At 38.9% G+C, this 72,089-nt stretch overlaps 1 long non-coding RNA gene across 1 annotated transcript; it reads right to left on the reverse strand.

Moving 5' to 3' along the window:
* Window positions 1–9,626: 9,626 nt before the first annotated feature.
* Window positions 9,627–40,339, reverse strand: LOC311579355. The gene is made up of 3 exons (XR_014773129.1): window positions 40,235–40,339; window positions 38,775–38,862; window positions 9,627–9,713 (listed from the first exon to the last, which is right to left on the reverse strand). It is a non-coding gene; the product is annotated as an uncharacterized lncRNA (long non-coding RNA).
* Between the last annotated feature and the right edge of the window lie 31,750 nt (window positions 40,340–72,089).

Raw genomic sequence — 72,089 nt, forward strand, 5'->3', positions numbered from 1 at the left:
CTGCAGTGGGTGTGAAAGTGAAAAGTCAGCCAAGTGAAGGAGATAAACAGGATTGCATGATGTAACCACTCTCTAAACAGGCAGATCATGAGACGCATCAGGAAATCCATGGATGTTGTAAATTGTCTATTTTATCTGCAGACTTGGAAGAATCAAAGTGAAAGGACTGTCAATTTTCTCAATATTCAGCTCATTATAAGCTTTCATGAGGGACAGGAAGCATGCTTTTATTTGCTGTTTCTGTAATCATGTTATTTGGTAGATGACAGGGCCATGGGTTTCTATAATCATGCATGGGGCAACATGCCAAATGTCATTGTGACAGCTTTTGTAGTTGTCTTTCTTCCCTTTGCATCTCCATTCATTCATTTCTTTGCTCATTCAGTAAACTTATTTTGTGCTTGCAATGTTCCATACTGGACACTCTGTAAAGATACCCCAAGTACTCGATAAAAACACATTCAACTTGGTAGTGGGAAAATGAGGTAGTTAGCTTTTCATTGGAGCAAACACATAGATCCAAAGGCAGATGCTGAATCATAGCCCTCTCAAAATGGATATCTGGAACATTGCAATGGAAATGTATTGGACAGAGTCAGACCCTCAGAATGTGGATATGTTGGTACTAGGTCAGAATCTCAGAACATAGATGTGTTTGGACACACAGTCTCTATGGATGCAATTAATTAAGAGAGGTTATCATGAAAACATGACAACAAATGCTGGAAAAGATGCAAGAAAATAGGAATCCTTTTTAACTGTTGGTGGAAGTAAAAACTGGTGTAGCACCTATGGAAGTGTGTGGAGGTTTCTCAGCAACCTGAAAATAGATTTTAAAAATTCAAGTGACACCACATGCTGGCAAGGATGTGGGGAAAGAGGAACACTCTTTCATTGCTGGTGGGAATGCAAACTAGTACAACCCCTTTGGAAATCTATCTGGCGCTTTCTCAGAAAAATGGGAATAGGGCTTCCTCAAGACCCAGCTATTCCACTCCTTGGAATATACCCAGAAAATGCTCTACCATACAACAGGGACATATGCTCAACCATGTTCATAGCTGCCTTATTCATAATAGCCAGAACATAAAAACAACCTAAGTGCCCCTCAGTAGAAGAATGAATAAAGAAACTGTGGCACATATACTCTATGGAATACTACTCAGCTATTAAAAACAAGGAATTTCCAAAATTTGTGGACAAATGGATTGAACTAGGAATTCTCATGAGTGAGTTCACCCAGAAGCAAAAAGAGTCAAATGGTATATACTCACTTATATCAAGATACTTGCCCAAAGGGCATGCTCCATGAATGTCTTCACTTACCAGGAAACTGGGTCAGAGGGGAGGGCATCTTATTGTGACTTTAGGTGAAAGAAGCATGGGAGAATGGGGAAATGGAAGGATCCAGAGGGTCCTAGAAACCTACCAGAAGAACATTATGATGTGCGGATCTGGTTCCAGGGGTCCTGCTCAAACTATGGCACCAGCCAAGGACAATATAGGCAGTAAACTTTGAACCCCTACCCAGATCTAGCCGATGGACAAGACATTCTCCACCATTGAGTGGAGAGTGGGGTCTGACTTTGACCACATCCCCTTGATGGGGAGGTCTGGCGGCACTCAGAGGAAGGATAGCAGCCTACCAAGAAGAGACTTGATACCCTATGAGCATATACAGAGGGAGGAGGTCCCCCTCAGTCACAGTCATAGGAGAGAGGAGTAGGGGGAAAGTGGGAGGGAGGGAGGAATGGGAGGACACAAGGGATGTACAAGGATAACAATTGAGATGTAATGTGAATAAATTAATAAAAAAGAACTACCATATTACTTACCTACAATGCTCAATCATCACCCGATAGAACTCTATAATTTACCACAAAGATGTTGAACAGCCTTGTCTATTGCCACTCAGGTTACATAGGTAGAAAAAGGAGTCAGCCTAAATGCCTACCAATAGATAAATGGATAATTAATACCAAAGTGAAATTCTGAAATTTGCAGGAAAATGGGTGGGGTTGTAAAATGTTAAATTAACTGAGATAACCCAGGCTCAAAATGGAAATGAAATGCTCTCTCATATGTGGGTCCTTGTTTCTGATCTCTCTCTCTCTCTCTCTCTCTCTCTCTCTCTCTCTCTCTCTCTCTCTCTCTCTCTCTCTCTCTCTCTCTCTTCCTCTCAGGAGCAATGGTCATGAATATGAAAATAAGCTTTGAAAGCTGAAAAGGGATTGTCACGAAAAGCATTGAGGAAAGGTACTAGAAAGTATTTGACATGGAAGTGCAAAGAGAAATAGAGAGGTGTGAGTGGTACAAGTGAGGAAAAGGACGTCGATGGGGGAGAGGAGAGAAAGGGATGGACCAACCTAAATGACATATAACGTGCCAAGAAAAAAATCTGTTACCCTGTAGATTAACTGAAAAGAGGAGGTCATATTGGACAAAAATATGATCTGGAACCTTCTTATAAGGAGCCATTTTAACAAGAGAGCACACAAAGACATGCAGAGAATAGAAGCCCATGTAAAGATGGAAGCAATATGGAGAGATACAGCTAGCAACCAAGGGACTCCAACCATTGCCAGGCATTACCACTGCCTAGGAAAAGGCAAGGAAATATATTATTCATTGAGAGTTTTGGAAGAAACAGTATCTTTATCTCAGATGTCAAATGCTCAGAACTATGAAAAATAAACCTTGGTTTTGTTAAACCACACAACTTATGATATTTTTCTATGGAAGCATTGAGAAATTAGTATCCAGGAGAAAAGCATTAAAACTATAGGGGTAAGAACTAAGACACTCTAAAATGGTTTTTAATGTCATGTGGTTTTAAATATGACTTCTGCTTGGGAAAAATCATCCCTTTTGTTGTTATTCAAGGCACCTTTACCAGTTTTGAAGGAGTGGCCCACATCCAAACTGAGCTATTCAGAATCTCCCTCCCACAGTTTGGATCTTTCTGCTAGTGGCACCTTCCCAGACAAAATTCCTGGATTGATTTCCTTTTTGTAATTAATTAATTTATTCTCTTTATATCCTGGTCATAGCCCCTGTCCCTCCTCTCCTCCCAGTCCCACCTTCCCTATTCCTTGGAAAAGGGGAGCCATCCAACGCACCCATCCGAGCTCATTAAGTCACATCAGGACTGGGCTCATCTTCCCCTGTGGCCTGACAAGACAGTCCCACCAGGGGTAAGTGATAAGAAAGAAACAGAGTGCATGTCAGAGGTAGCACCTGCTCCGCTTACTGAGGACCCACATGAAGCCTGAGATCTCCGTTGACTACGTCTATGTCCAGTCCATTCATGGTCCTTGCTTAGTGCTTTAGACTCCACAAGGCCCTCTGGGCCCTGGATAGTTGGCTCTATTTGTCTTCTTGTGGAGCTCTTGTCACCTCTAGGTCCTTTTATCCTTCTCCCCCCAACCCCAGTTTTCCACTAGACTCCCTATGCTTCGCCCAATGTTTGGCTGTGAGTCTCAGCATTTGTTGGGTGGAGCCTCACAGAGGACAACTCTCCTAGGCTCCTGTCTGCATACATAACAGAGTATTGTTAATTATTGTTAATAGTGTCAGGGGTTGGCTCTCTTTCATGGGATGAGTCTTGGGTTGGACTAGGCATTGGTTAGAGATTCTCTCAGTCTCTGCTTTAACTTTATTCCTGCACATCTGTAGACATGGTGAGTTTTGGGTTGAAGTTTTTGTGGGTTTTAATTACTCTGGAATCAGGAAGGTGCTATACATCAAACACTGCCATGCATGTTGAGATGTGAGAACTATATCTATATAGCTCTATTTCTATCTTTATACTCATCTATTATATTTCTTCTGTCTTCTCATCTGAGCCATTTAGGTGTTATGTGAATCACCTTCCCAGAACCTGTCATTCATCCTTCTTTTTCTGAGGGTTGAAAGTAATGAATAAGTAACAACAGATACATTCTCAATCCCTTCTTCTTTAGTTTTATGGGATACTGGGCTGATGGAAACCTGCTCCCAACCACAAAAACACAGGAGATTCTCTTTTTCACCCCATGTATTGTGATGGCTCATTTAATTGACTTTGAAATACATTTTTCTTTTTGAAATTCACGTGTTTGTTTTACTTCCTTAAGAATATTTAAATTTGCTTTATGAGGAAAAACACATTTACTCATTGTATGGGCATTCCTTTGTTTCTACACATGCACAAACATATTTGCTTGGCTAACTCAGGCTTCTGGAAGAAATTCTGAGTCAGATTTTCACTTACATGCCTTTAGAAATCACTTCAGCCCACACATTCTTCCAGAAGTCTGGCCAGTATCTAGACCTGTTTCATCTTGAAAATCAGTTGTCATTACTTCCTCTCCAAAGGCACCTACTATTGATTGTGTATCTTCTTTAATTACACAGGAAGAAAACTGATTCCTCCTGGACACAACTAGATTTCCCATTTGGCATCTTTATTTCCACCCCAGTGCAACTTACTTATCAATGTTTGCTTGCATCAAGCTATTGAAACACTCACGGAGGGGACAGGAAATATGGCTCAGTGGGTAAACATGTCTGCCTCCCATCCTGAAGACATTAACCTAATCTCCAAGCCCACATTGGAGGTTTGAGTGGAAAGAAATGGCAAACTCCCACAGGTTGCCCTCTGACCTCCAGGCAGCACTTTGGAATCCTCTACCACCCTGTCATATATTCACAAAATAAACAAAATGTAATATACATATATATAATTATACTTAAATCTGGAATAACATTGACCTCATTTTCAATAGGAAAAATCTAGAAAGAACTCAGCTGTGGTGTCAGTATACTGGTTTATCAGCTGGGTTGGAAGCTTGTTCTTGGTGTTCCCCTAAGCTCACATTATACCCTATATAGCCTTCATTTATTTAACAACTGCCACATCATACCATAACAAGGATTAGCATTTGATTTTTATGCTTTAAACTGGCCTCTTTGGAGAGTGACATTCATAATTAATGATTAAAATAGACCAATAGAAATGAAGTGAGACTACACGGAGACAAAAATAGATCATATTAATATTGATTATCAGCTCAACTGTTTGACTCCTGCTTGAGACAGGAAGTCCCTGCCATATTTATCTGATACTATGTTGTAGCTATAGCACCTAACACAGTACTTGGTATAGGAAAAGACTGAAACATCAATTATTGCCCTTTAGCATGGCAAAAGCATAGACAAATGATCTTATCCAACTATAAAGTCCTTTTATTGTAAATGCTAACGTGCGGTGGTAGTACAACCATACCTTCTCATCTTATTGTCTATTTATCCTCCAAGATATCATAACCCAAATGCACTTGGACAATTTTTGTATTCTCTTAGTATCCTATCCATTTATTTTTGTGTCAATTTCTGTCTATTATAATTTCTGGTATTTTAAAAGTGTTGCCTATGAGTTCTTCTGGGTTTCCTTTCATTACTATAAAAGTGTTTTACTTAGAACTGTTACAGATATAAAACCAGTAAATTCTAGATAGGTGGATGGATAACATGACTTATTAATGGAAAATATGTTCATATTTAAAATAAGAAAATTCCACCTAATAATGTACTGTTTGGTTTGGTTGATAGTAACTATTTATATGTTTGGTAATATTTATGCTGTCCTTATTGACTTACAGATAAAAATAAAGTTGGAGACAATTCATATATTAAGAAATTAGAAAATTGCCTAGTCTTACCAAAGACTAAATGATGCAAGAGTCACCAATGGCATGATGTATAGAAAGGTGAACATAGGAAAGATGTTCCTGTAAAGGTCATCCAACGATAGATGTTGCATTTTTATTCAATCTCACACAAGAAAAGAAAGGGTGATTAAGAGCCCAGAAAATAGAATTTACAAGAAAAGGTTAGAGCAATTGGAATTTTTTAGCTCGGTGACAAAATTATATGTAGCTATTCAGTGAGACCTCATTATCCAATATCAATTCATTTGAACAGGGGCATAATTTAAACTGACAGTCCTGTTTCCAGTGAACAAATGGCTCACTGTTCTTTAACAAAGAAAAATAATAATAATCTGAAGCCATTAAACTCAAATTGTTTCTTATCATTCTCACTTCTTGCACTTTAGGTCATCAAGGATTTGTTTTATATGGAATTTTCTCTGCCACTTTCTTCAAGGCAGTGGAGGAAGCCGTCATCAGATATGATCAAAGTGGGGCATACCATAGTTGTTCCTGTCTCCTATTTCCTAAACTGAGGTCGTCTGTTCACTCATTCCATTGGTATTTTTCCCTCAAGAAGTGCTGCATGCGAGGCTCTGTGATAAACACCAGAAATATAGAAGTTATGAGAGAAAAGATATTTACTATGTTGTGAAGTTGTACTTCCTACCAACCTTAAAGGTGTCTTGAAACCCAGGAAAAGTGATAACCTTGTGTCAAGGCATCCCCACAGTGTATACATCAGGTGTTTTTGGAGGAGAGGGCACAAACTAAACAATTGTCTATTTTTTTCCTCTCAATTATTTCTCAGATGAGATCCTCGTTCAAAGAAATTTAATGCACAGATCAAATAAATATTTAAATGTAAAATAGCTGCAAGTGTTATTTCATACTTGTAATCCAAGCACTCTGGAAGTTGAAGGATGAAGATTGTGAGTTCAAGACCAGCCTGAACTACATAGTAAGACTTTGTCTCAAAAATACATGCAAATACACATATCCATATAAATGAAAGAAAAATTTATGAACTAAAGACCCCTAAGCTTTTAAAGCTTGGAAATTAGCAGAGAAATAGTATGTGGACATGCACAAAGTAGTGGAGTAAGTTAGTGGCAAACTCAATATTATAATTCCAGTCTTTGAAGTCTCTTTTTATCTTACCAGAAACTACATTCTACTGTTAATAGTAAGTGTTTATGGTATAGTTTCTACTAACAAGACCAAATACAATGGCATAAACACATATGCCCAGTCATATATTTGCATATAACCAGATACATGAAATCCAGAATTAAGCAGTTCATAGCTACTATAGTACTGACACACTGTCATTGGAGAGCCAGGATCCTGTCAAGCTCGTTCATCTTTTTGCTGCTCAGCTCTGCTTTCAAGAAGCTTTCTACGAATTATAGTTATTGTGTAAACTTTAAGTCAGTACATTTGCAGGATGACATTGCAGTTTTGTTATTAGAAGAAAATTAATATTGGCCAGGCAAACTGTAATCTATGCTATCAGAAGACAGCGTTATGAGGACTCTTCATTTTTCTATGCCTTGTAAACTGGAGGATGTGTCCCACTTTGTCCTGTACTGGCTTTCCAATATTTGCACAGCAAACATCTTTTCAAGCCAGAGATAGTTTTTCTCTTCTGAGCAGAGTAAATCTTATTCTCCATCGCTAATGTGGTTAACATTTTTCTGCCTGTTGCCAGCAATTGGTTTTTACTAAATCCAAGGTGTGTTTACTATAATACTTCTCCTCTAATACCTGGCCTTATTTGTATCACACTCTAGGAAGTGAGGCTATGGGAATCCACTTGAGAAAATGATGCTTGTCTGGTCACCATATATATTCTGTGAACAATCAATGGGTTTATTTCTCCACTTGAAAGTGCTTTCTTTATCTTCTGCCATTGCTTGTGAAACAGTAACAGGATAACTTGCTAGCTCACCTGCAGACTGAAACCTCAGACCCTTCACAGTTCTTTACAACCACTTATAAATTGTCTTGAACTATTGAGATTAAATGAACGTCGTACCTCTTGAGTGGCTAGGACTACAGGTATGTACCACTTTTCCTGGCTTTACTTAAATGCATACATACAATGTGAAGGCAGTAAAATAAAGCCCAAGCCCAGAGATGAATTTTCTTGAGCCTGGTTCCTTGATGTATAACCATAGTTAAGCCATTGTGTAGCCTTGCAGCCTTCAAGAACATCAGGTACTTTCCTTATAACCAGCTCCTTAAACTAGTAGTGGCCTCTTCTCTCTCCGCTTGCTCAACTCTCCTTTCCCCTCCAACCTTCTGCTATTTGGCTTTAGGCCTCATCCTTCCTCAGAGACTGTTCTTTCAGAGTCTCCAGTGAACCACTAACTGGCACAGCCAGCTGGCCCCTCTCACTCCTTATCTGACCCCCCACTGCTCTGATGATTTTTAACTCTCTAAAATGATGATTTCCCCTTGCCTTACTGAAACTTCCTCTCCTAGTTTTGCTTACACCCCCTAAGAAACTGTATCTGGGTCACTTCTTTTCTTTACCCTTAAATGTCCCCATCTTCTGCCTAGCTATTTCCTCACTCTGTAGAATAAAATCCATACCTGAACTTTAAAAGTGTCTTACTACCCATGGATTTGCTGATGATTTCTGAATCTCTGCATCCATCCCAATTCCCTGATTCCTTCTCCCTCTTGGAGCCTGGAATCCTTCTTATCTCATTATAAGTGGCTATCACCACATCCTGTTTTACTTTGTTTTATTAACTTACTCCTCTATAATAACTGGCATCTGGATATATTTCTTTGCAGTTTTTCATCGACACTTTCCACACACTGTTATCTATCTCATTGAATCTAAGCCCCTAGGTCCTAATGTAACTGCTTGACTTTCTACCTGTATGTCTGGAATCATTCCCATTACATCATAAATCTCCAAACTCAGCAGAATGATCATCAGGAACAAAACTATGTCACAATTCCATCTGATTAGTGTGAATTAATTGGGAATTGATTGTATAGCTGCCCTGATGAAAATCCTTTGTTGGCACTCATGTCAGAAGACAAGAGATACTCTTAACTCTTCACCAGGTTGCAAAGAACTCTCTTTGGCTCATCTGCTACTTATTTGTTCAGCTTACTTCCTGCTCTATCTGTCTCCCAGCTTCTGGTCCAACTATAAGAAACCTCTCAATATTCAGAACATGCCCTGCTAATGTAGATCACATCACTTCCAGATAGACCTCATTTTGGTGTCTCTTATTCAATTTGACTTAAAACGCAGTCTAGGGTTTTTGTTGTTTATTTGTTTTTATTAAATTTTTGAGAATTTCCAGTTTCATATAGTGTATTTGGAGTGGCACCATTAAGAGGCCAATGGCATAGGCCCTAGGGAAAAAATTACTACTCTTATGCCCCCAAATGGATATGATATTAAACTGACTCTTAATAATTTATCATTATATTATAAGTCATTTTATCTCTTGCAGCACTACTAGGAAGCTTCTATTTATAGTAAGTGATGATGAATATGTAGCCTGTAACTGGTCAAGATGCAAATAATACAAAACTTTATATATATATATATATATATATATATATATATATATATATATATATATATATATATATAATCAAGGTTAGAGATCATTACAGAAGAAGGGGTGGAATGTATATAAGAGCCAGATATGTAATATATGTAAGATATGTAAGATGATTACAATAAAATATGTTCTACACACCGCAAAACAGATGTAATTTGAACATACAGAGGTTGTGACAGCATTCATAAAAACATATAAAGCCCAAAGTAGACAAAATTCCAGCATATAGAAGGGAGTTAAATGCATAGTGCTTTCTTTTATTTTTTTAAAAGCTAGCTTTCTGGTATCTGGTTTTACAAAATAATTCTCTAAACCTTGTTATTAGAATTTGTTGATTCCTCTTCTTACTGGTTCCATGTCCTCTCCACCTTGCTCAATCATTGGCTTGCATGTAGCATGTTATATTTACATGTTTTTATGGCTGAATCTACAAGAAAGAAACATCTTATTTTTCTTCATATGTCCAGTGTAGAGTACAAAGCCCAGCACACATTAGAGTTTCAGTAAAAGGACTTTTAATAAGAAAGTTGAAAACAATAAGAGATATCAATTAACAAGCAGTTGTTGAACTTGAGAGAAGGGAAGAATTAAAAACAAGATACCATCTTCATAGGTTGCCTGAAATAACCCCTGGGATGTTCTTAAGCAATGCTTGTCATCCTTGGCCCCAAGAGGAGAAATCATAGTCACCAAGGAGTAATGAATTGGCAACTACATGTACAAGAACAGTGTCCTTCACCTCCCAGGAACTCCATAGATAAGCCCACGGGGAAAAGGGCAGCTGCAAGGCAATGGTTCGCCTTCAGCAATATGCATAAAGAACATGCTGTGACCATTGGGAAACTTTCTAGTTAGAGCCATGTGGTCTGGCTTGGACTGAGACTGCTATTGAAGAGTGGGAGAAAGTACACTGGGCAAGGGAAGGACCAAAAGAAGTGGATCAAGCACAGGGTTGCTGCGACCTGGGGAAGCTTTTTGGGGGGTTGGGGATGAAACAGGGTTTCTCTGTGTAAAAGAGTCCTGGCTATCCTGGGCTTGCTTTTTGACCATGCTGGTCTCAAACTCACAGAGATTTTCTTGCCTCTGCTTCCCAAGTGCTGAAATTAAAGGCATACACTACCACACCTGACCATGTTCAACCTTCTTTTAACTTCATGACCTTGGATCCATAAAGGCAATTTCAAGTTCCCAAGACAGAGAGAGTGCTTAGCAATGGAAAGTAGTTTATTTTACATAAAAGTGTCAAGTAGCCTGCTTTCTGTAAACATCATGAGCTTTCATTTAACAGAGGGCATTGGCTTTTCTCCTTGAGTTACCTGAAGTCAGTAAAGAACAAACTAAAATTAGTTCCTGATTTTAAAGTGTTTTCTCATTGAAAAACTGCTTTATTACTGTCACTGGGAGAAGGTAAGGGTCAGATTTGAGTTTGTACAATGCATTTGTAGAATCATTTTGATAAAACGGCACTTTTATACAGGTGGAGGGCTGCATAAACTGCATTGCATATGGGGGGGATACTATGAATACTTACTGAGAATACTCTATGAATATTATATGCTTTTTATTAATTTATTAGATTACTTACAAATGTCTCAGTAAAATGCATCTTTATGGAGCTGGGGAGATGGCTCGGTCATTAAGAACATGTGTTTTCTTCCTGAGGAACCCAGTTTGATTCCTAGTACCTATACCATGTAGCCCATAACCACCTGTAACGCAGGTCCAGTGGATCCCATGTCTGGCTTTCCAGGCATCAACACACATAGCACACATATACACACACACACACACACACACACACACACACACACACACACACACACACACCTATGCACACGCACAGCTAAAAATAACACTAAATCTTTTTAAAAAATCATCTTTATTATTGACCTAGTCTTTCACTATAGATACAGAAAGTACTAAAGAACTTAAGTGCTCAAATAGGGATCAATTCTACTCTAGTTAAGCTATGAGTAGTTCTGACATTGAAAAACTTGACTGAAATAGCATTTATTTGGTTCATACACCTTTTCTAACCTTACTTTAAGTAATGACATTACTTCAATCTAGATATTTCACAAAAATAATTTATTGTTATATGTTAATTATACAAAATAGATTTCATTTTGACAAAAATCATTTAAAATGATCAAGGATACCCAGAGAAATGACGATCATAAAGTCACTATAGCATAGTTGACAACAAACTTATATAGAGAACAAAGCCAATGGAAGGCTTTCTCCATAGCTCTGCTGTTGATTTCAGAGCCTTCTCTCAACAGGAAATAAGTGCACAATGAGCTGGGTATCATAGAGAAAATGACACTTTCTTTTATGACAAGCAATAATATTTAATTGTATGTATTTGGATAGTCATCCTTCACCTTTAATTCCATATATACCAGTTTTACACTGATGTCAATGTACTGAGTCTTTCTGTGGTTTTTATTGTGGAAGTTTTGCCTTTTCTTCATTAATTTCATTACAAATCTCTACCAGCCTTCTTTGTATGCCTGTTGTGGTACTCCACCAATGGCTTGAGTTTCATAGGCCTAATTTCGAACTAATTTTCTTTCTTCCAACACACATTGTCTTACTGTACTTTATAATATCAGATTAAAAAAAACTCATGTCCAGTATAGCATAGAATCTAATGTGGAAGAGTTTTACTTTAACTCCTGCCGCAAAAGGACACTTGAGGTGTGACATAGAGTAAATTATTAACTCTGAGGTGCCTTCTTTTCCTCCTCTGAGAGTGATTCCTTAAGTTTCAAATTTTTATTTTTAAAATAAATTATCTCATGAGGAACCCTTGACATAGTCCCAGAAACATGGAGTTTTACATATGTGTGACATATGTGTGTGAATGTGTATGTTGTATATATGTCTGTGTATCCACACACATACACACACAAGATATATGTATATGTATATAACATGGAAGATTTAGATGATATAGAGATAGATATATATAGATATAGACACACAAACACACACAGAGCAACCCACAAAACTGGAAGCCACCACTACACTCATGCATGCAATCAATCATTGGCTTACGTAAATTTTCAAACCTAACCTCATCAACGCAGCTCTAATTTCATGCATTTACTTTAGCCCATTTCTAATCTGCATAGTGCAACATGTTCCTAAGTGGTTTTATCATTTATTCACCCATCATTCAACAGATACATATTCTACCTTTACTTTGAACCTGACAGAAATATTATTTCAAAGTTATTATGGATCAGAGAGGAATGGCATTTTCCTTCCGGTCTTGCCCTGACTGTCTAGAGCACCATGACATTATTAACGCTTGGTCCTGGTTGCCTTCATGTCAAAGTCAACACTTCTGAGAAACTCTGACTCAGCCCTGACGTACCCAGTCACACTATCTCTCTTGCATGTTTCAGTGAGACCTTAGCTTCAGGCATTTGTTTCTTTGGTTTTCATAAGCGGTACCATGTGCTTTGTTTCCTATTGCCTTTGTCCCTACTAGCCCATCAGACATACTCTAAATTTACCTTGTCCAGACCCTTTTCAACATCTAATTCTTGCCTATTTACTTCTCGTTACTGATTCTTTCTGGATATTCAAATTTATGTCCCTAGAGCAGGTAAACTCAGTCCTATCATGACACAAAATTGAGTAGTACTACATTTTCTTATTTATTTGTTTGCCCTTCACAGTGTACATTTTTTAAAAAATGAAAGCTAAATTAATAATAAATGCATAGTAGAATCTCAGTAGCTTAAGTTAGCTTTGTATACATACATATAAATATAGAAAGCATATCCACCTTGGGGAGAGGAATAGGGTAGAAAAGGGTGGATGATGAGTACTGGAAAATATAAGCAAGGGAATAACAGTTGGGATGTAACCTGAATAATTATAATAAATTAAAAGTAAAAAAGAGCTTTCTGAGCCAATAATGCTCCTGCCAACATGGTGAATGTTCCTAAGACCTGCCAGATATTTTGCAAGAAATGTGGCAAGCACCTACCCCACTAAGTGACACAGTATAAGAAGGGCAAGGATTCTTTATATGCTCAGAGAAAGTGGCATTATGACAGGAAACAAGTTGCTATGGTGGTCAGACTAAGCCTATTTTCTGCAAAAAGGCTAAAACTAAAAAGAAGATTGTGCTGAGACTGGAGTGTGTTGGGTCCATCTGAAAATCTAAGAGAAGGCTGCTTATTAAGAGATGCAAGCATTTTGAACTGGGAGGCAATAAGAAGAGAAAAGGCCAAGTGATTCAGTTCTAAGGTGATGTTGTTATGAAGACAATAAGTCATGAGCTTTGAATCACTTCATTTCATTGCAGTTGGTCTTCTGGGAAGGAATAAAGAAAGCATTCAAGAAAAAAATTTTAAAAAGAAAGCATATCCATTACACATGTTCTATGTGAATACTGAAATTGTTTTATATGCTATATAAATATGGGTGATGCATATATATGCAAATTGAATATGGTGAGCATAATTATTTATGATAATAACATAATCTATGCATGTTAGCAATTATATGCAAATACTAGTAATCAACTGATATGTGTTCACATGTGACTAAAGCCATCACAATTAAAGCTCTAGGGGATGGTGTACATCATGTCAATGAGGAAAAATAAACATGGACAAACCATATTCCTTAGACAGTTAGCTTTAGAAATGATTTCCAAACAACCTGCTTTTGCATTTTCAATAATGTAATTTATAGTTCTATATGAATACCTTGGAGATTAAGAAAATTCACCATTACTGGCCAGTCATTGTGAGGAATGAGATGTCTTCAATAGGGTAACACAAGTGTCTAATGGGCACTAAGCCACCAAAACATACTGGTACACCCCATAAAGAAATGGATGGAGTTGTGTTTGTATTATATGCTGTTACCATAATGCATAGCAAAGGAGCTTCTCAGTATATGTGTGTAAAATAAAGTGTACTGTCCCTTTAGCTGCCAGCTTACCTTATTCTTAATTTCATAGATACGAGTAGACTAGGGAGGCTACAAAAACATTTTTGTAATGTATTGTGACCTTTTAAAATAAAGCGACAGAATCTCTCAAGTCTTATGGAATGTCCATTTTCCTACAGTTTCCATTTTCTGAACATTTTAGAGGTCAACTTCGCCTATCTCAAAAAATGTGGGATATTACACGTTCATGGGTAGAATGGTGTCTCTCCATTATGCACAATGATTGATTTATCCTCTCTTGGGTAACAGAAAAGATCCTTTTCACATTCTGTACCTTCCTGGAATGGAATGAAGACGTTATTAACTCTTTCATGTCTACTTCAGTGAAATCAGTAGATCACGAAGGGATATCATTGATCTCCTGGTCTAGAGTGGCATGGTTTTGTCAGAGGATGTGAAGTCCTTTATGCTCAAGACAAGCATCACAGATCTTTCAGTCTGGTACTCCAAGTTCTGTTTTCAAAATGGAGATTCATATTTTGATTATAGTTGGTGTGAGTATGACTCTACTTCTCATATCTGGTCTACAAACTTTTTTTATGGACAAAAAGAGGTTGATGGGAAGATTAAGTAAATTTGTAAAGATCATACAGGATGTTGAGAGGAGAGCTAAACCCTACATCCAAGGCTCCTGGAGTTTAGAATCTTGCTTTTGTTCTTACCACTGGGAAATAGAACATGTAATAACAGAGGAGTGTTCCAGAAGTCACCATATGTGTAAGGAGTATGTGTGTCTGTATATGAGTGCCTGTTCTAAAGACATATTTCTAGCCTCACAGTTGGACTTAGACAAATGAATTTGTAGGAAGATGTTTTCTCTTGAATTTATAGTATGCTTACTTATTTTTCTGCAGAACCAGTGTCTTCTTGTGGCAAGAAGGAAAGTACATTCTAATTCTAACCCAGCTCCTGAGTCCTCAGTTGCTCTGATCTTGAACAAATCACTCTGTTCTCTCGACTTCAGTTTTCTCATTTGTTGGTTTAATAACTGTCCTGTTGCTATACAGAGACACCATGACCACAGCTATCTTCCCAGGTAGGGTTGTAAAGGTCGTCTGCAAATGGTTTGCTTTTCTCCCCCTACATTGTCTTACCTAAAATGTAGCTATTTGACACCACCTTTCTTGCATGAAAATTAGGGTTTATTTCTTAGAATAAGAAACACTGTAGGGATAGAAAACATTTCTCCTAACGTCCTCTCCCCCAGTTTTAGCATTTGTCCTGTCTGTGGCTACAATGCCCCAACCATTTTCTCTTTTCAGCAAAGGAGTTTTGCTTACTATGTTACTAAGGCAGTTCTAGTAACTGATCGAACAAGCAAACTCATGGTGGTTTTGGGTAGTAGACTCCCATGTCCCCAATCTCCACTGCTTTGTGTCACTAAAACAAAAGAGGCATCAAAGGCCTTTGATTTCAAGTCCCTAAGTAGCTCAGTTGGACTCCTTCCTAGAGACTCTAAGCTATATGCTATCGTTGTTGGGACTAGAAAATTCCCCACAGCTGGGCTTTTGGCTTATCTAGTCCTGGTCAGCTACTGTTTATGACACTATCTTTCTACCATACAGAGGGTTGGCAGGGACTTCCCACCCACGATGTTTCACAGGGATTCCTAACAAGAAAGTAATAGCTGCTTCGAAAGGTCTGTGTGACTTGCTTTCCAGTTTAACAAAGAGGAAAGAAGGCCCCAATATTTTGTGTTCTTAGGCTGTAAAGGACACATTGATTGTGACACTAAATGTGGGGAATGTTTTCAATTTATTTTTTTATACTGTGTAGTCAGTAACATTAGCTCTGAAAGAAAATTTCATGTGAGAAATAATATATAAAGGCAAGCTTGCTTATTGCAAAGAACCTGGTGATAAAATTGGCTTGTTGGGCATAATTAGATCTTCAGAGGCACTGATGAATTTATGACACTCCATCATAAAGTATGATCAGTGAGCAGAAGAGTCAGATTTGGAAACACTGATCACAGGTCACCTCAACCTCAGAACGTTGTATATGGTGATAGTCTTGTGTCAACACAATCACTAAGGCAAGCCTGCTTTAGAGCACTGAAATACACACACACACACACACACACACACACACACACACACACACACACACAGAGAGAGAGAGAGAGAGAGAGAGAGAGAGAGAGAGAGAGAGAGAGACAGAGAGAGACAGAGAGAGAGAGAGAGAGACAGAGAGACAGAGAGAGACAGAGAGAGACAGAGAGAGACAGAGAGACAGAGACAGAGAGAGAACAGAGACATACCTCTCTGGTTGAAAAAGACATAAAGTAAAAAGAATTTACTTACCTATCCACGAGAGAAAGAAAAGCCTTTGGGGAGTGATCTTGTAGAAGTCTAAAGAGGCAGGATGAAGATGAAGACATGTGACATTCACATGCTTTGCAAGATGTTCTGTCTATAATTCTCTCTAGTAACAGGGAGCTTCGACAGTGCCTCTCATGGAATAGAGTGTGATTTATGATTGCATACTCAAATCAGTTATCAAAGTGGGTGTCCATCTTATGTAAGAGAAAACAGGACTCAGGGAGTGTGAATAATTGCCCCACTATACCGGCTGTCCTGAAACAAAGCTAAGACCACACTCAAGACAACCTGAGTTCAGAGCCCTTGCTGTTATCATTGAGAGGCCAGAAGGAGCTGAGCTGAAAGCTATGGGCACAGAAAAGAGATGACAGAATATTGCCATGGTTCAAATTTAAGATTTGGGGAAGGGTCTTAAGTTGCCACAGAGTTTAAATGCTATTAAGGTTTTCTTCACATTCTGGAAGAAACCATAGGAACTCTTAGGTTTTATGTATGACATACTATAATAATCTTTTTTCTCTCCTCTCTGATCATGGCTCCATTTTAATTTTGGAATCCAGTGCCATTTGATTTGGAACATATTTCAATGATCTGGCTTGTGATTTGCCCAACTTTCATAGGGTATTTATAGGGCTTAAATGGTCAGTGTGATAGAGAAAAGGTGAGCATTGGTTTTCTTTAATAAGGAAGAGTTTGTTTATCAAATGTTAAACAGAAAAGTGATGGCAGGTTGTTCATTTTTCTACAACATGAGACAAGTATAGTGTTTCATTACATGCTAATTTATTCTGTGGGTGAAGGGATGCATTCTGAATTCAACTCAACTACACACAGCATTAATTGTGACTCCACTCTGCAACAGATATTATGTTTTGGCACAGAATACAAAAAGGATCCAGACATAGTTTCTGCTCTCTAGTCATTTTTCTTGGATCAATTGGGCAAAGTCCATACTGAATAACATTCTGTGTGATTAAAACCATTTTTGATTTAAAAAAAAAAGGCCATTTCCTGTGCTTTAGAGGTTACTGTGGAGTATCAGTAAGCCTCCTTTTGGGTAGTTGCTAAGAATGTGATCTTTTTGTACATGATCATTTCTCATCTGCTTTGTATGCTTCTGCTTTGTGGCTATAAAGAAACGCTTCACATGAGCTTGGATACTAAATAAGGCTTTTCCTGAGAACAGAAATACAATATCATCAATAATGCCAGGACTTATTTGATATTTAGAATCTGCCAAGTATTAGAACCATGGCTAGAAAAGGATTAGTGCTCAGGAAGTGGCACTTGGTACTAAAGAGACAAGCAAGCAATATTGGACAGTAGAAATAGTTATTGAAACTAGTGAGCCTCCAGAGGTATATTAACATGCTCAGAGTCACATGAGGAGGCTTGTGGAGCCATAGTTCCTTTTCTAAGCTTATTTTAAAGCTTGATTACAATTAGCACAGGGAGAATTTCCTTAACTTCAAGGTGTGATCAATCTCTCTGCCATTCACAACATAACCCTTGAATGTTCAAGATGGTCCTGATGCTCTGCCTGTCAAGGACTCAGCCACTCCTCTAGCTGTATGTGAGCTTTAGTTACTCTGCAGCTCAAGGCTCCCACATCATTCTTCGTTCCATAAAGAAGTATCCTGTCTAGCCTCACGGAAACCTTATTCTCTTTGTAGATAGAATATGATTTGTAGTGTCTTAAGGAGACACCGTGCTAGCTCCTAGGATTCAACTTTCTGGTGGTTTCCTCTCCAGATTTGACCATCTGCACTTCTTCTCCAAACATGATCCTCCTTCTACAACCAGGAACATGGAAACACAGCATGCTAACCAGAGTCCTACCTTGACTCAACACTTCAGATTGTCTCTAGGCACAAAGCCAGAATGATGGTTTGGGTATTTGTTCATTCATTTATCTTCTCTGAGGGAAGCAAAGTCCTTCCTTCCCATTCTCCTCTGCTAGAAAGTGACCAAAAAATGACTGAGAAAGGAACTTTCCTTCTACTGACAGCAAATATTTTCATAGCACAGAACAGTATTCATGTTGTTTTAAGTGAACCAAAGTATATTTCAATACAATGGTTACAACTTAATTCAATTTTGGAAAATATAAACAAAATATGAAAAAGAATGTAAAAGTACACATATAAAATGTTAGCTATTTATCGATTGTTACTATAGCTGTTTTAGTTTTTCATCTTTTTATGATGAGAAATGTGCAGCGCATGGTACCCAGAAAAGAATGTCTTTGTAAAAAATTATGTGTTGAAATACACATTAAAAAGGAAATTAAACCTCATGCATACTTCATGCCTTTTATATTCCTCATTGGTGAATAGTGCCAATCAGAATTCAGGACCGTGCATGAGGGACTTCATAGAACGTATTCACAAATCAGTGGTCGGTTACAACTATTTTATTTAGTTTTTTTCTTTTTCTAAAATAATTGTTTAACTTAAAGCATTTCTCAATGGCTTCTCCAAATTCAAACAATGCATCTACCTCACAAAAGCTCTGGCTGCATTTGTTCTAGAATCATTTCTCAATCTAAGATAAAGCATTAATCATTTGCTTCAGTTATTTTAATGCCCCGCCCTCCCCAGGTCAGGATAATTCTGAAAGGAAGAACGGAGGCCCAACATTTTCAGTATAAACCAAGAGATTCAGTCTTCCTGTATTATTGTCTTATTTAACCGTTAAAATTGCCTTTCAGAGTATTTTGATTTTACATAGCAAGTGTGAATAGTAATACTAACACTAACACTAACACTAACACTAATACTAATACAAATAGATATCAAGACTAACACTAATACTAACATTAACATTAATACGAACGCTAATACTAACACTAATACTAATACTAATGCTAGTACTAATACTAATACATGAATTAAAGGAGGTTACACCAAACTGTGAAGTTATCAAATATTACATTTGGGACTAAGCTCTTTATTTCAGAGAATTTTCCAATTTATTGAGAAGCTGCTATTATACATAGATAGATAAACTTCCATATTTCTACCTTTCCTCCCCAGTCTTACCTAACTTTTATACTATACTTTTAATTTCATAATAAAAAATATAATCTTTAAATCACATGGGTTTTTTTTTCTTGGTATATGTCAGCTTGGAGTTATGATCTTGGTTGCTGAGAATGTATACATACTTTTATTTTTAATAACTTGAGGATTCCATATAGGAGCATACTGCACTTACACCATTTCTACAAATACCCATCCAGCTTCTCTCTCCAGCTTCTTTCCTGTTCCTCCAACTACTCTCTCTCAAGTCATGACCTCTCTCTCTCTCTCTCTCTCTCTCTCTCTCTCTCTCTCTCTCTCTCTCTCTCTCTCTCTCTGTGTGTGTGTGTGTGTGTGTGTGTGTGTGTGTGTGTGTGTTTATAAAACCTCTTGTGTCCAGTTGTGATCAATGGTGGGTCTCGCTAATAGTATGCTGTGAAGAGAAACTTCTTTGATGAGATATGAGGGATGCACTTATTTGTGGATATAAAGAGTATCACTTAGAAGGCAGTTGGGAGCTGTATTATTTAGTTCTATGGTAATAATTGGCCTCCTAGAGGGACAATCACTCTCAAGCCACGTGTTCTTAGACGGGTTTACAGTACAAGGTATGAGTTCTCTCCAATTGAGCAAGCTGTAGGTCCAATTAAACAGCTGTTGCTTATCTTCATGATAGAAGTGCAACTCTGGCACCAATTGGATATACCTTGCTGGACTCAGCATTGCATGGTCCTCAGGCTTTACAGTTAGCACTACTGACAACTTCATCCTTTGTCACCTTACAAATTACCCTCCGACAATATGGGACTTAAGGCTGTGGCAGAATGCTTCCGGATCAATACCAGCTTGATTTCTTCACATCCTGTGACCATAGAATATAGTGAGCACTACCTCTAGCAATAAGATCTTACTTACCTCCATGCTCTGACACTCAACCAAGAATATTGGTGATATCCTATGTTGTTCTGTTGGGCTCCTCTGCTCAACAACCTGGAGGGAAGTATTAACTGTTTGGCACTGGAAGTTTTGTTAGTTAGTACATGGTGCTTCTTGTGTGTGTGTGTGTGTGGGGGGGTGTATCCCTCTACGTGGGCAAAGGAATAGATTTTCTTATAGCTTTCCCCAACATCTTTACTGATATGTATTCTTCCCCTCTTTCTCTCCCTCTGCATGAACCTTCCTAATTATGTCTTCCATCCATTTTCAGCTTCCTCCTTTATCACACCTGTGTTCTGCTATCTCCCGCTCTGGAGTCCCTCCCTCTACAGTAGTGCCTTCTGATTTTGCTGGCTTGTACAATTATTCCAGGTTATGCACTGAAAGAACCAGAGCTGGGGTCCATAAATAAAAAAGGACCATATGACACTTGTCCTTTTTTGGGTCTGCGTTGCTCGCTCAGAATATTTCTGGTTCCATTCATTTGCATATACATTTCATGATTTCAGTTTTATTTACACTTGAATAGAATTCTATAGTGCATATGTGCCACATTTTCATTATCCATTCATCAGTTGATTGACCATGTAGGCTGCTTTCATTCCCTATGTAAATAGAGTTGGAATAAGTGTGGCCAAGCAAGTATCTCTGTTGGGGAATATTGGGTCCTTTGGGTATATACCAAGGAGTGGCATATCTGCATCATATAATATATACTTTTGGCTTTGAGGGGACTCTCTACACTAATTGCTCCAGTTTGCAATCCTACCAACATAGGATAAAAGTTCCCTGTCCATGCATTCATTTTAATATTTGTCATCAGTTATGTTTTTAACCTTATTTATTCTGACTTGGATTAGATGACACTGTAAAGTTATTTTCACTTTTCTTACTATCTGTGCTTATACCTTCCTTAGGTTACTCATTTGCATGCATTAGTTCATTTAAAAACACATCTGTTGTAAGTTGAGAGTCTTGAGTCCCTAGCTGGGTAGTGTTCAGTCACCCTTAATTCCTACTCCAGAAGTGCTCACTGTCAAAGGTGCAAATACTGGAGACTGAGGATGCTTTTAAGAGCTGCCGTTGAGTAAAGAAAGAACACTTTATTTTCTTTTTCTTTCTTTATTTTATTTTTAAAGATTTAGGAGTATTTTTTTCCAAGGAAAGGCTACCATCCTTTTTATAATTTCAAACCATATCATTACACACCTACGTTACAGATGAATGCTGCTCTCATTTAGTAGTATCAGTTTCCCCTGGTAGAATTTATTTATTTTTAAATTTTAATTTATTATAATTTATTCAGATCACATCCTGATTGTTATCCCCTCACTTGTATCTTCCAGTTCCCACCTCCCTCCCTCTTCCACCCTATTCCCTTCCCCTAGACCTCAGACAGTAGGGGACCCCCTCTCCCACCACAGCCTGTCAGGTCACATCTGGATAGCCTGTTTCCTCCTCTTCTTTGTGCCCACCTGGCCTTCCCACCAAAGGGACATGATCAAATTGGGCTCACCAGAGTTCATGTCAGAGGCAGTCCCCACAGAGGCTCTTCCCACAAGAGTGGAGAATGAGGAGCCTTTCTTAAATTTAAAAGGGGATCAGCGATGGCTCCCAGAAGAATACTAGAAGTCAGTCTTTGCCTGAAGAGTAAGGAAGGGGCAAGCAAATGAAATTAAAGAAAAAGGATTAATGCTTAGATATACTATCCAATACTGTTTGTAAATGTGAAAATTCCCAAATGAGAAAGATTGTGTAAAGGAGAGCAGAACAGCACATCCAGGTATACTAGGAAGTATGGCACACAGTAGTAGAAAGTTTGTCCCCCAAACTAAAGATGGAATCTTTCTTAGGCTTTCGGGAAACAAATGGCAAGAAGTTCCAGAATTGCACATTGATGAATGAGAACTGCATATCTATTTCAGAGTGCAAATTCACCCATAACTTCATGGGTGGATTGAGAAGAAACAACTCATTAAAATGGAGAGAGAAAAGTTACTGTGGAATGTTCAGCTCAAAATGAAACATCTAGGGTACATTTCTCCTTCCAAGGTTCAGGGACCATTGGATAGAAGGATGTGGAAAGATTCTCAGTGCCCAAGGTGGTGGATGACTGTGGGAAAACAATGTTTTTTGGATGAGGCAAGGTAGAAGAACCACGTAAACACACAGTAATTATGACAGCATGTGCAAAGCATGTGGAAGCTCATGCTGGACCAAATCACAACATAGGGAGTGGAGGCAAACATGAAGTCTAAAGAGTTTTTGGCAATTAAAAGCTTCTGGGAGAGGTTGAGAGTGTTTAAGTGTATAGCTTCACATACCCAAGAGTATATGGGCAGCACAGTATATGGGCTTGAATTTTATAAAAAAGAGTTACAAAGCCAGGTGGGTAGGGAAGAGTGAGTATATCTGGGAAGAGTTCACAGTGTGGACAGGAATATGATGGAAATACACTGCACAAAATCCTCAAAAGACTAACAAAAATGAAAAGAAATCAGATTAACTCTGAGAGAGTAAAATGTGGGGAATGCCTTTTGTATTCAGAAACAAAGACATCATTAGGATTTAAGACCACAGATTTCAATGCAGCGTGTTACACCAGGGCACCAAGAACTTGACGACTTGATCAGTAACATTTTAATGATAAAAATCAAGGATAAGCAGATGAAGGTGTCACATCATGCCTTGAAGGGTGACAGGAGACTTTCAAATAGAGATGACAATTAGACTAAGGTTTAGAACAGCAATGAACTATTCAAAGGGAAGAGAACCTAACTAGCTCAGAGGGCCAGAGGGTGGTGCAAAGAGTCAAAAGGACAGGGATGGCAAAGTGTGTGAAAGCGTTTGGAAGAGGCAGCATGGTTTAAGAGCAGAGGCAGCAATGTGCCGAAGGAGGCAGGTAAGTGTTGGGAATGCAAAAGCAGCCACAATTTGTCTTCTTTGTTCTGCACTATCCCTTGCTCTTTCTCAGCTTCTTTTCATTCTACTTTGATGCAGAAAGCCAAGTGTTTCAGGAAACTCTGCGTTGATCTCCAGCACTGAATAAACTGGGGCATGGAATCCCAGGGCTGGGGAAGTGGAGGCAAGAAGATCAGAATTTCAAGGGTATTCTCGGCTATAGGGAAAATTTGAGGCCAGCCTGACCTGCATGAGACTCTGACTATAAAAGTTAAAACCAAACTAAAACTAAAGGGAGAAAAAACACTAAGAGAAGAGAGAGCCATGCGGTTTAGCTTTCAGCCACTGTGATCATTTGGGCTGGCACACACCACAGTGCAGATCAAGCAATGGACGTGCAAGGTCAGACTATGACCTTCTGTCAACACGCATCCCTACTCGCGGTCCCCAGCCCCCATAACATTAACAAGAAAATAAGAACGCCTGCCCAGCTGTCTTGCTGGCTGTCACTGGGTAAATTATCTTTTATTAAGGATCTGTAATTGTTCTCCACTGAGCTGTGACCTAAATTTAGTAGTTCTGAGGAGTGAGACCCAGCCAACAGGATTTCCCTGAGAACACGATGAAGTTCCTGTATCAATTCAATTCATTAGCTAGAAAAAGAACAAGCAGCCAGTTCTTTTCCCCCCCTTTCCCATTCTTCAGTGAGCCATTTGTTTGTTTAGTTTGACTACAATTTTTTTTTTCTTGGATCCAGCCTGGCCTTCTGTAAGGACAGCACAGCTCATTCAAACACTTCCTGCAGCATTAGCTCCCAAGGCAGAACCCAAATCACATTAAGTAGATCTTGCTGTTACAAGCCTGTATTTACTTATTGGGGGTTTTCAGCATAAGGAGAAGAAATGTCTTCTTGTGGTCTGGGCAACTTGGGGGTGAAGGGAAGAGGAGTGGACCCCACTTAAATGAATCAGTGAGGGAGGAGAAGAGGGAACAAGAAGGAGAGGGAAATGCAACGTTGGTCCAAAGCTATCACGAAAACTCCAGAGTAGGTAAGGTCATGAGAGGAAAGGCATCCACTAGAGACGTAACTTCCAAACATGGTTTTCTTCCTGACAGCACAACTGAAGACTAAAAAGACGTAAAGTCACGTATTTAAGACACAGTTACTAAAGACCTGTACAAAATTTAAGGCCACATCTTCAGACAACAACCCCAATGTTCCTACACCTCATCATTAATTCTTAGCCTTGACAGTACACACACATACACACACACACACACACACACACACACACACACACACACACACACAAAGAATGTTCAATTTTAACAACACTCAATTTGTTTTTCCTAGCAGCCTTCCAACACAACCAGTTCCCTTGTTTTGTCACCCTAGCTGAAACTTCCTGGTGACCAAGATTTTACTATAAAGATAGCTTATATATCTCTGTGTGAATAGATACAAATGTCCCAACACACCCTTAGACAATTAAATCTTTCTAGAGACATAATGTAGTCTGTAGAGTTTGTGCACATTGTGTGCAAAGCCCTGGGCCCCACACCTAATAGGACATAAAAACAGACACACTCCTGTGCACCAGCAATCTCAACACTCAGAAAGTGGACAGAGGAGCATCAGAAATGAAGGCCATTCTCACTTATGTAACGAGTTCAAGGCCAGCCTAAAATGTATGTGCGAGACCCTTTCATTAAAAAGGAAAGAGAATTTGAATCAGTGTTTAATTGAAAGGTTAAGAAGACACTCATACCCTGACAGTAACTTAGTCACATTAGGCTGTCTCTGATTTCTCAGTAGGGTCCGTAGCAATTTAGTGAAGTAGGCTCAGCTGGTAACATCATCCTTATTGTCTAAGTAAAGAACCTGAGGATTTAAGCCTGGGTCAATGGCAAGGATAGTATTAAGGCCAGAGTCTGTGGCTCCTTTTTGAGTCTACTGAAAGGATGTTCAAGTTTCCTCTTGAGATTCTTAAAGCCCCATGCCCAATGATGACTCAAGAGAGAACTTTGGCATCTGTAGCTGAAACTACTTAAAGAGAAACATCACAATGTCTTGGAAGAAAAGTCTGCCCAAGGTGATTCAAATTTAAAGTCTCCTGGTAAGTTGGTAGTAGTTACATGGATGGGCAGCAGTAGACAACTTATTAATTAATTTTGATGCTTTCAATTCTATAGAAAGCAAGGGTCTTTGGCAGACTATAAAGCCTATTTGTCCACGACCCCTGACAGTTTTCCCAAGCAGTTCGTAAGGCATTGCACATAAAAGCAATTTAATATCTAAAGTGCTTCACAAATTCTACCATCATTTGAATGTTGAGATGTCCAGGGCTCCCTTCCTGACGCCACATGAAATCAGGCATGCTGGTGTGCACCAAGAATCTCAACACTCTGAAAGTGGAGAGAGGAGGGTCAGAAGTGGAGGTCACCCTAATATGGTGATCTTCTGTGTCCAAAGTTACTAACCCAACTGACCTTAGCATATGACTAACAGCAGCTATCCACTGAATTGGTATTGCTTCTACCCAACCCACCTACAAAACAGTTATAGTACTAGTCCCTTTGTGTGTGTGTGTGTGTGTGTGTGTGTGTGTGTGTGTGTGTGTGTGTGTGTGTGTGTGTTTGTGTGTGTTCCTATGGACATAGGCAGAGACTAGAGGTCAGTGAGTGTCCCATTATAGTATCACTCTCTACCTTATCTCCTTGAGAGAGATTTACTCATTGAGCTCAGATGAGACACATTTTCAGCTAGAAGGATTGTCTCTGTGTCCTACCCTCGGCTCTGAGATTCCAGGAAGGTGTAGCCATGTCTGGCTACAGGTGGGGCCTAACAGCTGAACTCAGGTCTTACTTAAGTCTTGTGTTTTCACCCAAGAGACATCTCCCTACAACACCTACTCTTGATTTTTTTTTTTAAAAAGTAAATCTGTATTTGTTTTTAGTTTTCAGTGCTGGCGTTATGAAAAGAAAAGTCATACACAAGTTGGAAAATCTTATCACTGCTCTTGACCACCCATATGAAAGATGTCCAAAATGCAGCTCTTCTAAAGCCGATACACCCTTACCTTGTAGCATAAACAAAGTAACCAGATCGCAACTTTTCGGTTGTTTTGCTGATAGATATAAAATTAGTGCTGTCTAGAACCTATCTTTGACCCTTGCTCATATATAGTACCTACCCACCCTGACTTAGGCCCTGCCTTTTGAGGAACCTCCTGGCCCAGCATGGGTCCCCCCCCCCCCCAGTGTGTCCACATCAACATGAGGCTGCTCTTCCTCTGCCACCTCCCTGGAAGATGCTGTCCTATCACCTGTGGACTTTATTTTATTTTTTTAAAGGAAGGTATATTTAGCTTTGATAGATTCTTGCTCAAAGACAGTATAGTACAGCTTCACTTTGGGTGAAGAGCCAGGCCTTCAGAACTACAAAACAGGAGACACAAACTCACAAACCTTTCTATATGTTGTCATGTGAGTTAGCTGTAAGGGAAATAGATGAGGAAGAACACAAAGCCAGTTCACTCAGTACTGAGGAGGAAGCTGAGAGGGGTGAAACCAGAAGTTCACAGAAGACAGCATGGTTCATTCATAAGAACGTAGCTTCATCAACCCGCTGCCTTTCAGTATCAAGTATAGAATTCTCCAAATTTCCTTAAAAATAATTGAAGATAGGATGTATTTTCATGCAAATTTCCCCAATTATAAAACGTTAATAATTTAATGTTCTTTTGTTTTCTTTGGATTACTACTATCTTTTTACTCCTGTTTTTGGCACAGTTTACTTCCTGCTTGTCAGTTCAAATTGAGTTATAATTATCTGCATGTGCAAGTGCTGGGGGATGAGTGAGAATCAGCAGTAAAGTGAGTGAAGGGTACATGCCACAACCAAATGGACCAAGTTCAGATTTTAGTTTTGACAGTGGCTGACTTTTTAATCCCTTAGCTTCCCTATCTTTCAAATGGGAGCTCTTTGGGGGCAGTGGATATAAGACCTAGTGGAGATAAGTAGGATATAAGCTCCCATCCTTACTGTTACGTTTATCCTTTCACCTAGTTAACAATGCAGTCATTCTGACTCTCCAGTTAATGTTCCTGTTTATCTCCTTGCTTCTGGTTGGAGAACACTGTGCTTATTTGGTTCATCCTGGCCTTGGGAAAGACAAAGCAGCTGGAAATGCATCTCTTGGGACCTACGGTCTTAACCAGGAATGATCTTCACTCAACTTCCTCCAGACTGGAGCCAGCACCTCGATTCACAGATGTGCTGAAGAACTTCCTTCCTGGCTTGTGTCTCCTAAAAGGGGAAACTTCTGCAAGGTCTCCAAAAGGAAGGAAAGGGGACCTTTTTAATTAGCTTTCTCTTTTGAATGACGCCATCACATATCTGATTCATTTCCATGAATTGAAAAAATAAAAGAAAAAGAAGAAGAAGAAGAGAAAGAAGCAGCAGCAGCAGCAGGGTAAGTGGTGCACACCCGATGAGAAATGAGTAAGAACTGTCAGGAGAGGGCATAAGTTAGAAGAAGGCTAAATCTGGAAAAAGGCAGGCATACGATGCTGGCCAGCCATTACAACCATGTACCAGTTGGAAAATAACATACATATCGGAGGAGGGAAGGGGTCTAGTTGTAAGTTTAAAAGCCAGGGACTAGACAAAAGAAAGATGAAATGTGATTCCTATCTTCAGTAATTTTGAATGTTCTGAATGATATTCCTGGACATTTTTATGAGTGGGTCTCCCATGATTTTTCTTGGGTTGGATTGGGTTGGTGCTATTTGCTTTAATTTGAGTTTGTTGTTTTTGTTTTTTGTTTTTAATATAGAACTGAAGTTTGGAAATTAAAAAAAAAGCATTATTATTACCTTGATGTAATAAGACTTCTGGATTTTGATCTGGGAAATTGGTTTTGATTCCAGGCTTAGTTACTGGATGACACCTCATAAAAGTCACTGCTGTAACATGAGCCTCGGTTTCCCTAAACTGAGCAGAATTCATTGTTAGTTTCAAAGTGTTGATTAACTATTCTACAGCTTTGCACACCTTGATTCTGTTGACATTGATTTCATGCTAAGTAAAGTTAATTCAAGTCTGGCAGCAGGGAGAGCAGTTCTGTGGGATAGATGGCTTTCCCATACATTGCCAGCATTGTTAGCTTGTTTCTTGCTGTTTATGTTTTTAATCCTAACACTTTCTTTCCTTCACTTGGGAGATGAATGTGCCCTCTGGGTCAATAGGTGTCACTGTTGAGCAATACAAGTATGTCACCATCACCCCATATTTTTGGTGCTAAAATCCTAGTTGGTCACAGGCACAACCACTGGTCAGTCTTGATATCATCAAGCAACTTAGCTCTTTAATTGCTATACTACTTGCCTTAAAGATGCTCCAAGATAATGCTCTGTCTCTGTCTCTCTGCCTGTCACTCTGTCTCTCTGTCTCTGTCTCTGTCTCTGTCTCTGCCTCTCTGTCTCTGCCTCTGCCTCTCTCTCTCTCTCTCTCTCTCTCTCTCTCTCTCTCTCTCTCTCTCTCTCTCACACACACACACACACACACACACCCCACATCTTTTCCTTAAACTTTTAAACATGAGACATAACCAGAATCCAGATGGTGTACTAAAAGGAAGTAAATAGGAGGAAGAAATGATCACCTTTTCCATTTACAGGAAATGTCTAGAAAAGTTCAGGAAAACATTATTCAGAGAGAGGAAGTTCATTGCTATAATGAAAAGATGTAAGCCATGTGCCTGCATACCCACCAACCAGCTGCTGCTATTATAATTGTTTCAAGATAGGGAAGTCACCATAACAAATTGGAATAAACATGGGGGATATAGTGCACAACTATAAAGATCTCATTTCTAGCTTAGAACATAGACATCTGAGAAATCCCCAGCTATTCCAGAACAATTGAAGGACACATACTCCTGTTAAACAGTTGTGGGCAAAGCATAAGTCTATGGTTTATGCTTTTTTATTTCTAAGTCAACATACTCTGAGAGACATGGAATTACATGGAGTATAACAGCATAGATAGAATGTAATTAGACAGAATAGAACTGGCTGGGATAAAGGGGATAGAGTGGGATTAACGGGATGGGATGGAATGGTATTGGATGCATAGATATGGAATAGGATGAATTGGCTGAGCTGTGCTGGGCTTGTCTGGGATGGATGGGGATTGGATGGGATGAATGACATGGGATGGAATAGAATAGGGTGGAGTGAATGGGATGAGATGGAGTGAATGGGATGAGATGGGATGAATGGGATGAGATGGGATGAGATGGGATGAATGGGATGAGAGGGAATGAATGGGATGAGATGGGATGGGATGAGATGGGATGAATGGGATGAGATGGGATGAATGGGATGAGATGGAATGAATGGGATGAGATGGGATGAATGGGATGAGATGGGATGAATGGGATGAGATGGAGCGAATGGGATGAGATGGAGTGAGTGGGACGGGATGGGATGAATGGGATGAGATGGAGTGAATGGGATGAGATGGAGTGAATGGGATGAGATGGGATGAATGGGATGAGATGGGATGAATGGGATGAGATGGAATGAATGGGATGAGATAGGATGAATGGGATGAGATGGGATGAATGGGATGAGATGGAATGAATGGGATGAGATGGGATGAATGGGATGAATGGGATGAGATGGGATGGGATGGGTATGGATTGGGTGAATAGTACAGTATGGTGTGGTATGGGATGGGATGGATATAGATGGGATGGGATTGATGGGATGGGCTTGGATTGGCTTGGATTAATTAAGACATGGTGTGCAATATACTATAGAGTGTAAAGAGAGTGAATTAAATGGTTAAAATCAATTTAAAGACACAACAGATTTTTTTAAATTATGAAATGGAGTACAAAATTCAATAGAATTAAATGGATTCATTAGATGTTTTGAGATGTATGGAATTGGTGTGTTCAATGGGATGAAATTAACTAGTGGACTCAGGAAACTGTCAGCATATTTGCAGTTTAGATGACTGGGCATCTAGGGATTAAAAAAAAAAGCCTGCTACCTTTCTTGAGTAGTTCTTTAAATTCCCCATAGGTAGGGGCTTGTCTTAAGGCTGTAAATTTTTAATTTTTATATATACATTTATGTTACCACACATATATAAATCAAACCATACACAGCAAAAGAACAATGAAACAATCAGAAACTAAACGTTACATTCATAGTACTTTGGCTATTTGTATTTGGCAACCTTGAAAAAATAAGTTTCTTATCTTGGTGAGTCTAAAAAAAAAAAGAGAGAGATTTTGCTCCACACAAGTCAAGCTCTTTTAGCAATTGTCACCATTTATTTTCTCTGAGAAGCATCTTGAAAGTATCATTTCATATTTACATTGAATATCATGGTATCGTGATACAGATTTTATAGACATGAAAATAAAAGCAGCAAGGTTAAGCTGCCTGTCCAAGGTCACACAGTGGGAGCTGAAGATTAATGGTAAGAATTAAAAATCAGGACGTTCAGCTTGAGTCCCTCGTCATGAAACTACCACACATACTGTTCTCGCCATTACTTCAAGAAGAAATATTCTAGTTTGTATGGGTAAAGTGTTAATCAAAACCCTGTAAACGGAAGCAGATACAGCAGAATATAACAAGGTTCCCAAGGTTGTCAGCTCTTCTGTTACCCTGAACAAAAACAAAGTCATTCACCCTCCCCCACCCAAAATAGGTCCCACTGGTGGGCTGCTGGAACTCACTCATCCCTCCTCATCCCTAAGATTCATTTGTGCAACAGGTATTGCATAGGGTACTTCAGAAAGTGTAGAGAGCACCATCATTCAAATTTTCTTTTAAGCATGAATTTTACTCCACTAAGGTTTCTAAGAGAGTAGATTCAGCTATTCCCAACAAATTATCAATCACTGTGGAAAGAAGGCAATTCAAGAAGGGATATCGAATATGGGATGGGCATCTAGCTACCAGCAGGCCCTGCTATATCTTTTGCTGAAAATTGCCCCATGAGGATACAAATGGTTACCTTGGTGAGGGTCTACTAACTTATGATACTTGGCCAGGCTCTGTGTCACGTGTTCATTCAATGCTGTCTTTTGTTTTTCACATAGCATACCATCTACTCTCCTCCACCCCACCCATTTATTTATTTACTTATTTAATATATTCACTTTATTCTAATCATAGCCCCCTTCCTCCTCTCCTACCAGTCTCCCCTCTCACCTTTTCCCCTTCTCCTCCTCCCCTTCTCCTCAGAAAAGGGGAGCCCCCTCACCACCAACCCACCCCAGCAACATCAAGTCTCATCAGGACTGAGCTCATCTTCTAACCACCGAGGCCAGACAAGGAAGTCCTGCCAGGTGGATGTGATCAAAAGCAGGCAACAGAATTCATGCCATAAACAGCACCCAATTAACTCACTAGCAGATGAAAGATCAAACTGCAAGTTGCCTACACATGTGCAAGGGCCGCAGTTCCAGTCCATGCATACTCCTTGGTTGGTGCTTCTGTCTCCCCAAGCCCTCAAGAATCTACGTTAGTTGACTCTGTTGGTCCTCTTGTGGCATCTGTGTTGCCTCAGGGTCCTTCCATCAGCCCCCCTTCATCCCTACTCTTCCACAGGACTCCCAGAGTTCTGTCTAACACTTGGCTGTGAGTCTCAGCATCTGATTCTATTAGCTGCTTGGTGGGGCCTCTCAGAGGATGGTTATGCTAGGCTCCTGTCTGTAAACATAGCAGATTATTTTTAATGGTGTCAGGAATTGGTTCTCTCCCATGGGATGGGTCTCAAGCTGGGCTATGCAGTGGTTGGACATTCCCTCAGTCTCTATTCTATCTTTATCTCTGCACATCTTGTAGGCAAGGTAAATTTGGGGTGGAAGGTTTTGTAGGTCTATTGGTGTTCCCCTCCCACCACTATAAGTCCACCTCATTAGAAGGTGTCTTCTTCAGTCTCCACAACACCTGCTTCTAGGAGGCTCAACGGTGTTCTCTTTTAAAAAATGGACTGTCATCTTTAGAGCATTTTAAAGTTAGAGGAAATAATTAGCAGATGATATAGGAAGTTTACATATAGCCCTTACAGAGCAGGGGCCTAGAAATGCCCATTACCAACATCCCTTACCAAAACAGTACAGCCGTTAGAAGTGATAAAGTTATATGACATGTTACTATCATACATAATTTTCATTACAGTTCATTGCTAGTGTTGTATGTTCTGTGGGTTTGAACAAATCTATAATGACACATGTCCACATAAATGGTATTAAACAGACCGTTTTCACTAAAAATCCTCTGCCCTCAATATATTGATGCCAACCCTATTTCCTGATCCCCTGACCTTGGAAAGCATTCATCTTTTCATTGTCTTCATAGTTTGATCATTTCAGGAAATCCCTATAGCTGGAATCATGTGGAATATAGCCATTTAGGAATATGGCAATAGGGATGTGTCTTCTTCTCACTAATGATTTTATGCCTTACTCTTTTTCAACACTGAGTAGAGTCTGATATATGATAGTTACAGAATTATTTACCTGGAAAAGGATATCTTGTTTGTTTCCAAGTTTTGGCATTTATGACCTAGCCTGCTATGAACACCTGTGAACAGATGTTTATCATAGCAACTTCTTTGAGTAAACACACACAAAAAAACTACATACACTGAGAATGTGTATAAAAGGATACCAAGAGCCTTCCAGAGTAGCTGCACCATTTGCAACCCCACTAGCAGAGAATGAAATTTCCAGTTGTTCTGCATCTTTGCCCCCATTTGATGTCAGGCCATTCATCCTAATAGGTGTGTGATCATATCTAAACTTATCATGTGTATTTTCCTGATGGGATGTGATATATACAGCTTCTCATATGCTGTCATTTTATATTTTCTTTGATGAGTTTCTGTTATGGCTTTCAGTGGATTTAAAATCCAGTTGTCAGTTTTCTTTTATTATTATTATTATTATTATTAATTTATTCTTGTTACATCTCAATGGTTATCCCATCCCTTGTATCCTCCCATTCCTCCCTCCCTCCCATTTTCCCCTTACTCCCCTCCCCTATGACTGTTCCTGAGGGGGATTTCCTCCCCCTGTATATGCTCATAGGGTATCAAGTCTCTTCTTGGTAACCTGCTGTCCTTCCTCTGAGTGCCACCAGGTCTCCCCCTCCAGGGGACATGGTCAAATGTGTGGCACCAGAGTACGTGAGAAAGTCATATCCCACTCTCCACTAGCAGAAAGACTCAAATGGTATATACTCACTTATATCTGCATACTAGCCCAAGGGGCATGTCCCACGAAAGCCTTCACTTACCAGGAAACTGAGACAGAGGGGAGGACATTTTATTGGGACTCTAGATGAGAGAAGCATGGGAGAATAGCAAAGTAGAAGGATTCAGAGGGTCCTAGCAACCTACAAGTAGAACATTATGATAGGCAGATTTGGGCCAGGGGTCCCGCTCAAACTAAGGCACCAGCCAAAGGACAATGCAGGCAGTAAACTTTCAACCCCTACCCAGATCTAGACAATGGTCAGTTTTCTTATTGTTGAGTCACTTGCATTTTTGAGTAATTGTCTTTTTGTAGCTGTGTCTTTTGTAAACATTTTCTTCTAGTCTTTGATTTGTTTTTCCTCATTCTCACAGCACTGCCTTTCTCATAGGAATGTTTAGTGTTGAGGTATTCCAGCTTTTTCCTTGCTTCTTTCACAGTTGTGCCTTTAGAATTAGGTTTTTAAAAGCCATTATCATACCCAAGATCATCTAAGTTTCTCCTGTGTAATCACCTCGGAGCTTTATTGTTTTGTATTCTAACTATAGTCTACAATCAACTTAAGACTTACATTTTTTTGTGGAAGACTTATCATATGGATCTGGATTATCTTATATTTGTTTGTATGTCACAGTTCAATCACTCTAGCCTCCTTTTTTGAGAAGATGATCTTTGCTTTGTTGAATTTTTTCCTCTTCATCAAAGTTTTCTACTGATATATGGATTTCTGTCTTTCTCGCTTGGCCAAAGTGACCTTTACTAATAGCCACCCTCTTGTTTTATCACAGTTTTCAGTATGTTTTGAAGTTGAATAGATTGGGCCTCCAACTTTGTTGTCTTCCATTTTTATTTTAATCAATTGTATCTTTGCTAGTCTATATATGTATTTATATAAATATTAGAATTAGTTTATGTAAATGTTAGAATTAATTTGTTAATCCACAAAATGAACGGTGGATATTTTTATTGTAATTGAATTGGATCTATAGGTAAAGTTAAAAGAACATATTGACAGCAATGCCTTCGGATCAATGAACAAGAAATGTTCCTTCCTCCCTTTCTCCTTTCCCTTCCTTCCTTCCTTCCTTCCTTCCTTCCTTCCTTCCTTCCTTCCTTCCTGCATGCCTGACTTCTTTCCTTCCTTTTATTTTCTGGTACTGAGGCTTGACTTGGAGCCTCATACATTTTAGAGAGTCTAGAAAATCACTCTACAATTCAGTTGTTTTCCAAGCCTTCTTTACATTTCTGTTGTTTATTTTGAGGCAAGGTCTTACTAAGTTCCTCACTAACCTGTTTGAACTCTTCAGTACTGACAGTCATTGAATTTGTTTTCTTCTTGTCAGAGCCTCCTGAATAGATGAGATAATGGGCTTGCAGCACCAAGACCAAAAAAAAATCCTGATTTCTTTTATTTTGGCTTTGTAGTTTTCCTCACATAGACATTATATATATTTTATACGTTCTGTGCATATATATATATATATACATCTTTTCCTGAATACTAATGTAAATGGTATTGGTTTTAATTTTAATGCCTTTTTCATTCACTGGTATATAAGAAAGTACTTTACTTTTGCGCACTCATCTTGAATCACGAAGGCTTATTATAAATATTTATTGGTTTGGGATTCCTTTATTTATTGCTTATGCTAGATATTCTTCATAGGCAACATCACATTTACAAAGATGCTTTGATTCCCTTCTTTCGAGTCAGTACATGTTTTTGTTCTGTTTTCTTGTGCTATTATACTAGACAAGACATTTAGGAAACGTTAATAGGAAATATGCTTTTCTTGTTGTCATTGATACTATCTTATTTTTTAGTATTTTATTATTTAGTGTATATGTTTTGGAGACGATCTTTATCAAGTACTTTTCTATTTATAATTAAATGCATGTTAATTTCCACAAATTTACTTTTTACATATATTAGTATGATCATATTATTTTCTTCTTACTCTTAGTAATGTAATAGATTATTGTTTTCCAAATATTAAGTCAGAAATTCATACCTGAAAGCAATCACAAGTGGTCATGGTATGTAGTTCTTTCTGTATCTTGTTAGATTTCTTAATATTTTACTGATATGTAGTTCAGACTTTTACATATGTATTCATAACAGACACTGAACTTTCGTGTGTATGTTTGTGTGTGTGTGTGTGTGTGTGTGTGTGTGTGTGTGTGTGTGTGTACACATGTGCTTCTGAACTGTATACCTCAAAGTGTATCTCGGGATGGTTTTTCTCCCCTTTAAGTAGTACAAGAAGATTAAAGTGGTCTGGGGTCCAGTATTTCTTTTCCCAGGTGAGCTACATTCTAATAAAACTCAATCAGGCCAAGCTCTGGTTAAACATCCCCTCCTGACTGAGAACAAAAGTTCTGTAGGTGTCTTTTCTCCTCCCTCACCACAGGCACAGGGAAAGCTCCCTCTGCCCTTCCTTATGAGACCTTGTTACAGAAGAAGGAAACAGAACTCAGGGTGCATGTATCACTTTTGCCACATCTTCTAAGAAACCTCCCTTGGCCTTTCCACCCCAGCTTCTCTCACTTTGTCAATTCTAAATTCAGCTTTCCCTACCCTGGTGCTGTTTTCCATGGGGGCTTCAGCTCACAGGGTTCTGTTTCTGCCATTTGTATCTTTCCATCAGTTGTCTTCAATGTGAGAAGCAATAATCCCGTTATGCCCTTCTCATGTGGATTTAAAAATATGTAACAATGTTATTTTGTTGATATCTTTTTTTGTAGGTAGGTTGAAGTGGTAACTTTTGAGCTTCCTACGTGTAACCAGAAATGAGAAGTTCCCAGTATTATCTTTAAAGTCCTAATAAAAGCCCATGAGGTAGGTACAACTTTCATCATTTCACAGGTAGAGAAACCGAGGTTCCAAGAAATATAGTGCTAGCCACATAATTACTAAATACAGATGCAAGGTTCAAGTCAGCCTAACTTTAAGCAGTACACTTGAACATTAGGAAAAATGGCAGCCTTTTCACATTTTATAAGTCTAAAGCAGCCTAAGTAGGAGCATCTAGAAATAGGGCTGTAGTAAAAATCATTAAATGGTTTTGCTAGAAGGCAGACTGTGGAAAGGAATACTTAGATAGAAAATGGTGAGCTTCATAAAGAAAAAGTCAAAAACCACCAGGACATCAAAGAGATGTATCATCTCTTCCTGGAACTAGTTCATCATCTTCTGAGGGCCCCACCCTAAAGACCACATTTGACTTCCTCCTGTACCAGCTTCTGTACAAGCAATTTGACACTTCTCTTCCCTCTCTAAGCCTTGATGGAGGTGTTTTCAGGCCTAATAAGTATAATCAAGACATGACAAGTAGGTTAATTCTTTGATCCTGATAATTCAATGCTTCCAAAATGTGTCTGCAATATCAGGCTTATTCCATTTTCATGTCACTGTAGTCCAAGCCAAAACCTTCTCACGCTGATATCTGCAGACATTTCCAAAGTGCTATAGTCCTTTCCCAATCCATGCTCCATCCTACAGCTAAAATGAGCTTTCTATACCATGAATCTTCTCATCTCTTTTCATTATGTAATAGCCTAGTTCTATTACTTTTATTAAAAATCCAAATATTTAAAAAGAAGGATCTTCAATGTGTCTATAAGAGGCACCATGGTGAGTCATAAAACATACAATTATAAGGAGGGGAGATGAGTAGATAATTAAGAATTTATAGTGGCTATATCATACACAAACACATACACTATTACATACATATATACATACATACACACATATATAAATACATATAGAAACACTATGTGACCATGTAGTGACCTATGTCAGTAAATAAGATTTCTACTCACCCTGTGCTCTGATTTGACCTTCTAAGCATTTTGACTTTTTGATCTTCTTAATAGCTTACTCAGTATTACTATCAGAAACCTACTCAAATGCACTTTCTTACTTAGAAAAGCATCGAAGAAGACTACTCAATATTTCTTCTCCCATACAACTTTTGTTTCCTGAATTGGCCCCCATAGGCTAAGAAGAGAGAATCTATCTAAACTCTTCTTTTCACTACAGTCCACTGACTTCCTTTTGGTTCCTTACTCAGTTCAAACACACTCCCACCTTCAAGTCTTCATCATTGTGACCCTTACTTCGAATGCTCTTCCTCCAGATGCATCCCACATCTTCCTCTATAGTTTCATTCAGGTCTTAGCTCAAATGTCACTTTAATAAGCACAGCATCCCTTGTCATGCTACCAAATGGTTTACCTATTCACTATTCTTTTTATTTAATTTCCCTCCATATGTCCTTCCATTTGGTGTAGAGGTTACCTAAGAAATATATTATACTTATAAATAAATGTCTATCAACTCTTAAAAGGCCATAGATTCATGAGCAAAAGTTATTCAACATTGTGTCCCTTGTGAATACTAGAATCCAGTTTATAAAGGATACTATAAGATGCTTAATAAACATTTAAAATTACAGAATAAGTAGAATAATAAATGAATGCATCACTGGGTAGCACATTGACCACTAGATAGAGGTTTTAAAAGGTATAGTGAAAGAGTCTACAAGTGTGTGGCAGGGTTATTTTCTACCTCATCTTGGAAGAACAAATTAAAATTCTAGTTTCGAGTAGTCTAAGAGTAGATTCTGTGAAGGAAAATCTGAAAGAGTTTAGAGATCTTTCTTAGGTTTAAAAGAGAACTGCAGATAGACCTTTAAGATGGTTTAGGTATAACTCATTCCTCCTTCTTTGAAAATCATCTTTATACAGTCTTTAGTGCAGTCAAGTAGCTCCATACAGTTCCATGAGAGCAGTCTACTCTGGAAATGGCCATGTTCATTGTATGCATGGACATTTCCAAGTTTGACTTGATTTTATTGGAAGATTTGACTGAAGTCATCAGGGTTTCTGTTGGTTCAAGAGGAAAGTGCATGAGTCTACTACAGAGCCTTTGCGTACCCCCAAGATGCTTTATCATGACTTACGTTCAGCTCTGATGCTACATTTTGCTGATCCACCTGAAATGCAAATTGGAAGAACTGCTTCACTCCAGATGCTGCCTTACCTGCAACTCTGTAAGACGCTGATGACTAATGGTGTTAGTGATGACATCAAGTTCCGAGAGATTGAATCGGAGATGTATTGATATTAAACTGGAAAATAAATGGACGGTGGAGGGGCTATTATTCAAATGTCAAAAAAAATACAAAAATAAGATGATGTGTTTGCTATGTGTGGAAGAAGAGCATGGTGAGAGGCACAGAAAGGTGGGCCCTGTGGGTCCAGCCCTGTATTTGTCACTGGCAGATTGTGGCATTTTGAGAAGTCAGTTAAGACTTATGGGCCTCTTTGGTTTAAAAGATATTATTGTTTTCTATATTATTCTCAAACATCAACAAAAAGTTTAATAAAGGAAACATCTGTACTAGTACTTCTTGAAGTACATTTCCTACACATTCCTTCTCATTAATCCCATAAAGATCAAATTATTAATCTAATTCTGGAAAGATGGAAGAAGAAACTCTTCCGGTCAGGAGCCTCTTCAGTTCACACACCTGGGGAAGTGTTTGTGGTATTGTGGTGACCTAACCACTCAGCGTTCTTCTTTAGAACTCTCTTGTGCAGAGGCCCAGGTTTGAGGAAGCATAATCTGTGTGGAAAATAAGTCAACACTCTCTATATATGGCCAAAGGCATCAAAATATCTCTCAATGTGGTATGCTTGTAAGGAATGTTCCTATTACATGTAGTAGTAGAAGTACTACATGTAGCAGGACTGACTCCTACTACATTTATGTGGCTCTATATGAACAAGGAACACAATTTAGAAAAATGGGAGGATTACAGCATCTGTGTTTTCCTAAACTGCATTACTGCTTTTAAAATTGTCAAGTGAAGTTACAGAGCCCATCCAGAAAGACTGGGAGGCTGTATCAATCCTGTTCCCAAATTTCACCATCAAACCACAGAAGGCAAATAGAAAGAGTAGAAGAGACAGTAACACACAAATACAGAAAACTCAGTTCTGGAGGGACTGCTACCAAAAAAATAATGGAAACAAGAGGGGAAAGATATGGGTTATCCCCTCCCGATCACTCATGGAGGTAGGGCCAAGGTAAGACAGTCAAGTTCATGGAGTTAACCATTCAAAGAATCATGGATTGTCAGATTCATGTAGTGACAGAGTGAATTATTGTTGCTAGGATGCTCCAACTTATATGTCTCACACTTTGATCCTCATCCTGACAACTTAGTCCCTGTCCTAAAGTCAAACAAATTTGGTTAGCAAGTTCTTCCTGATAAAGGTATAGGCAGGAGAGAAGTAGAGACCTGGATCTCTCTATAGTCCTAGTGATGAATCTGCCCAGTGTCTTCCATGAACCATTTCCCTGTACTCAAGGTTCTCAGACTTTTCTGTGTGTCAGAATGACCTTGGGATCGAGTTAAGTCCTTTCTGTTGTCGGAGTCCAGAGAAAGGCCTAAGACTTAGAATTTCTAACACTCTCCCAGATGCTGTTGATTTTACCATAATAAATAGTGGGGACTGGAAATGGTGGTCCTTGTGTCCATTGTAGTCATAGTAATGGACTCAGTTCTGCCAGTCAGTACTCCTTAAGGACCGCAAAATTCTTCAGAGAACAGGACATCTGTAGAAGTCATTGAAGTAGAACCATAAGACCCTGAAGAAGAGAAACAAACACAGTCCTATGGGTTTTCATAGAAGTTCTGGCAGAATCTAAGATCCAGAACCCAAGGCAAGGGCTGATTACAAAAAAATTCTGTTGATTTCTGTCCACTTCCTTCCAATTTATTTTCCTTCAATTTCTAGCCATTCTATCCTCCACATGAACCTAATCATCCCATGGTGGACTTAAAGCTAATCTTTGAGGCATCTCTGTATGCATGTGTGTCACCTCTGCTTATGTATGTATAAGTTTTTGCTGGTTAAATTACGTATGCAAAATGAAAGTTGTGGGGACAGGAATTTACAGAACACATAACAAGAGTTTTAATGAGTTTAATCTTGATTTTTAGTTTGTTTATGAATGCTTTGAATCTTTCACCAACTTTAAAAGTAAAAATATGTCTCACTCAATGACCTTGTTAATGCTAGCTTAAAGTTTAAATAAAAATGTTATTTATCAATAAGAGTACCATCACTTGAGAGGAGGTCCCTATTTCTGTCTGTGCAAGCTGCAGTAGTTTTCTCACCTTTGCTCCATGAGTACCTTTCCTTCTTGTTCCTCTCAAGATTTCTCTCTACATAGTTTCCTTTATGTTGATGTGATAAAAACCATTCTGAACAAAAGCAACTTAAGGAAGGAATGGTTCACTTAAACTTACATGTCATCACTAGAGGAAGTCAGAGCAATAACTCAAGAAGAAACTTGAAGTAGAAAATGTAGAGGAATGCTGCTTTCTGACTCACTCAACAGATTCCTTCTTAGCCAGCTTTCTTATATAGCCCATGTCCATCTACCTAGGGAATAATGCTGCCTATAGTGGGCTGGGTCCTCCTACACTAATTAACAAACATGACAATCCCTCAAAGAAATGCCCAACGTGAATCTTACATGAGTAATTCCTCAAGAGAGAGCCCTTTCTCAGGGAACTCTGGGCTGTATGAAATTGACAATTAAAGCTAATTAGGACATAGGGGAAGTGATGAGTATTGCTACAAAGCATTAACAGAAGTTTTGGTCAGAATTCTAATAAGTCACCTTAGAGACTGAGACCAGGTCTCATACAGTTCAAACATGGGACTTTGTCCCCCATATCCAAAAATACATTTATAGTTTGATGTATGTCCATGCAATGTTTCCTATCATCAGTGATATTAACTAAGAGGGCAGGAAATTACTGAGATTGGTTTTTTGAACATAGTGCTATATACAGAATAGACAAAAATAATTATCAATTCTTTGTGTAAAGAGTATGCTTTAAGAATATTTCTTAAGGGTTTTTTTGTAGTAAAGTCATTGTATCAGAGATTTAGGTGATACTGAATTCAAACTCATCTTGGTAGAAAAAGATGATTTTGCATAACATTCAAGTCACACGTAGGTAACCATCTCACTCTTGGCCCTTGAAGATTTTTTTTCTCTTCTAAGCTACAGCAATTTGTCAGGAGGAATCAGCACAGAAAGGAGAAACACAAAGCTATATTGTGGTCTTCTGTAGTCCTACTTTGTGAAAAGATGACTACTAAGAGTATCATTGGCCAAAATCAAACCATTAGTGGGATGCATGTTAGCATTTAATAGCAAAAAAAAAAAAATTCTAGAATGTTTGAGGATCCTTGCGAATAAATTTTAACGTGTTGGTCTAAGTTCCTACAGTAGCATCTAATGGTATTAGAAATAAAAATTGACTATAGAACAATATAAGTAAGTATTTTTGATCAAACTCTGTCTAGTAATTATTTGGAGACAACAAGATATTAATTTGACTTTTATCTTAATTTCTTTTAACTCTTATTCCTGCTGAAATGAAGAGTTTCACATGTGTATGACATTTGTGCACAACTAAATGTACAAGTTCTATAATCATTAAGATGTAGAAGTTGAGTTATAAAATTAAAATTTACATTTTGTATTTCAAAATTTAAAAGATAATCTTGAATGAATGAATGTGTGACTGCACAATTTATCATCCAGTTGTGTTAAGTACACGTGAGGCCCTTATTGCCAGCTGGTGGCAGCATACCCTAATTGAAGACTTAGTTTTTGAGTGATGTCATGTATAAAACGAAAGAAGTCACATTAGGAGATATAGAACAGGAGAGGGTGGAGGGTCTCAAACCCTTGTGATTTGAGTGAAAGACTTGGATTTTTACTGCCCCATCAACCAAAGAAGAGATGTACAAATTTGTGCTTCTTCATGAAGTATACTTCAGTTCAAGACTCCTGATAGATTCCTGAGGAATCTATCTAAAAGGATTTAGTTAGTTAGTCATAAAGTCATTTTACCCCTAAGGCAGTAGGACCATATCCAATCACCAATTGGATCTAAACTGGAAGGAATGATTCTGTGCTGCACCTTTTCTGTGGGTCCTGGTGTAATGGAATCAACAATGGCTATTGATGGACACCAGCAATGTAGCCTATGCCTAACCACTGTTTCTTCTAAAATTCTCCTAGCTCGATAGATTTGTGGCATTTTTATTATATTTATCTAGTTTGTAGAAATACAATTCAGGCTAAATCCATCATAATCTCTGGGGATGGAAGTATCATTGATAGTTTTGTCACAAGTTTCACAGGGTCTACAGTGTACAGCCAATATTAAAAAGCACTGAACTGCAACAAAGAGAAGTTAGAGGTTATGCAAAAAAATGCTTTTCCTAAGTAAAAATCAGTCAAATCAACATGGATATCTCTAGCATACCTGTATATTGCAACAAAGAGATCAAGATGGCATCAGCACATATTCTCCAAAATTCTTCAGAATCTCTGAAGAAGTGCATTAGCTTTAACTGATACCTTCATGAGCAGGTGCTTCCTGAACACATTTAGTTTAACCTACACTCATGTGCTAAGTGATTCCATTGTCTCTCTACTATGTACAGTTTCAGAACCTTAGCCACAAAGTGATTCTTGAGCACCATGTCTTATGAGTCATAAGCAGCATAGTATGATTTAAACCTAAGTGCCTCTGACTTCCAGACTTAAGTATGTTTCTTTGACACATCTTCAAATTCAAGTTTCAAAGTAGGACGACTATCAGACTTCCATGAGTCGTTTTAAAATTCCTGAACAATTACTTTTCAGTCTTACAAACCACTTGGCAGGGAGACCTTCCACTTGTGCCCTTGCCAGGTTCCAAGTCAATAGATATAAATGTTTCTGCACCAAGGATGTTTTAACTAATCATTTCTAGGACTCAAGATGAAAGACAGTTCATAGCTTCATCTCCTGGTCCCCTGTGTGCCTCCGTACTTACCAACTAGCCTGGAACTCTACTTTAAGAGTCAAGATGGCAAACGTTGTCAGCTGATTCACAATTAAATGTGTCAAATACAGATTTTTTTCCCAATGGAAAATTTTAGTAGGAAGAATGCGTTTTTCAACTATTAATTGACTACATTAAAAAATTCAGATGAAAGTGGGCTGTGGTTGCCTGGTCCTCTGCACCTCCTGTATTTGGGCTTCACGCCTACACCTGGGCTTTTTTAAGTCTTTTGACTGGGATAATCTTGATAGTTCAGTCAAAGGAAACTATAAAATAGAATTTGCTGAGCTTCTGCCATGGCTGTGTAGAGCAGAGTCCTGTGTTGCATTATATTGCATGTGAAACAGTGAGTTTGTTAAAGTCAAAATGTGTCCTGGCAACCATATAAGTAAGCCAAGTCATGTTTCAGTGTAATTTGCCTCCAGTGTCTTGAACCTTTTAAGATTAGAAACTAGAGGCTTTTGACTTTGCCTGATTTGGGCCTTTGTCTCCCTCTAAACCATTACATTCCATCACCTTCTTCTTCTTCCTTTATGGTAATGTCTTCCTCATTGTCAGTCTTAGCTCCTATAATTCCCTTGGTCTACCAGAAATATTTCTCATGTCATAGATCAACACTAAACTCTTCTAATAACAGTACTCATTAGGTCCAGATTCTATGGACAGCAATCTGGGCTGAAAGCAGCCAATTAGGTCTCTGTTATCACCTGGAGTCACTTTCAAGAGCCAAAGATCTGCCTTCTGGGCTGGAAACACATAAATGAAAATGGACCAGCTCTTCACTGGTGTAAGTTCTCAACTAGTTGGACTCAGAGGATCAGCTGAAACTGGTCTTTTCAAGAGCACTGTCTCTCATCCTTTGGGAGATTAGATTAGACTTCTTTACCTGGTAGTAAAACCTTCTGTGAGAACAACAACAATAGCCTTTTCTGCTTCCATATTAAACAACAGGCTCAGGGGCTTCCTAGAATCAATGATGGGAGAAACTGAGTTTTTTCTTGCTATTTCAACTGGTCATGTTTTATCTGCCATACTTAGCTAAGTGCTAATCCCACTCCTGATGTCAGCTCTCATGTTTCTTCTCACCACCACATTTGATCAGTTTTTTTTTAATACAGCAAATATTTGTTCATGTTGTTACTGCATTAAACGTGGATTCCCAACAATTAATGTGCCTCTAGTCCCTTACCAGGAACACAGAAGTGGAAGGTTCCCAAATTCAAGACCATCTTGGGCTACACAGTGAAACACTATCAAAGAAAAAGTGTGACTAACCTTCTAGCTATGATATCCTGAAAACAGGTACCTACCTAGTCTATAACTTTGTGACTTTAATGATTATTATACATCCTGGACAAGGGCACCATTCAATACACTGAACACATGAAAGTGACAGCAAAATGGTTTAGAAAGTGAACCTTGTCATTTTCATTCTCTAGTATGGACAACATGCAGTTTCCACAATAGAAAATGGACTGTGTACACATAATAGAAGCCAGTAAATGTCCTCCAAAGCAATTATGAGAGAAAATAAGTATATATTTATTTCTCATATTCTTGAGTGTGTGAAAAAAAGCACATGAAAATAAGTAGGTTGAAAGGACTCTGGACAGCTTAAGAGTGGTGAGTGTAGCTCTGACAGTCTTGCCTTTCTCCTCAATTCCCTCTGCCTCGCTAAACATTCCTAAAGCCAGCCACCAAGGTCTGTTTGCTTATTTGGCCACTTCCTCCTCCTGAGGCTGACTACTGAAGGTTCAGCTATCAAAGTATTGAGGTCTAGGTATCAAAAGGCCCCTTTGACTCACCTAATTAACATGCCTAATTAAAATTAAACACCTCCACCTAGCATGGGGTTTCCCCTTGTACCTTTATAAACTGGCATTTTCCTATGTTGCCATGTCTGTCTCCTCTCTATCCAGAGGCAATCCTTTGTCCTCCAGAACAAATATCTCTGCCCTCTCTCCCTTCTTCCCTTTCCCTTCTCCTGTGTCCTCTAGCTCCTGTCTTTGTCTCTCATTCCCTGCCCTGTTCTTCTGAGGCAAATACATATCCTTTATTCTGAGAATTTATTTATGGGGTCCTGAACAAACACTTTTCCTTTCAAAGGTGTTAACACATACATTAATTCATATGAGCACATTTATAAACACTTCTATAATCTTATGTCATATAAGTTTGAACAAGGAGATGAGGCCATAGGAAGCATTGACAGTCCTATAACCACTCAGTAAAAAATGGTCTTTTTTTCCATCAGGCAGAGAATTTCCCAAAGCTAACTTTCTATCACTTCAGAGACCCTCATGATTTGTTCGTTAAGTCCTTGCTATTTTTAGTACTGGAAAAATCTGTCAAAATGACCAAAGGAGCTCACATTTTATAGACTCTGAGAAACAAAACCTTGGGGGTAGACTGAAATGAAACAAAGCATTGATGAGCATCTTTTAGGTCAACGTCTCTCTTTAAAAAAAAAAAGAACCAAGCTTCTTTCTTGGGTTTTCATGACAGTCTTCAGGGGCCCTCTCTACTTTGTACTCTTAGAGAGTCAAAAATATACCTACCCATTTCCTGCTGTTGTGTTTGACATAAATTTTTGATATATGTGAGGTACTCACCAGGCTAACCTCATAAAAAAAAGTTTGCCTTCATAAATTCAAAATATTTGAAGTTTATCAATTCAGTGTTCTGTTACACATGACTGAACATCATGTATTCCCAAGAGGAAAGACAGTTTTTTGAAGATCCTGAGACAAGAAATGAACTACTCTTTTTCTTCTCTGGTTCCCCTCTCCCTCCTTGCCTCTTCCTCCCTCTCCCTCTCACTTCCCCCTCCTCACTCCCCTGCTCCTTCCTTTCTCATAGTTACTTCATGCCGAGGTATGTCCAAAAAAACTTCACAGAATGCCCTGCATGGCGTTGTATCAAAGAGAAGTATCCAATAGTAAGGATTTTAGAATAAACCTAGTGTACATACTCTTAATTTCAGAAGGATTAGAAGTAAACTACTTGAGAATAAAGTGGGATAATAAATACACTCAAAACATATAAGTGATCAACACAAGAGTTTCACTGTATCACTATGTATTAGCCCAAGGATAAACACAATGACAGTAACTTTTGAATTGGAATAGGGAGTTTTGCTGTGCAGGAACTAGGGAGTCTGAGCTGGTAGTGGTTGCATCATCTGAACCATGTGGCTGCTGTGCCATGTTGGGAGTGCCATCAGTCACATAGAAAGGAAAAGGAGATAGAAAAATCCAGGTGGAAGTGGCTGATCATAACCATGCCAGACCATTGGTCCAGTCTCATGGCCATAATTAAATTAGCAAGAGTATCTGGGGTGTGTCATGTCTATAAGAAAAGAAGAGGATAAAGATGGAATGGAACAGATAATTTGAAAGTCAAGAGAAAAAGGATAGTTTTCAATAAGAGGACATCATTGTTTCAGATTACAGTCTGTCATTTTGTAAAGTGGGTTTCTCTTTCCCACTAGATTCCCTTTCTAACTGTCATCTACTCTTCCTGTCTCTAGTTTCTTCCTTCTTTTTCTTCTTTGGTCTATGATGGTCATCAGGACTGCAATTCTATTGACATTCTTCAATCACTATGTTCATCCTGTAGTAAAGTAAAATGGCAGCCAGTGTGCAAACTCCTTCCCAAGCCAATCCTGAGGCTCTATGAAGTAGATACTAGGACTACAGCTCTACAACCAGAGTGCCTTGGTTGGACTTTTTGTTTTTCCAGTTACGGATATTCTAAATTGAGAAAGACACCTTTCAGAAAATTGCTTTTTTTATACAATGAGTATACTAATGTCTATTTCACTGAGATGTGAACTTTAAGGCACTTTGTGTGTATGAAGCCCTTAGCAAACACTGGACTGGATTACTATTTTTCTGAAAACTTATCTTCCCTGACTCTAAGATGCATCCTTGTTCAGCTCCACATTGTACCAAAAATAGCAGAAGTATACACAAGGAAAACAAGCGTGTAAAAAGCAAATCTTATGTGCCAGAACCTATATGTAATAAATATCTTAAGCCTTAAGCCATTGAAGTTAGGGTAATTTGTTACAAAGAAATTGATAAGATGGGGGAGGGGAGTCATGTCTAATTTAACCTCTGTAGTTTCTTAGAATGTTTTTATTTATAAAATAGTGGCAATTCCAATTTGACACAATTGTTATAAGAATTACAGCAAAGCATCACCTTAGATTAAATCTTATATTACAAGAGATAGAAAATATTTGATACCATGTGTAATACATAGAAGGTATTCAGTAAACATTTACAAAGTCCTTTGCCCAGAATAGGTCACTATAGCTTTTTCCTCATTACCAGAGGATTGGATTCTAGTGATCAAACCACTACCTTTAATGAATAGTTACACATAATTATCAGACCCTTTATAGCCAGGATCTGAAAAACTTGGGGATGGGGAAATGATTTTGTAGACTAATGTTTAACATGCCTTAACAGCTGAGGAAATTAAAGGACACTTGCCTTTTATTTCCGGTCACACCCATGGGTTTTAATGTCTCTTGTCTAAGAAACCATTCCAAAGTGCAGAAAATGCATAAGGATTTGGTACATTAGTGACAAAAGGGATGCGACAGAAATATGCAAACTCAGGAAAAATGTAAATTTAAGATGACAAGGGATTTGAGATCATCATGAAATGCTCCAGGGAGTGCCCATGGGTAGCAATATAAGAGGGCATGCAGAAGTAAATGCACGGACTTGTATCCAGTGTTGGTTTCTCAGGGCTACCTTTACTATATCTGAGAAAGAAAAGCGGCTGATGGCCAATGATGTACAGTTTAAAACTTCAATAATAAACATTACAAGGATTCAACCAATTCGTAATTGCTTTCATGACTGGTATTATTGGGATTTCCTAATTTGGAAGGTATGGATAAAAGATAGAAGTGGGGGGAGTAAAATATAAATGAGGAAACTGAAGCACAGAGAACTGAGTACTTTGACCAAGAACAGGAATCAAGTTGGGATACCCAGGATTGTAACTCAGCCACTCTGACCTCTGCCCAACCTCATTACCCAAAATAGCAAATATAAAAGATGGGCAGCCTGAAGGGAAATTTAAAAATCCAAATCCTGAAAGCACTTACAGTGGATACCGTTTCTTTTCCCATGCACTGTCTGCTATTGTGACATGGATCTTGGTCACTCCTGCACTCTTTGGAGAAACAGAAGAGAACAAGCCAAACGTGTTAGCTAACATCAGTGCATGAATGTGAATCTCAGGAGCCACGCCAGCCACTTCACTTTCCGTACTCTAGTGGGGATTGGGGTGGTGGTGGTGGTGGCTTCAGCTACTAAACCTTTCTAAGCCAATATCTTCACCTACAGAACTTTGGAGCCTAAAAAATATGTCTACCTAATGGGATGCTAGAGTATCAAATGAAGTTACTGCATAAACACTTAACCCCTTCACATCTCTAACAAGGATTTATCATCCTGGGGGGGGGGGATATTCCTTTCATTAAAATTCATGAGACCTGATAGACTGTGATCAAAGGGTCTGGGGGGAGGAGCCACCCCATCTGAGGTCTAGGGGAGGGGAACAGAACTGAAGAGGGAGGGAGGGTGAGAACTGGGAGATAAGAGAGAGGGAATGACAATCAGATGTAATGTGAGTAAATTTAATAAAGGAAGAAAGCACTGTTTTATATAGGTATTAGTTCAATGGCATGTCTCAAGAAAGCTCAAGCAGTAGCACAAATCACTAAAACGTGCATTGGAGATCTTGAACTTACTTATGCATTTGTTCTTGAGCCATCTCAGTTAGTGTATCAGAATAGTCTTGCATACCGTGTTTCTGTTTACAAGTAGTCATGCCTTTCTAAACTTCCTAAAAACTAAAAATATATGATCTTAAGCAGATTTTTCTCCTGCAAATCACTACACTATGCTAGCAAAATACTTTAAAATACCAATTTTAAAATGTCCTATCTTTTCTACAAACTTAATAGTAACCATAATAAGATAAATCATTTTAGTGCCATTATGAGCAAGAAAAACTATTTATACAGATAATTACCAATGCATTATTGAATATTTAAATTTTTGTATGCATATTAAAAGATACTTTGTATCCTAAGTTCAGCTGCTTCCTTCTCATACTGTTATATCTTCAATTACATTTGTCTTCAATTTAAATAAATGTGTACATTCAAAAAATCTGATTTTTCTTTTTTTTTTCCAATTTGAAAAGAAGCAGTGAATAATTCTTCAACTAAATTTTGTCAGTAAACATTTACATAGTCCTTTTCCCAGAATAGCTGTTAACTATTCCCACTGGCTCTTTCCTCACTACCAGCTTGGATTTCTAACAATCAAATGAATGGTTTCACATAATTATCAGGCGCTTTATAGCCAGTATCTGAAAACTTGGGGGATGGGAACATGATTTTGGAGACGGGTGCTTAACATGCCTGAACAGCTGAGGGAGGAAGCTTGCTTTTTATCTCCTGTCACACCCCTGCAGTTTAACGTCTCTTGTCTAAGAAACCGTTCCAACTAAATTTTGTCTAAAGTGTATTACCTACTCAAATATGGTGAGAACATGATTTCTGTGCACCTTTTTCAAATGCAGATCCATATAGGGTCTATACGATTAGACTTTGCTAGACTTTGAAGGAAGGATAAAAAGAAACCTACAGTTCCGACCGGAAGCTGGGGAAGTTGAAAAGTGAAGTGTTTCACTTCATAAGCACTTTTCTTCTCTTTCTTGGAGATGGGTGGCAAGTGATTTGTGTGTGTGTTCACATTTGTCTATGCAGTGCTCAAAATTAAAATTCTTAGAAGGATTCATTGAAAAGCAATCATTCAAAGAGCTTTAAAAAACGACACCTTGAAGAGCTCCTCCAAGCTAATTCATCAACGGCTTTGCTGTGATTCTTCATTCAGATTTATTTCCCTCTCAACATCAAGTGCCACAAAGTTTTGCAGGAGAGCAATGGGTGGAGAAAGCAGGGTAAGCAAAAGTCAGAGAAACTTGAGACGAAGCACATAGCTTTCCTGTTTATTTCTCTTTTTTTCTTATTTGTTTATTTGTTTGTTGTTCTCTCATACAATACTTCCCCACCACAGACTCCCTTCACTACACTCCTCCAGATCCCCTCAACCTGCTGTCCCCCAGATCTATTGATCTTTCATTCCAACCTGAAAGGAGCAAGCCTCCCAGGGACATCCAGCGAAAGCAGTGTAGTAAGATGCAATAAGACTAGGCACAAACCCTCATGACAAAGCTGGACAAAGAAACCCAGGAGGAGGAAAGGGTCACCAAGAGCAATCACACCTACCACTCCCACTGTTAGAAGTCTCACAAAAACACAAGCTGAACAATCACAAAATATACGCAGGGGACCTAGTGCAGACCCATGTTGGCCCCACGATTACTGCTTCAGTCTCTGTGAACCCCTATGAGCTCTGCCTACTTGATTCTATTCTGTGACTTGTGTTTTCCTGCTGTCCGCTACCCATCTGGGTCCTACAACCCTTTCTCCTTCTAAGCTCCACCTAATGTTTGCCTGTTGGTCTCTGCATCTGCTCCCATCAGCTTCCAGAGAAACAGCTCTCTAATTATGATTAGGCTAAGCACAGATCTATGAGTATAGCAAAATATCATTAGGAATCATTTCATTGACTTTTTCAAAACAAAGGAACAGCAAAAAAAAAATCCCACCTTCTTTATAGGTGTAAATTAATGTGCTCCTCTGTCTTAAATGAGTACAGAGCTGCACACAATTTGCAGTGACTCGTTTGGTATCGCTTTACAAAGCACTCCTGCCCTCGCTACCTCATCTATCCTTGCACTGATGCTGTTACTCCATTACTATTTTATACATATATTACTTGACCTCGAGATTTACTGAAAACAAAAAGCAATACGATCTTCCTTCTACACATTTAACATCTCCATTTTTTTTACATAGTCCTTAGCACATAAAACACATTTAAAGTTAATTACAGAAACATTAAATAGGAGATAACACAGAGAGATTAATTATAGCTTACCAATAGGAAATAAATGTCCTCATATGAAGTCTTAGGATTTATGATTAGTCTCATCTATTTATAAAATAAATGAAAGAGTGTCCAATCTTTACTATCCATTGGAAAAATGGAAGGAAAGAATGATTCTAGAAAACCCACTGTGTACATACTTCGGTGTCTATTTGTATAACAAAAATGTTTCTTTGTGTGACTCTAAGCATGTGTCAGAAGGCATTTCAGAGATGAGAAGTGTTTGCAAAATCCAGTATGAAATATTATGGAATATGCATAAAACAGGTTTTTATCATCACCATCATCACCACCACCACCTCCATCATCACCGTCATTTTACTAAAGATTAGGAGAGGTAAGAATGTAAGTAGAGCTGCTGTCTGTTTAAAGCAACAATGAATAGGGCAAGGACAATGACAGAGGGGACACACTTAATTTCCTAAAATGCCTAGAGACATTAGGCTTGCTCTAGTGGCTTCAGCGCCTGCAGTGAGTGAGGTCCAGGTGGACATAGCATTGTCTATTTGTTAAGGACTTTCTATTAGTGTTTAATACTCTGTGTACATTGGGATGTGTCCTAAGTACATTCACAGGATGTGAAATGAAGACATTCTTCAAGATATGGTCTGTCTCACTGTAACCTGTTCCCTTAGGGTTTTCAGTTCATTAGTCTGACTTTCCTCGGGGGTATAAATTGACTGCTATTAGTTTTGTTTAACTAAGCATTTTCCTTCGCACACCTGTGAGAAACTAGCTTCCTTTTCTCTGAACCACTTTTTAGTTCCTCATGGGCACTGAGCAAATCTGTATTACCGTTCTCTTACAATTAGGTAGCTCAGCATTGAGTTCTCATTGTGATTGTGCACATCGGAGATATCCACTTGCATACCTGGCGCATGAGGGCTTTCAGACATCTCCTGTGCTCCTCCCTTGAACTGCTTGATGCCAGTGGATACAGCGTCCCTGGTAGCTAAAGCTTACTGTTTAGCAGAGGTGCCATGTTTGCAGCCATGTTTGTTAAAAGTAAAAGGCAATATGTTGAAAAGGAACTTGCCACCAGTTTGGCTACATATATGCCCCTCCCTGAGTTCAAGACTAAACATGGGAGTTGAGTTGTGTTAAAACAAGAACATGTGCTACAAAGTCAATACCAGGTTTTGTGCTCTGTGTTTCTAGAACCAGGGGTTCCCAAGCAGAAACTAAGCACTGTCGGCAAGATGGAGATAGGTCTTAGAACAGCAGCTGCAGACTCTCACTGCCATTGGCAAGCTCAGAGTCAGAAAGGCCGTTGCATCAAGGAATTTGGGTGTCATTTGATAGGCAATTGAAGGTTGCTAAGCAAGAGAAAAACATCATCATGTTTTTTCAATTATAAAATGTTCTCACACAGAGAAAATTGTAGAGAATATAAAGTAACAGACATGTGCTCCCTACCATGCTTACTCTAAAGCCATGCTGCATTCAACTTTTCTTTAAAGTAAGGAAGTTGCATAAATATGGCAGAAACAAGGATATCAGCTTCTAACTTACTCCTCTCTTTCCAAATGTGGCCTCTTTCTCAATTTGTACAATTATCATTTCCATTCATACATACTTTACTACTATCTCTGAATAAAAGTAAATGCTAGTAATGTATAGATTCGTGCATGCTTTTAAACCTTATATTAAATGATATCAAATAACGCAGTTTTTTCCCCCTGAAGCCTGCTTTTATTCAGCCCAGTATTTAAGTTTTTACATACTATTTACATCACTCATTTTGGATGGAATGTTGGTTTTTCCTTTGATGAACATGGTGTGGCCCATTTGCATTCCCCTATAGGTGATTTGTGTGTGTGTGTGTGTGTGTGTGTGTGTGTGTGTATGTGTATGTGTGTGTGTGTGTTGCTTCTATATTTTTGCTGTTAATAAAAATTTCATTCGGAAATTTTTGTGTGTGAATCATTGTGTGCCTATGCATGAATTTTTCTAGTGTCTTTTGAGATATGTAGCAGAACTAATTCCATTCCAGCCTTTAACTCCCTGCATATTATCAAGTTATGTATGTATGGCCAGTGTTCAATGCATCCGTTACCATGCATGCTATAGGATTGCATTCTCGTGGACTATAGAGTACTATGAGCTGGGTTAACTGATAGGTCATTCTCAAAGATCATACAAAAGAAGGTAATAGTCACAGAGACATAGACAAGAAGAACAAGTAGAAGAGAAAGAAATCTAACATATTTGACAAACAAAAAAATTATAGGGTAAAATTATTGAGCACCAAGAAATAGATAAAGGAACCAAAACTGGCTCACAATTTCCACCTGGATCACAAAGAGAAGCCAGTGTGTAATAAGATCGTGCTTTGAGGAAGTCCATAAGGAGATCAGAAGGAACTGTGGCCTGCGTATGTTGATATTTTGGATAGAACAATAAATATAAATCATTCAGCTCTCTATATAGGTAAAATGTAAAGGACTTCAATAGGAAATATAACCATAAGAGATATGAATTGAAAAGATATTTCTATGAGATGTTAATACTTAAAGAAATATAAGAGGAAAAGAAGATCTTGTGAGAAAATGGAGAGGGAAACCAAAATGTATGATATAGTAGCAGACTGAAGAATAAAGTGTCCATTCCACTCAGCAAGTATGCAATATTCAGCAACAGTTCCTGCAGCAAGAACCCATGGGATGAACAAAAGGAAACTAAGCATTGGTGTTTCACTATGAAACTGGAGTGAAGATGGATTTGATGGAATGGCAGAGACATATTTTTCTGTAGTTATAATTTCTAGGAAAAAAGTGCTGAGATGTAATATGCTAATGTGTTTCATAAAAATCAAACATATGGAAACAAGGTTAGTAAATGCAGAAAATTTAGCTCTAGAGTATAGAAATTTAAACACTAATATCCTGCCTCTTTCTCCTTAGAAGGACAATGTAAAACTCACCTTGGGTCACCAGTGTCCAACTGAGCAAGTCCATTCTATGATACCCTCCTCGTTAGTTTATTCTGACAACATTAATAAGGAACCTGAAGAGTTAAAAGAATAAAGAACACAAAAGGGAATGTGATACTCACACTGACTTATTTCATTTCCACCTTTGCATTAGAATGAACACTTTAGAAAGGAATGAAGTAACTTGTGCCTGAAAGTGGAGCCATGACTGTGAACTCCTGTGAGGCCCATGGTGTACCTATTAACTCCATTTGGAAGGACTGAGACTAGGGCTGAGTTAAGCCACAAGGCCTGAACAGGGCATATACTGCATTTTTTATGGGGTTGTCATGAAGTTTCCGTTAACTTCCACTTCACTCAAGTCTTTGGCGCAGCTTCTGGCTCACAGCAGAGTGCATTATAATAGTTCTGAACCTTCGTACTTATCAAGGATGCAGTGAGAAGAACAAGGGCACCATGCAGATGACTGAATGCTTGCCTGAGTAAACAGAAATGAATCAGGGTATGGCGTGTTCTGTCTAAGAGAAACTGTAGTTAGCTTTTGTCAACTGTCTGAGCTTCAGAATTGAAAGCTGAACTCAGCTATCAAGGAACATGGCAGTTGCTAACTGGGCCCCCCAGGAGGAAGTTAACTATCTCCCACGGAATCTAACAACACCTACTGCTTATAGCCCTCCTCCTAACAGCTCACGCTTGGCTCTTACATGTTCTGACTGAGGGAGGGTGAATGGGCAATAACAGGAAATTACTTTCCTTCCTTCCCAAGGATGAAATCACTGGTCATATTATACAATGTCACACACTAGTTGCCTTGTATATGTTATGCAATAACATTATTCCCAGTAGGCAGATGGGGACACCAGCACTCAAGACTTACTCAAGACTTAATGTTTGGTAAGCAAAAAGCCAGAAATCAAAATCTTGTCATCTTGAGTTCCATACCCCTGCTCGTTTGTAAGTAAATAGTCTGGATGGGAGAAAGCTGGCTCTTGGACTACTTTTCCTCAGGAAGCAGCCATCATGTTTCTCCTTTTTATGTGCAGGGTTTTTTTCCAGTTCATTGATGGGCTCTTCTCTAGAAATTTGATGCTTATGAGCAGAATTGGACACTTGAGGAAATGATGCTTATGCAAAATGGTAAATACAGAGCTCTGGCAATACATGGATGACTGTGAAGAACAGAGAATAGGGTTCCCAAAGCTCAACAAGAGGGCCCATTGAGGCTTTCTGAGGACAGCTTTTAGTTGAAAGTGTAAGAAATGTTCAGCAAAAAGAAAGGTAGGAGAGTATTCCAGAGAGAAGGGGCAACATGAACAAAGAGAAATAGATATGAATCAAGCTAGAATCTTTGAGAAATTAAAGACAATTTGGGAAAATTATTGAATAATAAACCATAAGTTGGACAGAGAAGTGAAGGCAGAGAAATATATGGGATTGCCTTATTCAGAGTTTGAAATAGAGTATTTCAAAGAGTATAGTAAATATATAAGTAAGAAAATAGAAAATTGTTTACTGCTCTAGTCTTCGTACAACTCTGTAGACATTTGATGAAGCTCCTGTATTTATAGGCAATGTCTGATATATTGAACATAATAAAAGTAGATAAATTACACAGTAATACAGATTTTTGTAACACATATTTTTGTAAGGGATATTTATTGAGCACCTACTATGTGCTCACTCTTAGACATCAAATATCTAATATTAAGCAAAACACAAAACCTACTGCTCCCTTTGGGATGTTAATAAAGAAAATAATAATTCTGTACAGAACAATGTTCCACTGCAAGGGGATGTGAAGTGATTGCAACATTCCTTGTATATTCCTAAAGATTTTGTTGAGATTGTGATGCTCAAATTCACTGTTAGAGGAGAAATGAGAGTTGGTCCAAGCAGGCCAGGATGGATGGGTAGGAATCATCAAAGAAATGGAAGACAGGGAATAAGATTAGAGAATAGTAAAGTATGCTTGGCTTTTGGGTCACTGGGTACTTGGAGTTTCCCACTGGAAGTGTCTAAGCAAATGTGTGATCCAATTTAGAATATAACTGGACTATTTCATAGCAACAGTAACCAAGAAACTAGTGGAGAGATGAGCTTGAAAAGTAGCTTGGTACAGATGCAGAGACTCACAGCCAAACATTGGGCAAAGTTTGGGGAGTCATGTGGGAAAGTGGGAGGATTGATAGAAGGACCTGAAGGTGAATGGGACTCTACAAGAAGACCAACAGAGAAAACTAAACAGGGCCCAGAAGGGCGTGTGGAGACTGAAGCATCAAACAAAGACCATGTATGGACTGGACCTAGGTCCCCTACACAGATGTAGCCGATAGGCAGCTCAGACTTCATGTGGGTCCCCTAATTAGGGGAGTAGGGCTGTCTTTGACTTGAATGTTGTTGCCTGCTTTTTGATCACTCTCCCTGGTGGGGCTTCCTCTCCATGACACGGGAAGAAGACCTGCTCAGTCCTGAAACAACTTGATGAGCTGGGGTAGGGGTTAGGGGAATCTCCGCTTTTCTGAGGAATAAGGGAGGAAGGGTGAGGTAAGAGGAAGAGAGAGTGAGACAGGTAAGAGAGGAGGGAAGGGCTATGATCAGGATGTAAAGTGAATGAATGAATGAGTTAATTAAGTAAAGAAAAATTTAAAAGAAAAGTACCTTGATGTCTTGGACTCACAAGTAGTATGTCTTGTCTGGAACAGGGTTTAGTCTCAGGACACAAGGCAAGGTGAGTAGGAGGAAATAAGGTCAACGATGACTCTGGCTTCATCTCCTAGGCAACTGGAGAGAAGACAGTAGATTCCATCCTAAATGCATGTAGTCTCTTTGCAGCTTACTCCAATGACCTTTAAAGGTATTTGAAAGAGCTATACCTTTACACTTTATTAATTTCCTCCACATGTTCTTATGATTGGACCTTCACTGTATTTTCAGAAAACAGTTAAGAATTGAGGTCCCTTGATACTACACATGGCAGACGTCTCATTGCCACTTGCTGATTTTTAATTCTTTCAGTGTTCCTTTCCATTTTAAACAGCAAGTCTGTTTTTATGGCTTTGTTCAGGCTACTGAAATTCCCCTAGTCCTCGTCACTGTTGATACAATGCTTGATCATCACACTGCCCAGGCTGGTTTTACAGACTCTACAGTTTAAAGCTACAAAAATATAAAGAAAGCCAATAGCATACATTTGCAACTAACAAAGCTTGAGTTCTAAAACTCATACCAATCATTTCATTTAATATTTAAAACTCTGGAACACAGGCAACATTATGCCCACACATGATGAGGAGGAAACTGGATTACAGAAATGCTGGCGTGGGTTGTCACTGATCACATAGCCCTGTAATAAGTCGGTTAAGATTTGAACCCAGAGCTTTTCCTCTGATGCAAGACTGTGATTTCTTCACAAATCTGGTGCTTTTATAAATACCAGAAACATTTGCAAACTTTTAGAAGTACTTGGCCCACGTGAGTGTCTGGTGAACACTATTGTCATCAGGGGGAGGTCAGGAAGAATAAATCTTTTTAAGTTGATGAAACTATAACAAAATTAGGAACTGTCCTGTTTAAATGCTTAAGCTAAACCACCTCTACAGTTTTGTTTTGTTTTGCTTTGCTTTGTTTTTCTTATTTTTAACTTGTTAGTGAAGTATTTAGTGATGAAGAAAGTGATGTGTGAGGTAACTGTGAGTTCTTTGTGCCTCATCATATATCTTTGCTTCTGGTCCTTATATTTGAAATTGCTACTGTCCAGAGAAGGCTGTAAGAATCAATTCTCATTACTTTAGAGATGCGCAAACACTGGATTTCCCTGGCATTGAGCCGGACATATTGCATAGTGTGAGTGGAATGCATATTAAGACTTGATAATATTTTTCTCTCAATTGATCTGGTAAAATTATGTGCACAATATGTAAAACCAATAAATATATTTTGGAGTATTTGTTTCTAAATGAACACTGGGTACTGGGTCAAAGAACAAAGATCAAAGTCCCTGGGACAAGACAGGACTCTGAGAAAGGTATTTGTCTAGGCTCTGAAAGCCTAAGGTCACACAAGTCGTGAGGGGAATGCTATGAACCTAGTGCCTGGTCAAATTCCCAGCCTGCCTCAGAACTCCATTGTGTCCACTCCCTGAACTCGATGTCAGAAAACTCCATTTCCATTTCTGACTTGATCACCTGAGTTTCAGTGATATATATATAATTACATATTTCTCTGAGTCTCAGCAACTGCACCCCGAATACAGGAAGCTCCAACACTGAGGGCTCGTCTGCTTCCTCTAGTCATTGACATCATAGGCTTTTGGTACATAAATCATTTATTCAATTCTAGGAAAACAAATTATCTTCTTGTACTTACATTGTGCTGATACTGTTTTTAACTGTCTGGGTTGCTTTACTTTACAACATCTACCAGATGTATTAAGAAAGTTCTAGCAATTGGCCACTGACTTCCACTACCAGATTCACAGGGCATCTGAAGCCCTGGAAACATTTGTCATACTATACCAATCACATTTGGGTTTGGGTAAAGTTTAACCTTAATGATCTGAGACCAAAGAAAGAAACACAGTAAAACAAAACCAAAAGGCATCATTTTGCTCAATTTGAGCTGTGTTCCAGTCTAAACTTACCCACTTACTGTTTGTGTACCACTGCTAAACCCAGGCCTCTCTCACTGAGGCCTACTAGGGCCCTCAGACTACTGGGTTTTCATTCACGATAAAATACATCATTCATCAGTATATAGTAGACAAGTATCTTCTACATTGAATGTGAATAATAAAAACAGACGTTTGAATATAAAATCAGTTTTTTTTCTCTTTCTCTATCTTAGATATCAGTTCTGTGAAGTGGACAAAAGAAGAAGATAAAATTATCCCAGAAAAGGGAAATTGATGTCAAAGCACTCTTTAAATAACCAGACACCATTGGAATGTTAGCATGGATACAATCTGAAATTAACTTTAAAAGTACATTTCAACTCCACACAAGGCCATTTCCTAGTTTGGAAACATGTTAGAAGATGGAGTGGAGGAAAGCCTAAAGCTTGTTGAGCATCGTTGGTATTCCAGTATCTGTGTGTGATGGAATGATATATATTTTTGAACATCTGATTAGAAGCCTGAGTTTCCAGATGGGAGAACCAAGGTCCTGAGAAAAGCAAGGTTTATTCATGCTAACGTTTCACATACTTGCATGTGCTTTGTTCTTTTCTCTCCTATGTTGGAACTTTGGGGCCATTGCTGTTAGAAGGGGAAAATTAACAATACTTATCAGTGCTCAGTGCTAGAAGATGCCCTCTTCTGCCCCAAGGCTGCCCTCACTGCTGTTGCAGTACCATCAGCAAACAACACCCACAGAGTGGAGGGAGCCTACAGATTGCCATGGACAGATGTACATCTAGGAGAGACAGCAAATATTGCTGGTGTGGGCCTCCCAATGAAGCACTATTCCTTTGCAGGCTAGCCATGTCTTCCTTAGAAGTGGGTGTTATAGAGCAGGACTAAGGGAAATTATAGGAGTAGTTGGGTTCTTCAGATGAGACGCAGAATCATTCATATCCCATTATATCTTCAGACTGATTTCTTGAGCCTTTAGGTCCTGTGTTTTTACTTACCAAAGCTCACCACATATCACATATCTGTTTTCATTTGTTGAGTAAGCTGTCAGCAAATACCTGCTAAATAGATCATGGGCTAGTCAGGATACTAGAATGCAGAGCTTGATGGCTATGAATTCCTATCATCAAATAATCAGTCTTGTGAAGGAGAAAATTGTGTAGGTAATTAACAAATTTAGCAGAAAGTTAAAACAGCATATATGTACGTAGATATCTAAGGACTATGCATAGTGACTTCATCAAAAAGTGTCATAAGCTGTTGTGCTCTTGGGAGAAAGTGGAGATGTTTGGGTGGAATTTAACATACAATAGGCACAAGAGTATATTCCAGGCAGATAGAATGTTCTAGGGCAAAGAGTCATACAATTGCATGGTACAATTCCTAGCATGGATGTACAGAGAAAGTTTTCAGGAGAATCTCAAGACATGGTTTCTATCAGAGTTAAATATAGAATGGAATGCTATTGTCCTTACTTCCCTAAATATGCTTTTAGGGAAGGGGGACTTACAGTGTTTGTAACTATAGCAAGGGTATTAATATAAACAGACATCAGTGACCTGAGGGTGACTGACAAGAAAAATAGCAAACCTTGGGTCGTAAATGACATTTTCTACTGCCATAATCCTAAGAGCAAAAACCTTAAGCTTCTAGTTAAATGAGAAATGCCTACATTTAAAAATTGTGTGCACATGCACACATGTGTGAGTGCATGTGTGAGTGTGTGAGTGCATGTGTGAGTGTGTGTGTGCCTCTGTGTGTGTGTGTGTGTGTGTGTGTGTGTGTGTGTGTGTGCATATAGGAGTGCAGGTGCCCTCAAAGCCCAGAGGCTTCTGATTCTCCTGGAGACCCAGGTTGTGAGACACCGGATATAAGTGCTGGGAAATGAACTCTTGTCCTTCGGAAGAGGGCAGTACAATCTATTTAGCAAGTGACCAGTAGATGAAGGAATTATTCTGGCTGCAGAAAATCATAGAGGAAATGTACTTCATGGTCTGACCATGAAGACCCAGGACAATGGAGAAAAACCCGGATAGAATAACCAACTCAGCACTGTGGAATAGAAGCTTGTTAAATGCAATGACAGAATCTAAAAGCAAAACAAAAGCTTTCCCCAGAGAAAGATTCCTTTCTCTTTAGTTCAATTATAGAATCAAAGGAAATGTGTTTACTTCCTTCAATGTCTATATTTTGCATATTTACCCTTCATAAGAGCTCTATTTTTTCATTATCATTATTTGTTATGAATTTTATATAAGCTCTGGCTAATACAATAAGGCAAGAAAAATAAAAAGCATATAGTTTATGAGGAATAAAGCTCTCTTATTCAGCTATTATATTGTATAAAAGAAAAACCCCAAAGAATTTATAGAGAATCAGAACACATAGGTGAATTTAACAAACTTATTGGATATAGAATTTATATTAAAAACCAATATTAATGGAATCACTAATGCAGCACAAACATATTGGGACAAGAATAGTCAAGAAATCTGACAGAACTAAGAGGCCAGAAACAAAACCACATACACAAGATCGTTTTATTTACTACAGTATACAAAGCTAATTAAGAAGGAAGTAGTAACATTCTATATCCTTGCTGCTATTGGTTAACTGATGAGAAAAATGACCCTCAGCTGCACTTCTTATGCAGTCTCATATTTCTATATAGGTAGTTCCTATTTCTACATAGAAATTAAGCACAGGTGAAAATATAGCAATTGTGAGTAGTTAAAATTGCTCCTAGGGGGGAAAAAAGATGTCATTTCCATACACTGGGATACAAGGCATTTCTTTTCTGTATAAAACCTATTTTTGTTTTGATTATGTGTATGTGTATGGGGGTCTGATCATGTAAATTCAGGTGCCAGTGGAGGCCAGATATGTGAGATGCCCCTGTGGTTACAAGCAGCTGTGAGCTGTCTGTTGTATATGCTGGCAATCAAACACAGGCTTTTTCTAGGATCGGTACACACTCTCAAGTGTTGAGCCACCTCTTCTGCCCACAGATTCAAGGGGTTTTTTTTGTTTTGTTTTTTTTAGGAAAAAGGCAATTCATAGCCTCAGAGGATGCTTTTGCAATCCTATATGCACTTATTGGATACAGGATTCAAACCACGAATACATTATGTACTCTTAGGAATTAATATCAAAAGGATAAACAACCACTTTACATATGGCAAAAAGAGCTGGCATTATGAGTAGATCACAGGTCATAAAGATGGGTTATAAAACTCCAGTGGTTGTTGGGTGTGATGGCTTACTCCTGTAATCCCAGCACCCAGGAGGCTGAAGCCTGAGGATTGCTTCAAGGGAAAGACCAGCTGAGACTACAGACTGAAGTCTTGCCTCAAAAACTAAATCAAAATCACGCCTGATGTCAGAAACCCAGCCAAGTACCCAGGGCTAGCAAAGACATGGATCTTGGAGAGGAACCTATAACAATCGCTTTACTAAACCAGGATAATCCCTAACCACAGTCTAAATATTTGTCCTTATAAGTGTCGTCCTCACCCTGTATCAAGGAAATCTCCCTCTGCAACAGCCTGAGACCACAACAAAAAACACAACCAACAAATAGGCAGAGTTGTGGAGCCCAGTCTCACTGGATACACCTATAAAAAAAATAACTCTCACATTAAAGTCTTGCATCCAAGGGCCACAACACAGTTCAGAAGAGGGGGTTGAAAGATTACTAAAGCCAGAGCATCAGGAACTTTGCTGTGAGGCTTTGTCTCTTATTAATGTCAGGAGCTGCACCCATAAAGTCTCACCAACATGACTGTCTGAACATGATCTAAACAAAGGCAACAGTATTAGATGTGCTAAAGTGAACAAAGGAAAGACCATGGACTCTCAACTCTATACAAACAACTACAGGCAAATCAGGAGTATGGAGAGTGATTTTCCTAGGGAGGAGCATGTCAGCTGTTATCCAATACCAAATAGTCAGCAAATGACATGATGAAAACACACATACAAGGTGAATACAGACTGAGCAGGCTGTACTCATGTATTTAGGTAAAAATATATATGTATACATATATATATATATGTGTGTGTGTATGACAACATTTAGATACATACACATACATATGACATATACGAGATCACTTAATGGAAAAAGGTCATTAATTTTTAAAAGAAAAAGGAGGAGTGTGTGAAAGGTTTGCAGAGAAAAATGGAAGAAAGAAATAATGTAATTTATTATAAATTTAAAAGTAAGAGAAGTAGCTTTTTACTGCACATTTATTGGATTGGGTAAAATTTAAAAATTGTTGAGTAAAACAAGCACTGATACATAAAAAATGTAACTAGGATTCATCACTAATTCTGAAATGTGTATAAATTAGATTCAGTCCTTTGGAAACACCTAGAAATCGCCTATTGAAGTTAAATATTTGCCTATGTTATGACTTTGAAACTCTATTTCTAGGCATGTACTGATAACAAATGTATCAAAAGTCATGGACAAAATATTCATGGCTACCTTTATTTAAAAAAAAATAACTGAAAATCATTCAGATATTTATTAACTTGAAAAGGACAAATAAATTTGGCCCATTTAAACAAGTTGCCTTACTGGTTGGGATTTGAATGTGACAGGACAGTGAAACAGAGAAGAGCTTGACAGTAATGATGGCCTTAGTTCATGCAGCAGTGGTCTCATTCTGCTTAAATGGAACTCTAGGCTGAGCCTGTGGACCTGAGGGTTTGGGAAACTGGGCAGAGGCAGGAAGTGGCTGGGCAGTATTCTTATAGACACCTCATCCTCTTCTAATCCAATGAGTCCTGATTCATTCCTTCGTGTAGATCGTGCCTTCTGGACAGCATACGATATATCAAGGGTTGCAATGCATGTGTGTGTCTACTTTGCCATTCACTTGATGGAAGAAGTATCTCCAAACCATAGTAAAGCAGAGAGATAAAAGGGGAGGACACACCAGCTCCAGTCCACAGGACTTCCTGCTTGTTTTAGAAAAGGAAAAATCTCCTTATGTATATACGGAAATCTGAGTATTTTGTTTTTTGGTTTTTTGGTTTTTTTGTCTTTTTTATTTCTTTAATATATTTTATTAATTTATTCATATTACATGTAAATTGTTATCCCATCCCTTGCATCCTCCCATTCCTCCCTCCGTCCCATTTTCCATTTACTCCCTTCCCCTATGACTTTTACAGAAACTTTGGTGCCCCATATTAGACCATGTCCCCTGGATGGGGATACCTGGTGGCACTCAGAGGAAGGATAACAGGCTACCAAGAAGAGACTTGATACCCTATGAGCATATACAGGGGGAGGAGGTCCCCCTCAGTGTCAGTATTTTGAATCTCTTTCCCTATCCATAAGAGGAAGAGTCATGCCACTGAGTGTGTATAGAGAATTACATCAGTGACAATTTGATTTTATGCAAGTATGCTGATGTATAGATGCATTTCTTAATGTTTAACAAGTAAGGCTACGGATGTGCATGTATGAGTGTGTGTGTGTGTGTGTGTGTGAGTGTGTGCGTGTGTGTGTGAGTATGTGCGTGTGTGTGCATGCGCGTGCGCGTGCGCGAGCACACTTGTATGAGGATGCCCTGGGCTTTACCTTACTCTAAAAGCTTAGTAATATCCAAGTGTGAGTCACAAAGGAGAAGGGTAAACCACCTCACGAATAAGGAATTCATTCAAAAGACTGGTTTATAACCGGAGAGAGGAAGTTTTGAACAATTTCTCGTAAAGTTACAATAGCCCAACCTGCAAAGGAAATCCCTCCCAGGTTAGAATTCCAGAGTGTCTCCTACAGTTTGAAAGCTGGCCAACAAATGATCAAGCATTTAAAAGAGAAGGAAGATCCTAGATTCAAGGGCATGATTCTGTCTTCCTTTCTCCTTCTCTGACCCTCTCTCTCCCTGTCAAAGTCTCAGATGCTAGCTGCTCTTTTAGAGGGACTTTTTCTATGGAGCACTCTCCTCCCAGTGGACTTCTGTTTCCCTCCTGCCTTCTCTTTCAGGGGACCCTGTGCTTGGTTCACAGGAAAGTAGTACCTTTTAATCCCAGCCCTTCTCCATCTGTCCTCATGAAGTCAATTGCCTCTGCAGTAAATGGGCATACCGACTGCTATCCTGCAGCAGCTGCTATGAACATCCCAGGGCTGTGAACTGATAGGGCGTGTAAGGCTCTGCACTCTGTGAAAATAGGAAACACGCCTGGATGGTTGGTCTTCCTTTATGTGACACAGCATGCTTGCTACCCAAAATACTGTTTAGTGAACAAACATATAAAAAGGAGGAAACTTCCCAGTAAATGTTTATATGGTAATATAAACTATTTGGTGATAAAAGGAAAATAGATCAGGAGGGATTTCTTTCATGTGAGTTCCATGCGGATTCCAAGGAAGGGTGAAGAAAAGCTAGCGGATGGAGTGGGTGGAGATTAGAGTCCAGAAATGGCAAGTCAGAGAGAGAACAATGGTGTTGTAGAAGACAGCTGCCCCTCCACCTTTTCTGCATCTCAGCTGCACCCTATCTCCACTTTAAAGACCCATGACAAACAAAAGCTCCTTTAGTAACCAACAGGCGGCACCCCTCCTACAGACTTGTTATTGGCATTCTTTGTGCTCAACCTTACAGAGTCAGAAAAAAAAAAAAAAGAAAAAAAAAAAAAGACTACCTGTGAGGCAAATACAGACTTATCTCCTTACCCAGATTTGGTAGTCATAAGATCTCAGTTGCTAAGCATGTGGTGCATTTGAAACTGTTTTTGTTTTTGTTGTTGTTGTTGTTGTTAAGGTTGCTTTGAAATAGTGTCTCCTATTGTCCAAGCCTCAGACTCTGAGGGTGACCATGAATTACAGATCCTACAGCCTCCATCTCCCAAGCACTAGGATTAACGAGCCCCCTCACTCTGCTTGATTGATTCTTGTTGATACTGAAGACAGCCACAGTCTCCATGTATGGACTGAATTTCAAACAATCTACTGACTTTAAAGTAAAATTGTCAATTGATGCGGAACTCTCCAAAACCTGCGACAAGGTTCAATCAGATCAGCCAGCGACCCCAGAGTGACTTAGAGAGTTTCCCTCTCAGCTTCAGGGACAGTTTTACATCTACCAGCCAGTTTAGTGTGTTCTCAGCCAGAGCACCAGGGCTGACCAGAACTCTCGTGATCCCAGGGGACCCAGGGAAATGGAAATGTGAGGAAGCAAGGACAGGGACATATGGATAGCCTTTGCTAGGCTCCTGAGACGTGACAGGAAACGCAGTTATCTTCACCAGCTTGTCGTGCCCTCTGAAGTGGGGTTGGAGATAACATCTTGTTTTGTTTTGCTTCGTCTTATTTTTGTGGGTTTGAAGACAAGGTCATCCTCCTGTGTCTTGGAACTAACTATGTATTCCAAGGTGGCTTTGAATTCTGGGTGATTTTCTGGCCTCCGGCTTTCAAGTGCTGCTATCACAAACTTCAGCTTCTAGACCCTACTGAGCAAAGGTCTTTCAGTTCCAGGTGTTGTGGGATCTTAAGGAAAGAGTTCCAGGGTCTAGGATTATGGATATCAAGGCTGCGTATCAAAACCATGTGGAAAAATGCAGTACTCATTTGAGTTTACTTTCTTTTTCATTTTCATTATGATGGTTACGTAGGTTCAGCTTTCTTATCTGTCACATTGTGTGCTTCTGGAGAAACGACTTGTCCGTGACACATTAAAAAGCAAGGTTAATCACACAAAGGCTGCCTCTACCTGGCTGGAAAATCATTGCATGAAAAGATCTGTAGGTGTCCCTACTTTTGTTGTCTCAAAATGTTCAGCTCTTGGGGTTCAATGTCCGCCGCCCCCGCCCCGAAATCTCCATTGAAAACAGAAACTAGAACTGTGAACTAAAAAGAAAATTATCTATTTGAATTTTTCTTCTGGTGAACTGACTTTTTAGCTATTTTAGGTAGTTTTCTTGGTAGCTGAAGCATAGCAAATAGATTTGTTTCTTTCCCATAGAGACCAAATGTCTTCGAACAATCCATGAAATGGCACATGTTACAGGGCATTTACCAGAAAACAGTAAAGCTACTGCAGGGAATAACAGTTGGCAGTATCCCCCTAGTGGACACAGTTCTCATGGTTTTGGGGTGGCCTGAGAAGTTCAAGAGGGAGAGAGGGACTTTCTTCTCCATGTTGCCCTGTAACTTCTAGCAATTAGGTTGGAAAAAACACAGGTAAAACTGAATGTTATGACTTAAAACTGCAGGGCTGATCTCATGAGAACCAGGATGTGTCAGGCAATGAGGAACTGAGCAAGGTTTCTCACTCCTGAGCTGCCAGATCCAGAACAGGGAGCTGGAATGAAGGTCAGGAGGACATGTGAGATAGATCCAACTAACAGTAGGTGATGGTTTATGATACATGTTTGGAAGACTAGGAAACGGTACCTAAAAATGGTTTAGGCATCCTTTCAGAGTCCAAATGCTATCTCTAGGGGTAAGCTTCAGATCACTGCCCAAGGAAATGAATATTTTTTTCCATTGTCTCATGTGCCTCCTCCAATCCTGTGTAAGGGACGCATCATGTGTACTTTGGCCAAGCCTGCAGAAGCTGTGGAAAACACAGGGATTCCCCAACTACACACCCACCTTTCAGGGGCCTGTGACAAAACTGCAGCAGGTCATTACCCCTGGGACTTTGCTTTGGGACTTCCTAATTCTCAGAGAAATATAAGCAAAACAACTCACTTTGCATAGCTGAACTCAGAACAGAGTGAAATGAGAACACCTTGCTCATTTTCGTCTGGAGCCAGATATATTTAAATACTTCTTTTATGCTCAACACAAAAAATAAACACATAGCAAAGAAAAAAACCAAATGATGAATATAATATTTAAAAATATGATCCTGCAATTAGAAAAACCACCACCGATAGTTGGTGATTACAGTAGGGTCAGCAATTTTTTTTTTCTCAAAAAAGTCAGATGACAAATATCTTAGTCTTGGAGACCTGCTGTCTCTCATGATAGTTTTCAATCCTGTTCTTCAGGATTGTTCTATAACTGGTACATGAAAATAAGTGGCTCCGTTACAATTACAAAAGCAGAAAGCAAAGTTGGAGTTGACCTGTGGGCCATTGTTTGCCATTCCGTAACAGGAAGGAAGAATTAGAATTAAAATTGTTTTCTATCTCGATAATATCAGATGTGCAATAGCACATTATGCCTTTTTTACTTTCAAGTTATTTCATGTTTATTCTTCACCAGTTCGTTGCTGGCTCCCATGTGGGCAATTGTTCCATTCTCCATCCCCACCAGGACCCTGAAATGTCTCCACTTTGAACTACAGGGCTAATTTGATAAGGACTAGAATCTTTATGTGTTGGGAAGCAGAGCACAGGATGCTCTGGTCTCTGAGCCCCCTTATCCTTCACTTACTCAGACCAGATGGCTCTCTGCACTACTCCATGCTCAGGCTCAGCTCCAAGCAGAAGGCAGAGTGGAACCTGTTATCTTTCCCACTGCCCCTTCCCTCTTCCTGTACTCCTCTCATCTGGATGGAATGCGCATCCCCTGACTTCCTGTTCCTCTGCTTACAGAAGCTCCTAAATGCCAGTTTCAACTTAACCCTGTTTTTGCTCTTTACTCCCCCCCTCCCCCCCCCCCCGCCTTCACTTTTACGCTAAAACTTTTACTGATAACGTTTTATTAGGTAAACAGGAGTTTTAATGAGTGCTGCCTGTTTAAGACTTCCCATCCTGTGGTTCTTGCTTAATCACCCCCATCAGAGGCAAATAGTTTGCAAGAATATGCAAAGAAGCCAGAAGCTTTGTGGGCAATAAGGAGCAAGAAGGCCTGTGGTTCAGACACTCAAATTCACTGATTTCCAACAACTTACTAGTCAAAGGAGGCTAATAGATTAATTCTATGTAATATTTCCACTGGAAATAAAGACGCAAGGAAGGAATAAAAAAAATAAAAAAGAAAAGAAAACCTACTTATTTCCATTGCAATACCACATCTAGCTAACTTGTTACTTCAATCCAATGTCTAATTTGTATTTTTTCCCAGATACAGGATCAGGCCAATTAGGCTCAAATTACGGTGTACCTGATTAAGTATAAAGACCCAGGAAAGTCATTATCTTCCATAAACCTCTACCTCATCCACGAAATGGAACCAATCATGTGTTCTTATTTTGTTTTGTTTGGTTTTAAAATATCTGAGAAGTAAATAGGATTCTGAATGCTGATTCTAAATGCCAGGCTTCTCTCTCTCTCTCTCTCTCTCTCTCTCTCTCTCTCTCTCTCTCTCTCTCTCTCTCTCTCTCGTCTCTTGACACTTCCATGGATTAAATTCACAAGTCTACTGGTGTTGATCCCTACTGACAAGTACCTCAAGACTTCACAGCATGCCTTTCAAAATGCTTCACTGCTTCCTCTCTCTGGCACCTGTGAGGTAACCCCAGTCTCCTAACCTAGTTGGAATACATGCATCCCTTGAATCTCCATGGATAGCACCATTCTGTGAACACTCATCTCTCTGTGACTCCCCTGGAGCACTTCAGTCCTGGAAATGGTTTGGATCTTAAGGATCTTCCAATACTTGAGGGCCAGTGCATACAGCTAATGGGAAAGGGCATAACCTTTGGGAGGTAGGGTCTAGTAGGAACAGATTTAGGTCTCCAGGCGAGTTCTTGAGGGACATATTGACTTCTCATCCTTTCCTCTCTCTCTCTCTCTCTCTCTCTCTCTCTCTCTCTCTCTCTCTCTCTCTCTCTCTCTCACTTCTTAGGTAACCTTCTTTCAACTCTACCATGACTACAATGACGTACTCTTCCACTTCAAGCAACCATGCCAAATAAACATGAGCAGAGGCCTCTGCAAGAATGAACTAAAATATATCATTCCTCCTTATATAAGCTGATTTTCTTTGATATATTCCACAGCAAAGGAAACCAGAGTGGCCTAATTCCTTACTGGATTGACTTACATGTGTATTAGGAGCTGTGTTAGACATCTGAGAACAACCTGGAGCAAACAAAACCTGGAATTCTTCTCCAGCCACTTTCATTCTAGCTTCTAACTTGGGCCTTTCTGATCATTGAGAGCCAGGGCTTCTACCCCCAGATGACTCAGGAGGACTAGGGTACCATGTCATGTATAACTGAGCCTCATGTGGGACACAGAGTAGTCACAGATAGGACATTATAGAGTAGCCATCTATAGGGCTTCCTACAAGAAGCAAGGTCCTTCTTGAGAACAGGATAGCATCTTGTTCATGTGTATCCACACGTCCAGCTTACAAAGACTATGATGCCATAAATCCCAGGTAAATGAATACTGCAGAAACCGATCTTCTTTGCCTCATGGCCCCCAATCCAACCCCAACTTCCTTTCCTTAATTCTCTCCAAAGACCACAGCATTCAACAAAAAAGTAGTCATCACATGGTGGGAAACTTTGGCTATCACCACGAATGAGGACTATTCTAATCTATTTCCTGAAAGAGCTGAGGTCACAAGTCACTAAAATTGGTGTCTTTTAACAATGATTAATAATAACCACCACTTCAGAGAAACTACTCATGCCTGCTCAGTGAGGAAGTTGGGGTGAAGAAGGTGTAGCTCTCTAAGCCTCAGTTTCTTTTCCAGTAGAATGGATAGCAAAGCACACAGCTGCTGTTGAGGAGCAGCTAAATTAAGTGAGGCAAAGTGCACTTGAGTACCAAGCTCTTAGAACTTAACTAGCTCTGTAAGAAATGACACTTTTCATTGTTCATATTTTTCCCAATAATCTAGTGTGATAGCAAAAGTAACTCTCCTTTAGTTATAGTGTCCGCTTTCCTTTTAAAGTAGTTTCTTATTCAAGTTCATAGTTTCTTATTTTAAGAGTGGCATCCTTACTGGAGTACCTTTGAGTGGTGTGTAATCTGGAATGTGATAATGGACTGTGAGGTAGTACTTAAGAATGTTAACTACACCTGGGTGGAATTTTTTTCATTGGCCAATATTATGTAGGCTGGCCAAATAATGGGCATTATATTGAAGAAGGGATATATTAGTAGTCAAATCCTTGCCTTTGTGAAATTGGGGTTCTACTGAAGGAAAAGAGATAAGCAATTGATAAATGGATGAGGGTGATGGTAATAGAGGTAAATAGTGGAGAAATAGCATGCTGAGGAGGGGTGCTAAGGAATCAAATCCATCCTTCAAAGAACAAGCTGTGATCGTAGACAAAACTATTACTTGTGAGATAGAATGAAAATAAAGAGTTTGACTTGTTGATCTTTTTGTTCTTAGACAGAGTGTGCAGCCCAGACAGTGATGGACCAGAGTATCCGACTGGCTCTGACGCTCCATTGCTCAGACTAAGGTATTTGCTATAACACCTTGTCCTTTGTTCACTGCTCAGACTAAGGTATTTGCTATAACACCTTGTCCTTTGTTCACTGTCATTATTTAGTCTTTGAAATTTTTCATACATGAATGCAATTTATTATTTCATTATTTGAAAATTTAACACATGAATATAATGTACTTTGATTAAAGCCACTCCCTACCACTTCCAGTACCCTTCCATCACTTACTGCTCAACTTCGTGTACTGTTTTTTAAACCCACAGAATCTTCTTGGTGACTCCAAGTGCAAAGGTGCAGGACCAGACTTCTTAGTTGACAATAGCAGAGCATTAAGAAAAACAAGACTCCTTTCAGTAACAAGGCCTTGTGAGTCAACATAGCTCTTATGTCCTAGAGGCCAGTACTGAGTTGGAACTAGTTATATCACATTCCTTTGCCTCTGTTTTCAAATGGAAAGAGACTCAAGACTCAGAAATACTTCTTAGATAGTGCTTTGGTATGTAGCCTT

Source organism: Acomys minous, assembly GCF_964271855.1.
Source record: "Acomys minous genome assembly, chromosome: 12".
NCBI classification, from domain to species: domain Eukaryota; kingdom Metazoa; phylum Chordata; class Mammalia; order Rodentia; family Muridae; genus Acomys; species Acomys minous.